Source organism: Bidens hawaiensis, unplaced genomic scaffold, assembly GCF_021521415.1.
Source record: "Bidens hawaiensis isolate Kalapana, Puna unplaced genomic scaffold, B.hawaiensis_p1.1 tig00011271_1, whole genome shotgun sequence".
Classification (NCBI taxonomy): Eukaryota; Viridiplantae; Streptophyta; class Magnoliopsida; order Asterales; family Asteraceae; genus Bidens; species Bidens hawaiensis.
Genome location: NW_027491878.1, coordinates 276,037 through 348,125, shown reverse-complemented (window position 1 = coordinate 348,125; position 72,089 = coordinate 276,037). Strand labels below are relative to the sequence as shown.

At 39.2% G+C, this 72,089-nt stretch overlaps 1 protein-coding gene and 1 pseudogene across 1 annotated transcript; both read right to left on the bottom strand.

Moving 5' to 3' along the window:
- Positions 1 to 40,234: 40,234 nt before the first annotated feature.
- On the bottom strand, positions 40,235 to 40,988 carry LOC143537649 (dirigent protein 6 pseudogene; annotated as a pseudogene).
- A 6,875-nt stretch (positions 40,989 to 47,863) lies between these two features.
- Positions 47,864 to 57,281, bottom strand: LOC143537676 (cation/H(+) antiporter 18-like). The gene is made up of 4 exons (XM_077031393.1): positions 56,859 to 57,281; positions 49,855 to 50,856; positions 48,674 to 49,251; positions 47,864 to 48,509 (listed from the first exon to the last, which is right to left on the bottom strand). The coding sequence occupies exons 1-4, from the start codon at positions 57,054 to 57,056 to the stop codon at positions 47,864 to 47,866; spliced, it is 2,424 nt and encodes an 807-aa protein (XP_076887508.1). The 5' UTR covers positions 57,057 to 57,281.
- Between the last annotated feature and the right edge of the window lie 14,808 nt (positions 57,282 to 72,089).

Sequence of the window (72,089 nt, the reverse complement as noted above, 5' to 3'; positions counted from 1 at the left end):
TGGATACTCTTCACTGATGGAGCTTCCAATGTAAGAGGAACATGATTATGGATCCTACTGAAATCGCCACAGGGGGACATATTACCCCAGTCCATAGCCTGTGATTTTCAAGCAACGAACAATGAAGCAGAGTATGAAGCTCTGATCGCAGGTTTGCAATTGGCTAAGTGCATGAGGATCAGGTATCTTCAAGTATATATAGATTCATTATTGATTGCTAACCACTTTAATGGCTCATATGCTGTTAAAGGTGAAAAACTAATCAAATATCTAGATATTGTGAAGGAATTAGCAAAATCCATCGAATTGTTTAGTATTATACAGGTACCAAGGGAAGAAAATATTGGGGCAGATGCCTTGGCAAATTTAGCCTCATCTTTGAAGATTCCAGAAGACATGAAGATCCCAATCATTCATAATCTCTCGCCAGCAATAGGAGAACAAGAAGTTGGGGAGATAACAAATGACAAAGAGATTATACTTTGGGATCCATTATCCTCGAATAATCAAGAATCATGGATCCACCCAATTAAGAAATACATTCAAACTGGAGATATTCCAGCCACGGAGAATCTCTAATCTTTCAAACTCAAGGTATCACGATATATTTTATTAGATGATATGCTATACAGGAAATCTCATGCAGTTCCATACTTAAGGTGCATCGAGGATCCTGAAATCCAAGAGGTGCTTAAAGACTTTCACGAAGGTGATTGTGGTAATTATACTGGAGGTAAAGCCCTGTTTTCTAGGATTCTAAGAGCAGGATACTTCTGGCCAACAATGAAGAGAGATGCCATGGAATACTCGAAGAAATGTGATGCTTGTGAAAGGCATGCAAACATCCTACATCAACCAGCAGAACCTATGTATCATATATCCTCATCATGGCCTTTCATGAAGTGGGGCATGGATATTATGGGAAAACTACCTAAGGCACCAGAAGGAAAAGCATTCATGCTTGTAATGACTGATTACTTTTCAAAGTGGATAGAAGCAGATGCTTTTGTTCAAGTACGCGAAAAAGAGGTGATATCTTTCATTAAAATGAATATTATTACTCAATTTAGTATCCCTTCGGAAATTATTTGTGACAATGGTTCCCAGTTTATCGGGAAAAGAACCACTAACTTTTGTGACAGTTGGGACATCAAGATGATTACCTCTACTCCAGTGCATCCTCAAGCTAATGGTCAAGCGGAGTCTAGTAATAAGATAATCATCAACAACTTAAAGAAGAAGCTAGGATCCAAGAAGGGAAAGTGGGCTGAAGAGCTACCTTATGTTCTTTGGGCCGATAGAACAACACTCAAGAATGCAACGGGCCAAACACCCTTTTCATTGGTATTTGGATCAGAAGCAATAATCCATACAGAGATGGTGGTTCCTACATCAAGAACAAGCATCCGTGATCCTGAGGCCAATGAAGAAATCCTTCTTGAAGACTTGGATACTGTTGAAGAACTCAGAGACCTGGCCAAGATCAGAATGACAACATATCAACAAATGGTAGCTGGGGCATACAACAAAAATATAAGGATCAGGAGATTCAAGAAGGAGATTTAGTTTTGAGAAAAGCCTTCCAAAACACGACCAACCCGGCTGATGGGAAGTTATCACCCAAATGGGAAGGTCCATATCTGATCGAGTCGGAGGCAGGAAAGGGGGCATATCATTTGCTCACTATGGAAGGCAACAGGTTACCAAGAGCATGGAATGCTATCCACCTCAAGAAATATTTTTTCTGATCAGGATCAAGTATCCTGTGAGGATCTATTATCCTTAGAGGATCAAGGATCCCAGAAATTGGTAATATTTGTTCGATTACTTATTTTTTTCAATTTCTTATTATTAATTCAGGGATAATATATTCTTAACATTTTATTTTTTCCAAGCTTTAAGTAACAATACAGGGTTCTAATAATATGTTTGATGATCAAGAGGTTGGCCACCTCTCCTTCACCTTTAAGGTACTTTACTATTTCCCTTGGCCTAGCCCACGATTGGGTATGACCCCCGATGGTCATATCCCCTAAAGTTTAAAGGTTTTCACCTTTCTTATAAATTAGAGTTTCTACACTCTCGCCTGGAGTGCACGCTATCCAACGTATAGTTCGGGGCAGCGGTACCAGTACACGTTTACTGGCTGACAATTTCGTTGGTTTCGGCTATATGGAGGATCCTATGATTTATGGTAGACGTACCATACCATCGGTTTACAACATTTTCATGTTGTCTCCAGTTTGGGCTTGTCCCCAGTTTCACGGGCTTGTCCCCAGTTGCACGGGCTTGTCCCTAGTTTATTATTTGGGCTTGTCCCCTGTTTAATGGGTTTAATCCCAGTTAACATTATAAGTTATTTGCAACAGATTTTCTAAGTTCAACATGAAGACAAAGTCTTATGGATTCAAAATCCTTAAATTACTTCTCTAAGGATCATCGAAGGTTCTGTACTTATGGTAACTTAGGACTACTTAGACCTTGTGGTATGATTTCTACTTATAAATTTATGTCATTTTAGTTAGAATGATCTTGTGTACTTTTGTTTAAAGATTTAACATTTTTGAATTATCCTTCTAAGGATACTCTATCCTAAAATTTTTTTGTTTCAAGTATTTTTAAGGATAATCTGTCTTCAAATTTTTGAGAATATTCTATCCTAAACATTTCTTTCAATCAAGTATAATTTTTGAAGTTTACAATGAAGCTAAATCTATATGAAACAAACTTTCACAATAACAAACAGATAGTTAAAATATTTATATTATTAAACATAAGTCACTTGGACTTATCCAAAATTCTTAACCCGGATTTCACCCTGCAAAAGATGGACCATCCATCCGGGTTAAGTAAGTAGTACTAATTATTCATAAGTGCAAGAAAATAAAGAAAAAGGGCACCAAAGGCTTCATCCCCACAAACAGAGGATCCACCCACCTTCGATACCCCTGAGAATTGTCTTGAGTATCAGTGATCCTTAAATCTTACTTACTACTGTCTGTTACAAACCATAATCATTGTTCATAAAAACATCAACATAAAAAAATGGGCTCGGGCCTTGTCTTCAATATCCTTCATTGCCCATTTAAGCTGCATATTCACCATCCGCAGCACCTGCTCCTTCACCGGCTTCAGCCAAGTCCTAGACTCCTCTTGTCCCAGCCTCGTTCTCCTCAGCCATATCCACGTCCTCATCGCCACCAAGAGCCGCCAGAGCAGTCTTTCACTTCTGCACATTCCAGGTCGCCTTGTCAAAAGAAGGATCACCGGCCTCCGTCTCCATCTTGATCCTTGCTTGCAGCACCGACCTGGCAGCCCACATCTTGGCCTCTTCCGTTGCCTGCTTGACTTCCTCTTGGCGCTGGGCATCTGTTGTGGATATATGATCCTCAAGCTGCCTCTTGAGCTGGGCTAAAGCTTTGTCCTTGTTGACCACCGCATTCCCTAACCAAGACAGCTTGTCACTCATTTGGCTCACAATCTTTTCGTAATGTTCTTTGAAAGCATTCATAGCCTATGACAAATAATCAAGGATTAGAAGGATATTGGATCCCTAAATTCAACATAGCAGGATACAAAATACTTACAATGAGGACTGTGTCATAGTGGGTCTCGGGATCAGAAGACCTCTTTCTCTTGGAAGCGGCTGACTTGGCTCCGGTAGTTGTGGTCTTAGGCTCGGAACTGGTTTCTGCCTTCAGAAATTCTTTCTTGATGTATTGAGGAGTGATCATACAATCGATGTCTTCCAAAGAGAACTTGCTGGCAAACTTCTGAGACTTCTTGGCGCCTACAAGATTAAGTTAACAGATAAGTACTCTATTTAATTTTATTTATTTTAAAACTATTATACTAAACTTACTTGACATATTGGAGTCTGAGGAGATCTCACAAAAGCTTCGATAAGCCGGGCTTGAAAAGTTCTAACCTCAGGATCCAGTGCAAGGAACCGCTTTGTTTTCTCTTCTGTTCCAGGTAGCTTAGCCAATGAAGCGAAGTTCTCAACTGCAAGTAAAAATAAGAATCAAGGTTAAGTTAATCATCAAGGATCCTATCATTTTTAAGGATCCAGGATCCTACCCTTTCTGACCTATTTTGAAGGAAGGTCAGCCCCTCCAGGTATATAGTCACGTTTCACAAAGAAAAATTAATTCCTCCAGAAGGAATCATTCAAGGTGACTTTCAAAATCGGATGGGGTTGTCGAGGTTTGGAGTTCAATATGAATCGGGCTGGACCATGGGTAGTAAGAGAATACAGATGGGATAACTCTTGAAGGCCGAAGTAAACTTTCTCCTCTTCAATGATTCTTTCTATAGTGCCGAGGACTCTCCACACCATAGGCATAGCCTGGATGTAGGATATGCCAGTGGCATCCAGGCTATGCCAGTGGAATCGAAAAAGCTTTGTGTGAAAGGGGGGAGCGGATAACGATAGCCAATAAGGAAAGGACAAGCCGGAAAACACACCCAAGTCTGTGAATATACGTCGCAACGGATGCTGGAGTCGTACGATCGGAATACGATTTTTGACGGAAACAAGGAACGAAACTCATCGACTTCGGGATCCGTGAGTTTGCAGATTTCAATAGAAGGGTTGGCTATGAGGTTTTGTGGTTCCATCTCCGACAACCCAGAGTCATCGGAAGATTGGTCGGGCGGTTTAGAAGGAGGTAAAGAAGACGAAGTGACAGACATTATTATCAAAGCGAAGAAAATAAGAGAGAAAAGAAAGGATACCTGTTGTGTCGCCTGGATACGTGGTTATAAAAGATATAGGGACGGCATATATAAGCGGCTATGATTAATATCAAGGGCTGGATGGTAAATATTTCTGGCAACCGTCTAATCACCCTATTTTCGCAGAAGATTCAAATTTCAAAATGCCAGCTGTAAAGCATAAACACCTGCCATTTTGTGGGCAATTGTTAGGACTGATATTTTCAATACTGAGGATATGTTATCCTTGAAGATATGACTGGATCAGTTATCCTCCTGAAGAGTTCCAGAACCATGTCGAAGATTAAGGATCCTCAGAGGTTGGTATTATTAACAATTGTTTCACGTGTGTAGGTTATTATTCAACGAATGCAACGACTCTAAGACTGAGTCCACCTTAAAATTCGCTACTAGAAGCTCCCAGCACGTGGTCAATGAACGTTGGAGGAGTTATGGAAGAGTGACGGATAGTTAGGACTTATTGTTAAATGTATTTTTCCTTATAAACATCGAGATAATGATCAATTAGGTCTCACTGGTATTCACACACACTTAGAGCAGAACTCATAATTCTCTCTATACACTAGCATATTGTAACATCGATCACAATCTCCAAACACTTGTAACCTTTTTTGTGATTAATAAATTGGTGATCGACGAGTTGTCATCGCCCGGGGTTTTTTTCTTTTGATCTGAACAAGATCAAAGGGGTTTTCCTCGCAACAAATCACGTTGTTCATTCCATTTTCATTTACATAATCACTGTTATCGTTTTAGCACTAGACCTCACATTACAAATTTGGATACATTATCCTTAGCAGATTTTTATTCAAAACAAATACCATATAAACGAGTAGTCAACCAACTTGATTTACATTCAATAATTGATTTAGTTATAAACCGAGAGTGCTATGCTATATTACATAGAATATTACAATGAAATAGGAAAACTTTAACTGCTTGATTCTTTCCTAATGTAAAACAAATAATATTCAAATTGTATTATTGTTTCGGGCGGGAACCGAAGTAGTCACTAATAAGTAGTACACTACAAGTAAAAATAGTATCACCAACATAAATGTATCGCCCGATGTAAACCTTCAGTAATTAACGGCGAAACTCCTATATGGACATTTATACAAAAAAAAAATATTTAAAAATGTAAATTAATGAAAGAAATCGGGAATTCTTCAATGGTCACCAACAAGTTAATTAAAATTGAAACTTCATCTCGTGTGACACCAACAATTACCAACGGACTGCCAACATTTATGTTTGGAGGAACACATGCACAGTAATTAAAAACACTTTTTTTTTGAAAGGCAAGCTTGAAATAAAAACTACATCAGGAAAGAAAAACTAACCAGACACAAGACAAAAAATACATACTAAGTAATGAGTTTTGTAAGACAATGTGATAAAATGGTCATGGGAATGTGATAACAAATTAATTACATGATGAGTACGTGTGATATTCATGATAAACACCGGGAGCGTCTATGAACCCGACATGTGTTCATATTATATTATATTAATTTGTCTTACGAGACATGTGAAATGGTAATGATGTCAATAATCGTCCAGCGAGGCTGCATGGTCCTTCGTGACAAATGGAATTATGAGTAGTCATCGCCTGACAGGGCTCCACGGTCCTACGCAACAAAATGAATTATGATGACGCATAATGGGGTTGTATGGTCTTACGCTATAAATGGAATGTATAACTAAAGTATGATATGAATGATATATGATGTATGTTTATGTTATATGATCTGGGCCGTCCCCATGAAAGATAAAAAAAAAATTTAAGCCTTGTGCGAGTTAAAATTTGGGTCTCCTTATAATATAAAATCATCGGTTATATATATATATATATAACAAAACCACAATACGAATGCTTAGAGGTAGTTTTGACAAAAAAAAAACTATTGTGTATACGCGGCTCTTTTTCGGCCTTTGCTTTTTTCCCCCTCTAGATACATTTTACATTTTTTTTGTCACTGAAAATGTATTTGTATTTGAGAATGTGAGGCTTGATTTCTAGACAAAAACAAAAATATTTAAAGTTTCACTTATTGATTTATGTAACCAAATACATTTTGATTTGGCTTTATAAACCCATTGTCAAGTTTATTCAATTTTTTTAAAGAAAAAACACGTACAAGGTTGTCGGGTTTTCGGAAATTCCATCATTAGAGTTATTTCCAATAATAACTCTTGACAAAAGTTAAATGATAAAAAAGCTGGTCTATTTATATTAATTGGACAGAAGGTGTGTTATGATCTATTAATAATCCACTAAGTTTCAAATTGAGTTATTACTTATGACTTAACTGACTGCGATGTCCATGTCTTCCTCTTTATTAATCAAAATTGAATTTGGGCCTTATATATTTTATAAGTTAGAAAAGCATCTTTGGGCTCTTTAAGCATTTGGGCCTCGTGCCACTGCACGGGCTACACTGCCCTAGAGCCGGGCCTGTATATGATGATATGAACGTTAGAATCTTATAGCAAGATATGGTGTACTATTACACGATATGAAGTTACATTATGCTATGATTTGTTATGAATTTTAAACTAGAATTCACTAAATGTGTTGATGCTAGTGAAGTATGTAGCTTGAAGTGTACCGGAAAGCTATCTAAATTTGACTGGCATCCGTTTATGAAATTATGTTAAGATGATATATGTTATTAACTAGGGTTTTACCGGCGCGTTGCGCCGGGCGGGTTGGTAAACCCAGTTGTTGTCGGTCTCAGGCGTTGAGCCGATAAGTCTACGCGAATTCGATCAGTTTTGATGTCGTGCGTTATCATATCGTAACTAAAAACCAAATATAAAACAAAAGAAAATATAAAAATTGAGTGGACTAGTGGGTGACGTCGGTCGATAAAACACGACGTTGGGAAGACCCGAGCGTTGTTGATCATGGGCGTTGAGACGATGAATGTACGCAAATTAATTAGACCGGTTTCCATCACGTTCGTTGCGATACCAGAGCTAAAACAAAAAAAACATTGGCATTCGGTTGGTTTTCATTACGTACGTTACGGTACCGGATTTAAAACAAAAATGCGGTGAGTCTATGTGAATTCGTTCGGTTTTCATCATGTTCGTTAGGATACCAGAACTAAAAAAAACAAAATTGGCATTCGGTCAGTTTTCGTTGCGGTGCCAGAACGAAAAAATGGATAATATAAAAATTGATATGCACAAATAGGGTGGTGTCCGTCGGTAACCACGGGCGTTGGTAAAACTCTAATATTGTCGGCCCTGGATATTGAGGCGATGAGTTTATGTGGAATCAATCGGCTTCCATCACGTTTGTTACGGTACCGGAAGTCAATTAAATAAAAAACCACAAAATGAAAGTTTGATTGGCTTCCGTTATTTCGTTACGATACTAGAAATAAAACAAAAAATAATAATAAATAAACAAAAAGCAATTGACAAGTATGGTGATGCAAAGTGGCCCAATCAAGACTTAGCGGCACCAAACTTTCCAATTGTTATATATAATAATAACGTCAGTGACAATATTAATGTTAGATTGACGTTTAAGTACTTTCTCTGCCTTGTTTAAATGAAATTTTCTATCTAAGAATTGTGTCTTATCAATAAATCCAACCACTATGAGCTACTTGGGAGTATCATATTGCCATCCATTTTGGTGGGGTGGTTAGATGGTTTGGGTATGAAATTGGTAGTTAAGAGTTCAATCCTTATTACGTTTAATAAAAATGGGGAAAATTCATAAAATGGCCAATTTATAGAATTTGATTCCAAATTTGTCCTTCCTAATTCAAGTTTCTAACTTTATTCCTTTGGTATCTCGTCTCCGGCGGCATGATAGCGAACACCGACGATGTGTTAGTAAACACAAGGTTGATGATGCATTTCTGGTGCTAACGTAGGGTTGACGATGCGTTTCTTGTGCAAACAAAGGGTAGACGATGTGTTAGGTATTAAAATTGGGTTCAAACCATGCGTTTAGTATTATCAAGATTTGAAAGGTCGGTTAGAGGATAATGTTGTTAAGCAGACTAAATATTACACCGGTAATCTTTGAATGTTTTATGTTGTCGACTATGGCTTCATGTTGGTTTCTTGTTTAATGTTAGTGAAGATGCATTCTCGTTCTTGTATATTTTATGTATTCTCAGTGTTATTCAATAAGAAATAGTGAACGTAAGACAATACAATTAAACAAAGTTGGAGACGAGATACTAAAGGGACAAAGTTGAAAACAATAAGAAATAGTGAACGCTATTATGCCGGTGGAGACGAGATACTAAAAGGACAAAGTTGAAAACTTAAATTAGAAAGGACAAATTTAGAATCAAATTCTATAAATGAACCATTTTAAAAATTTTCCCACAAAAATGAGCTACTTGGATTTGGGGGCTTACATCTAACCCACATTACTATACATTACCATTTGGCTTGTCTTGACTCCTTTTCCATACAAGTTAGGTCTTCAAAAAAGAAAGTACATGGAGCCCTTACCATATTGTGATAATATTCTTCCTTGACTATTTAAATCTTTTTTTTTTTCCTTTTGGTTTATTCTTTTAGCAAATAAATACTTAGCTAGTATGCTTTATAGTCATAATCCTTGTTGTACTATGCGAACTTTGATCTTTTGCAATTGATGATTCAACCAGAAACTTGTTCTCCATATATATTATGCTTTGATGATTCAAACCAAAACTTGGTCTCTACAGACAATTAATGACTCAACCCGAATCTTGTTCTACATATTATACTTTGATTTTCATAAACTGAATGTTGATCTCTAACAGACAATTGTGACATGTCTTGATTCTTTGTAGATTTGGATCATGGATGATCACTTTGCTTGTTAGGCTATGTGTAGTGGGCGCCATGTTTGGGCGATTTTGGGCTATGGTGGGCGAGAACACCGCCCCCGAGCGATTTTAGGGCAATAAGGGGGGGGGGGGTTATTGTTGCCGTTGGTTGTGTGTATATATATTATTATTATTATATTATTATAGGTGTGTGATATATATATATATATATGTGTGTGTGTGTGTGTGTGTGTGTGTGTGTGTGTGTTAGGCTACAACACCATTACACCCAAAAAAACAAAAACCTACAATTTCCTGACTTGGTATCACATGACGCAAAACACCTCATTTTATAACTTCTCCACTACACATAGCCTTATACTGTTGATTTTTATGATATAAGATAACTAATCAAGTGTTTAGAGACTTGATGTGACATATAATCATTTATAAACTAATAATCTTTCAAGTCGTGTTTAGTTGGTCATTATCAAAGCCATGTGATTTAATTAACTTCAATCTAATGTTTTACAACAGTACATTTTAATAATCACTCAATTGCTAGCCGCCTAAAAAAACTTCTAGCCGTCTGCTTTTATTTTTTATTTTTAATTATTAGAAATAACAAAAAATCATGGCGGATCGTCGAGGACATAGTCTGAAACATGACATACCGCAGTGTAAGTCCCGAATCTGGATCACTACAATATGATACCAACCAGACGAGTATTGGTGCGGAATACCAACACTCGGTGATTCAAGAACACGAATAAGAACAATAAAAGTAACACGAAATTGCTTCAAAACACACGTATATATATTGAATACGTCGGGTGCTTAAGCACTTACAATATTTGATAATAATGAGAATGAACAGCCATAACCCTATACATCACACCTCTATATATAGGGAAACCAACCAAAGGCCGGCCCAAATAACACCAAGCCCACCGAGAACACAAATGTGTTCTCGGTTTACATATGCACCCAAAATCCCAAGCCCAACTAAGTATAAACAAACTCAAACCAAAAAACTAGGCCCAACAATCTCCCCTTGGTTTGTAGCTTTGTCTTTACTCCTCCTCCATGTAATCAATATCCGCATCCTTCAACTCTCCTTGCCAAAACTTGTTATTTATGATAGATGCCACCATGCTTGTGTATTCTTTGGCGGCTGTTTCAAAAAGGCCATCAGCACTGATCTGATGCGTACTGAGTGTTTTGATATCCCTCTCATGAAATTTCAACAGATCCTTAGGGTCAACAAAACGATATTGACATTTCCCCTTTTGTAGCTTGACAACAGCTGTGGCAGTAAAGGGATCAAAGAACCAGAATCTCATGTTGTCCAGTGTACCCTCAGGAATGGCACCAGGTACGGGAATGTAAATAGCTTTCTTTGTGGGAGACCACATCACATTCACCATAGTTTTCCCAGTTCGTGGATCCAGGACTCCTTTGACTTTCTTCAGAAAAGATTCAGCAGTCGGCATATTTGGAAAGCCTCTATCAACTTGACGCCTGAGAAAGTTCCAGAAATCTGTGCCCCGTTTGTCGTGTGATGGATTTGAAAATGGAGCATTTATTAAGTCACTTAAATCAACTTTAGTCCAAGAGCCAAAGTCCTTCATCTTTTTGTAGTACTCCATTGTCCCTTACTTTCTCTTGACCCACCACATGCTCTTATCTGCATCAAAACCCCATAATAGAACTCCTGATCGATCACCGTATTTTTCAGAGAACCCCTTCTGAAGTGTAACAACATATCTCTCTTGGTGATCTGAAGATACAACATTTTGATCCGAGTTCTTCATTACTAGCAGCTTCATCTTTCCCTTCTCAAGCAACTTCTTCTTAATTCTGTCAGACTTCTCTTTTGTAACAGATGGTGCATCCAAGTAACAATTCAGAGAATCTGATTCTTCTTGTCGGATGACACCAATGTTATCGTCTGGATGAGCATTAGAATCTTTGTCTTGATCAGTAGTTGGAGTTTGATATACCATGTCTCCATTACTTTTGAACTCATCTCCAAACTTCTGAAATAGCTTTTGTTGGAGATCGAGATACATGGCAGTTAGACCTCCCATTCCGGACTACAATTCTTTAATTTTGAAGTCTTTATCTGAATTGCTGTCCTCAAGCTCCTGAATGCGAACATCCTTGATTACCGAATCCTGTTCGAGTTCGAAAACTCGTCTTTGTAGAGCTTGGACATCCACAGGAGTATTCTCGAGAACCACTCATTTTCCTTTGTTCTGAAGATAACTTTCCTGCATAGCCAGGATTCGAGCAACCTTTTCAGAAACATCTGAACTAGACTGACCTTGATCAAATTGACCGGAGGACCCAGAAGGAATATCTGCAGTGTCGGAGTGTGGAATATCTGTTTCAAAATCAAAATCATCACCAAAATCACTGGACAGCAGCTCCATAAATGTTGGCTCAGAAGAAGTTGCAACTGGTTCAGTCTGTGATTCTGGAACATGTGATTCTGGTTGTAACATCCCCAAAATTTTGATCTAAATTTGACAACTTAGGAAAGTTGAGGGATCAAAAATAATCTTAAGATAAGTAATGAGAAAATATTAAATAAGGAATTATAAGAAAAATAAGGAAATAAAAATATTTCCTAAGTTAAAGTTTACTTACATGAAAGAAATTACATCCCACATTGGAAGATGTAAGAAAGTGGAAGCATTCCACTAAGGTATAAATAAGGAAATGAAATCCATCCCACATGGAAAGTGGTAAAGAAATGGAAGCTCTTTATAAGGAAGAGATTTTCCATGGTAATATTCTTTTAGGAATATCATGCACCAAGTAGTCCTAACGGAGGGTGCGTAGCACCCGACGCGCACGCGCTCGGGCGAGGGCGAGGGCGAAGGACGTTTGGCGAAATGTGGAGCTTTGATGGCGCACTACGGCCATCGCGTACCGCGATGGGCCATGATGAGTCATCAACACGTGTCACACTCTGGTGACACGTGGCAGACGTGTCAGGCCACGTGGCGACACGTGGTATAATCTGATGAAAGGGGGCATCGCGCTACGCGATGGCCACAGGGAAGAATCCATCGCGTACCGCATGGAGTGCGAGATCAGCTATAAAAGGGGAGGCCACGGGTTCATTCTCACACACCCACATCCACTCTCTCTAGAATTTACTCTCTCTCTACCTCGGTTTGCGTGCCGAACACCGTTTTGCGTACCACCGAACCGACAAATATCACATCGTAATCCGTGCCATAAACCCGGTGTTTTACTCGAAGTGCGTTCCACTCAAGAAACCCGACATCCCGTCTCGAAGTACGTGCACGACCCGGCGACGCCCGAAAGTTGTCTCGTTTTGCGTGCCAAGAGGAGTTGATCAAGAACTGTAACATCCCGAAATTTCCAAAATGATATTAATTATATTACTTAATAATAGAGGGAAAGTTTACTCGGGTTATCAGGAAATAAATAAATAGAGTAGGAGTTGGTATGGGTCGGGCGAGTGTTGGGTAATGGATATGGGTTATGGACTTGGGTTATGAAAGAAGGAAGGAGAGTCCATGGGCTTAAGCCCATGATCCCTAAATATAAATACCATTAACCACCATTTAATCCTCATTTCCATACACACACACCCAAAACACACACAACCCGAACCAAGATCCGAAGGCGAAAACCCGAGCTTGTTGGTGCTGGAACGTCGTGACGGACCAAAACAACATCAAGGCTTAACCGGGTTCGTAGTTCGACTCGTTCAAGGTACGTTTATAGTTAGAAATCGTTCGTATAGGTTCGGTTTGATTTGAGAAATGATAGATCTGAGTTTGTATGGTAAAAACGAATCCAACAAAGCTAATCTTACTGAAAATGGTTATGATTTGATGGGTTAATCGATTGATAAAAAGAACCCGTAACCTATATGCCTAGATCGCACCCTTTAAACATCGATGTTAGGTCGATTTGATGGTTGGGGTTTGTAGGCGCTGGTCAGACGATCCCGTGGGTACCTAAATCGAGTTATTTGGTTAAGAAACGAAGGTGATTAAGGGATTTAAGAACGAACAGTAGCTGCAGACGACAACTTCGCCTGCAAGCTAAGTTTGCCTGATGAACTTCGCCTGCAAGCTAAGTTCGCCTGATGACAACTTCGCCTAAAGCCAAGTTCGCCTGATGACAACTTCGCCTAAAGCCAAGTTCGCCTGATGACAACTTCGCCTAAAGCTAAGTTCGCCTAAGGTTTAACTTCGCCTAAAGCTAAGTTCGCCTAAGGTTTAACTTCGCCTAAAGCTAAGTTCGCCTAAGGTTTAACTTCGCCTAAAGTCAAGTTCGATTAGAGAATAGATTAAAAACGATAAGTAAAAGTAAGCTAATACTATGCCACCAGATTAGATCAGGCGAGTATTGATACGTGTAACTTATACAGTCAGCCGAGCACAGTTAAAGAAGGGATTTACAACTATCAGAGGAAGAAGCAGAGTTCAGGTGAGTTTCTAGCCCCATTCCTTGTTATGTTTTCGGGGCTGTGTGCATACTCGATGTGTTGTTAATACATTTATCCTAAGTGATAAGTGTATGCCATATGTGATATATGTGATGGATATGAATGATTGCTTGTCGGTACGCGAACGATCTTCGGATATTGTGCGTACTGTCAGGTTAAAAATAAAGGTACGAATATTATATATCGAAGATGTATGAATATTACAAATGAATACTTGTCGGGGCGTGAACGATCTTCGGATATTGCACGTAACGACAAGGGGTATGGTTGTTAAATGAAGGATGTAAAGAACGCCTAGAATGTTTTTATGCTATAATGTAATTATTGTATATGTGAAGTATGTGTATACAGGTACACGAATGGTATGTGAGTTCTACGTTCGACATAGTAAGTTAGGATGGCAAATCCCTCTAGCTTCTGTCGGACATAGACTCGGCTGGTGATGGCGTAGTTAAGGACTACGAGCCTTATACGTGATGTAGATGATAGATATAAACGTAGATAGAGATGGTAGGCCTTATACGTGTTATAGGAGATAGACGCCAACGTAGATAAGGACGGCGGACCTTATACGTAACGTAGATAAGGACCGCGGACCTTATACGTAATATAGGTAGGCGTCAGCACAGGAAAGGACTGTGGACCTTATACGTGCTTTAGCATGGGGGAGGACTGCGGACCTCGTACGTGCTATGAATTAGGTTGCAACATAGGGAAGGATCGTGGACCTTGTACGTGTTGTGGATGTATGATGGTATAGGGAAGGATCGCGGACCTTGTACGTACCATGAATGGTGAACATAGGTAAGGACGGCGGACCTTTTACATGTTCACGACCTTGAGTACAGGTATAGACGGCAGACAATGAACGTACTCTCGGTAGACTGAGGTTAGTGATTGTAGATATGTATGTACGTATGGTAGTAAGTATGTATGTAGAACAGAAGGGTAATTGGTTAAGTATGGATATGTATCTTCAGATATGTATGTATGTGTATGTATTGTGTGGCGTCCGATTAACTAGAACTCACTCAGCGTAGCTGACTTTTAGTATGCACGCAGGTGAGTAGGATGAGGCAGCTCGCTTGAGGAGACACGTGGCACTGAATAAGAGGCTGGCATCGGAAGACTCAAGACGTTTAAGTTAATGTTCGTTAATTTTGAAAGACAAAATGATGTTTTAAGACAAGACGTGTTTTGTTATGAAAGTTTTTATATTCCGCGAATGTTTTAATTAACTCTGATATTTAGAACTGCGTTTATGAGTAAATCCAACGCTAAAGTAGGGCTACCGGGTTCGGGGCCTTACAAGAACGCCTCGATAGACGTGCATAGAGTAGAAGTGTTGTCTGTATAAAGTTAGGAATATCTAACTCCGAATACCCGTGCGAGGTAAGGGGTTCTGCCTAAGTTATTATTTTATTATTATAAATGGCTTAGACCATAGTCGAAGTTATAGCCAAACCTTGATTACGATTAAGAATCATATAACTTTTCTTAAGTGAGGATTATAGTTAAAACAATATTTCTTTATTATTAAGAAATATGATATTTTATAGAAGTTTCTTATTGAAGAAGAAACGTAGCATATGATTGATAAATAAAGAAAGGGAATAAAGGTCCAAGTGTTTTATAAACAAATGCTTTTTATCAAGGTTAAAGCTATACGAAACGGACTAAAGGTCTGAAGCTAGATCGTTGATCTTGTTATTTATACAAATGTTATTCTCATACTATAGGTCCGAGGTAAAAAAACAAGAAGAAGGAATCAGAAAACAGGAATCAGTAACAGAAACTGATTATAAACAGACAAGGTGAATACGCCCCAAACCTTTTATAATGAGTCTGAATGTTTGCATAGGATTTACGAATCCTTAAAACTTTGTGTACAATAATAAAAAAGGGACACTCTGATTAAGAGTATACATGTGTCTGGATCCAAACATACATGGTGACTCGGAGTTCCCCGAGGCCATGCATATCATCAACATGCCTCTGAAGGTCTACTAGACTGTTCAGAGAAATGATATTGTGTATATAATTAATTGTATATGGTACTTAGGGTAATTTGATCCCAATTGAGTTGGGTGCCTAATGAGTAGTCACAAAGGTATTATTTTTGGTTTCACAAAGGTATTAAAAAGAAGATTTTAGAGTCAGCGTCATTCACCAGCTTTGTGCTGACGTATTTTTCCCCCATGTTACAGGGAAACAAGAAAGGTTAGAACAGACAAGCAAGAAGGAATAGAAGATTGGAGTTATAGTCATTAGATGCAATCTGATGGCTCAGATATTTTATTTGAAAATATTATAAAAGAGTTATATTTTATAAAGAAACATATTTAAAATATCAAACGGGTATTTAAACCCGAGTTTTTAATAATAAGTTTTCAATATGATTTTATTAAAGACTTCCACTGAAATAAAACCAGCAACTCTGATTTATTTACAAAACAGGTACCAACTTGTGGTCACACGCCTAGGCCCTAAAGTGTGGTGTGACACTGGTTGATCGGTGACTTGTTGAGGACTGGAGGTTGATTCTGGTGCTAGTGTGATTGTTGGTGTTGGTGTAGCTTTGGTTGTTTCAACTTCACTGGCCAACACGCTAGATCTCGAATCATCCCTTTTTCGTTTACGATGGATGAGATCAGCAGTTGGTTCTTCAACATAATCTTCTTCAATGTTTTCAGTAACTGTCAGAGGAGGCTTCCGAGTAGTTGACTGAAGTAGAGCTTTAGCAGCTTCGAGGGCTTTCAATTTGTCATTGTCTGTAAGTGTACTTGGCTGACGAGGCTCTTCTTCCTCATCTTCATCATTGGAGATTTCAAACGTAGCAGCACGTGGTTGAGTTGGTACCATGTGTTCATCAGCAACCTGTGCTACGACAGGCTCAGCTTCGGTCTCAGCAAAAAGACCGAATTTTTCAAGGGGTCTCAATTCCCTGTAAACTATTTTGGCCCCTTTTCTTGACTGCTTCATTAACCCAAAGGAGTTGGGTCCCATTGTCTTCATATCCAAGGTCTCAACGGTTTTAACCAAATCAGTGTAATGAGAGTCAAAGATCATCTGCAAAAACCTTGGGTACATTAAAAACATCTCCTTCTTCTTTGCCCTGAGATTGCTCATCATTTCATTGAATACGAATTTGGAATAGTTGTAATTCCAACCCATGATCAGAGCAGCAACGGCAGACATTTGAGTGTGACTGATCTCATCTGAACCCCCTTTCCTTCCCGAGATGCATGTAAAGAAAGTGTGCAGTAGATATCTCCAGTAGGGGTGAAACAGCTTCTTGATTGCCGGTGGATAAGTGCCTTCATACCCCATTATAGTAATTACTTCAGTGACCTCCGCGGTAGAATACTCCGTTGGGTAGTCAGGTTGATCCCCAAACAGAAGTACCTCTCTGATAATGGCTTCAGTAACAGTAACAGTAACAGGCTTCATCTGTATTTTGGATTCGATTGAAGTAACTCCATCTGCCCCTTGAGAGTTGATCTTAGCATTCTTCCAGAAATCAGTAACCATCTTCTTGCAAATGACAGGATTCTCACGAAGAGCATGAGAAATCCTGCAAGTATTGAGTCCAACAATCATCGACTTGAACTCCTTGTGAGCCAGTGGCGGATCATACAGGTGACCATCTATATTATGAGTGTCTACAAACTTTAACGGATTTTGATCAGCCATATCTGCACCAAACTTAACAAGTTAGATAGAATTAATGGACGTTTGAGCCATAAATTAAGATACACTTGGATTTTTTAAGCATGGTGGACTCAAAGGAATTTCTGTGGCAGTCCAGTTCACTTAGAGTGGCCCAATCGTGTACCATAATGATGATCTGGGCCCAAACAGTGAGAATTGGGCCTGGCAGGGGGGATCTCGGTCAAATAAGATAGTTCTCGGTTAACGGAAATCAACGAAATTAACCGAGAACAAGGGTTCTCGGTCAGAATAATCAACCGAGAACGGAGGTTTTCGGTCAGCAAGTTTAGCCGAGAATAAGGGAGTTCTCTGTCAAAGAATGACCGAGAACAAAATTTATAACAATATATGGGAGTTCTCGGTCAACGAAAGTCAAACCGAGAACTCCATGCTAGCTGGGACAGAGAACCCCTTGGGTTCCACCTCGGAATTTGTGAAGTCATCTCCATCCCACCGAGATCCCCAAAGACTGCCATTAGACCCGCAACATACTGATCAAGATCAACCGAAAACCCCAAATCAAGGTTGATATATCCATTAACAGCCCAATTACTCATGACACTAATGATCAATTCAATAGATCATCCGTAAGAGCAGTTTGTAAGACCACAACAATAGGTTTTAGTGATATGTAAACCTCATATAACCATATCCAGTACCTGCGAATCACAAAAAACAATCTTGAAACTTTTATTAGTAAAAAGAGTTTTGATCTCGGCAAAGAGTATTAGGAAGAAAGATCTCGGCTGAAAAGGGTTTGTGATGTGTAAAGTAATAAAAATGAAAAAGAAAAACCCTTTGGATATTTATATCACACTCAGAAGGCCGATAACTCTTTGTGGGCCGAAAATTCATTTTGGGCTCAAAGTAAGCCGAATACCAAACAGCCCAATACTTTCAAAACAGCCCAATATAAGAATCATGACCCATTTGGAAGGTCCAAAATTTTCAAAGCCCAAGTTTAAAGAAATGGTATATACAAACGTTTCGAGGAGAGTAATTTCGAGGAAAAACAATATAAGCCATGACAAACAAAATAATAAAATAAAAATTATCTTCACCAAAAAACAACTCCCTTTATTTTAACGTCGGGATCAAATTTCAGTTCTTCGTAAAATTGCCCCCCTTTTATGAAAAGATCCGAACATGGAATCATATCATTTAAGAGGCTGTCACAAGGATTCATGTTCAGCATTATTATGACATCTAAGAGACGGATTGATAGCGTGTATCCCATACTTAGCATGATCTTTCATCGCATCAGTGATATGATTAAGGTTCAGTTAGGCATAAAGCTTAGATAGACATCACTCATGGACCTGTGATGCCTCCTATCTCTTCTCAAAGCGTATTTGGCTTTCCCAGATCACCCCAATTTGACTCCAACCCCTAGTGCTTGATCAAAATAATTTTTATACAAGGCATAGCTTAGAAATAAGGTTGAACGTTGGACTTAGTGCCAACAAACTAACAAGCCTTTCATTCGAGACATGACAGGACTTACTTGTGTGCCCTTATCTCTGTAGTTCTAGTTTGAACCCTTGAAGCCATGATAAAGAAATAAATTCAATAGACATAAATTACTTCAATCACAAATTTTTTATTTTTATTTTAATAATAGTAGTAGCAAAAGCTTGACTGTACTAGATTTTTGGTGATCAAGACACTAACGGGCTCGTGTATGACTGGTAATTGCTTTTCTGCCTATCATTCGGAGAGATGTATCTGGAGACATGCACCTGTCTTCAAAATGACTCTCCACATTAAGTTTAGCAAATTTAGTTTATATCACTTCAACTTTTACGCATCGTGGAAAGTACCATACACATCAATGACTGTTCTAGAGTCTTTTAAGCCTAATAACTTCACCCGTTAGGCACAGAAAAACAATTTATCTATCAATTTCCAAAGGTTGGATCAATTTCCATTTGAAAATATTTTAAAGCTTCCAAAAAGCTATTAACTGAATAGTAATATCACTTCCCAGAGAGTTAAGTAAAACACACATGTTAAGCATTCAGTCACCCCGGTTACTTTAAGCTTTCAGGTTAATGGCTATCTATTGTGACCACAAGTGGTTAACCGGACCAAACATGTATGAAAACACATGTCCTTCCAACTCAGAGTTACCGACATAATTTTAAGTGAAAGAACACAAAACACAAAAACATATCATAATCGCCCCGGGTGCTTTCAGCCGTTAGGTAAATGGCTATTCTGTGAAACGACAAGTAGAACACCGGACCAACCATATACAAGTATATGTCCTTCAAACTTGAGCAATCGACATAATTTTAAGCAAAAATGAATCTTGAAAACTCACACACACTGTTTTTGACAATTTTTTTAATTTTTTTCTCCCCCTAAAGTTGTGCAAACACTAAACAAAAATGTACAAATTTATCCCCAAAAAGACTCAATCCTCGAAACGTAGCATTTTAAGAAAACTCACAAGCACATTAAATTTTGTTGTTCCGACCGGTTTTGTAAATAAGTCCGCCACGTTATTATCGGTGTGACATGTTCAAGATGAATCAATTTTCGGTCGAAACAGTCACGAATAAAATGAATTTTAATATCGACGTGCTTGGTTTTAGAATGTTGGACTGGGTTTTTCACAATAGCAATGGCTGCATCATTATCACAGAAAATAGGAGTGTCAAGAAATTCCAAACCGTAATCCAGCAGCTGATTTTGCATCCAGATAACCTGAGAGCAGCAAGCGGACGCATCAACATATTCTGCTTCGGCTGTCGAAGTAGACACTGTTTGTTGTTTCTTACACTGCCATGAAATGAGCCGATCTCCAAGAAACTGACAGCCGGCTGATGTGGATTTCCTATCAATGTCATCTCCACCATAATTGCTATCCGGAAAAGCATAAAGATCAAATTCTGATTGTTTGGGATATCAAAGACCTAACTTCGGTTGTCCCTTCAGATATCTAAAAATACGTTTAACAACAATTAAATGAGAGAGTTTAGGATTAGCCTGGAAGCGAGCACACTGGCAGACAGCGAACATTATGTCGGGACGACTGGCTGTGAGATACATCAGAGACCCGATCATCGATCGATAGTATGTCTGATCTACGGGACTCCCTTCAGGATCAGAAGATAAGAGTGGTCTTTTAGCCATTGGAGTATTAGCACTCTTGCAATCTTGAAGCTCAAACTTAGCCAACATATCTTCAACGTACTTTCCTTGATGTAACAGAATACCCGTTGGACTTTGCCGAACCTGTAACCCCAGAAATGTTGTCATTTCACCCAACGAACTCATCTCAAATCTTTTCTTCATAACGCCTTCAAATTCTTTGCACAAGTCAGCACTAGTGGAATCGAAGATGATGTCATCAACATAAATCTGGACCTGAATCAAATCCTTTCCGACTGTTTTTCGGAACAAAGTTTGATCAATCGTTCCCCGCTTATAGCCGTGGTCAAGTAGGTGCGCGGTCAGTGTAGCACACCACGCCCGTGGAGCCTGATGTAACCCGTACAGAGCCTTGTCTAACTTGTAAACATGATTTGGCTTCTTAGAATCAACGAAACCCGGTGGCTGATCGACATAAATTTCCTCTTTGACCTCACCATACAAAAATGTTGTTTTAACATCCATCTGATAAACTGTGAAACCCATGTACGATGCATATGCCAGAAAAATTCTAATTGCCTCAAGTCTAGCTACTGGAGCATAGACTTCTGTGTAGTCTAACCCTTCAACCTGGCGAAACCCGCGAACTACCAGTCGTGCCTTATTACGAACAATAACCCCGGTATCATCTTGATTGTTTCTAAATACCCATCTTGTATCAAGAGCTTTCTTCCCTTCCGGCAATTTAACCAGTCTCCATACCTTTAACTTCTCAAACTGATTCAGTTCTTCATGCATAGCATCAACCCAACTAGGTTCTTGAAGAGCCATCTCAACATTCTTTGGTTCGATTTGAGTTATGAAACAAGAGAACATGCAGCTGTTTATGTGTCCGGTTTGACTTCTGGTGGACACACCCGCTTCAATGGGTCCTATGACGTTCTCAATCGGGTGATTCTTTTGAATTCTTGAAGGAATTGAATGATCAGAAACAACACAGTTAGGTTGAAGATTTGTTACATTCTCCCCAGAGTCTGTGAGGGGGTTTTTCCATCCAGACGTTGTTGTAATGTAAGAGTATGAGGTTCCGGCAACGTATTCATATGGAATGGCATCGGGAAATAATGTGCTTCCGAAAATCTGACGAACGGAACTCTCCCCCTCAATGTTTGCAGTATTTTCAGATGAAATTGGTTGAGATTGATTGATCTATAAAGATTGAATAGGCTGATTATCGGTTGTGGTTGTAGCACTAGTCAACTCAATAACCTCATCATCCAGTGACGGAGAGATATGAGATAGTGATCGAGAACTGTCTTGTGTTACTCCCACGGTGGAATCACCTGGAATGTCTGTGCTGATGACTGGAAATACATTGAAAGGTTTGAAGAGTTCATTGTAGTCAAATAACCAATCAGGACCAACACGGGCGTCAGTCTCATTTTCTTCTAACCAACGAACTTCATAAGACTCTATAATCTGTTTGGTGGACTTGTTGTAAACCCTGTAGGCTGTGTTACCAGCATATCCAACGAAATAACATTCATCTGCTGCGGCCCCAAACTTTGGAGTGGTTTCTAGATTTAGCAATGTGCACAGACACCCGAAAGCTCTGAAATGTGCGACAGTGGGTTGATGACCATAAACAGTCTCATACGGAGTCTTCGTCTTTGACTTATTGATTATTACCCAGTTCTGAACATAACAGGCCGTATTAATAGCTTCAGCCCAGAAAAACAGTGGCAATTTAGAGTCACATAACATCGTTCTTGCTGCTTCGATTAGAGTTCTGTTTCTTCTTTCAGCAACACCATTTTGTTGAGGCGTCCGCGGAGCACTGTACTGAAGAAGCACCCCCCTTTTCTGAGCAGAAATGATTTAGAACTGCGTTCTTGAATTCTGTTCCATAATCACAACGGATTCCTTTCAGCTTAAGGTTCAGTTGATTTTCCATTAACACCACAAACTTCTTTATCAGATCTGCAGTTTCACTGTTATTTGACAAGAAAAATACCCATGTAAAACGTGAGTAGTCATCAGTAATAACGAGACAATAAGAGCTACGAGATAGACTTAAAACATGAACCGCCCCAAAGAGGTCCATATGAAGTAACTAAAAAACTAACGAGATGGTATTAATTAACTTAGGATTATGAGATTTTCGATGATGTTTTCCCAAAGTGCAAGCTACACATTTTTCAACAGTCACAAAATCTTTGATAGGTAAACCACGTACTAAATTGTTTTTAGCAAGACAATTTAGATTTTTAATATTAGCATGACCAAGCCGACGATGCCAAAGCATCGCATTATGTTCCGACACTTTTGAGAATAAGCATGTAATTTCGTCGGGAACATTTTGGTTCATGTCGATCACATAAGCATTATCTTTTCGTTGTGATCGAACAAGAATCCATTCTTCTGGTATGATTATACCTGGTTTCAGAATTAAGCACTTCTTTTTAGTAAAATGAGTTGAAAAATCTTTGTCACAAATTTGCGACACGCTTAAAAGACTGTGCTTCAATTCTGGAACAAAATTAACATTTTCAAACTTCAACACACCGTTACTTACAGTACCCTTTTGAGTGATTTTTCCTTTCTCTCCTCCCGCAAAGGACACATACCCACCATTAAATGTTTGAATGTCGTGTAGCTGGGTGATGTCTCCTGTCATGTGCCTGGAATAGCCACTATCAACATACCAAGGTCTGATGATATTCCTCCATAGTTGTCCCTGCACAAAACAAGGGATTAGTTAGTTTTTGGTACCCAGTCCATACTTACACTGGGTGACCCTGACTCGTCAACTTTTATCACAGACTGCCATGTCATATCCTTTTGATCATCAAAAATAGAATGATTAGATGCTTTTGCCGGAGATTTAGGCAACCATTTATGTCTGGAAGACTTGGAATTATAAGTACGAATGGTTGTCATTATCTCCGGTGCCTTAGACGTAGAATTATTAGATGAAACCGTTTTCTTCTCCTGTTTAGGTCTAGTGTTGGTGTTTATATGTGATTTTGAATTTGAAACACCTTTACTAACCCTTCTTTTGATCATGTTGGGTTTGGTCTGATGAGGACTAAACCTGCCAGATTTGTTTCGATTCCAATCACCGTCAAAGGACCTAGCCGAATAATGTCTAAACCCTTGCCTATATGCATCATGAGGCACATACGGCATGTTCCTTTGATAACGTCCGTAGTATGGAATGTACGGACGATGTGGACAATTTCTGGCAATATGACCAGGAGTGCCACAGTTAAAACATGTTTGGCGTTTTATGAAAAATTCACTCTGGGCAGCTCCTTGTCTGGACTGATTGTGTGGACCAGTCTGTTTAGATTTGCGAGAATTCAAATTTTGCCTTCCGAACTTATCACCTTGGTTGTCATTGGAGCATCACTCCTTAACAAACTTAGGTACAACATATTTTTCTGAAGTTTTTGAAATTTTTGGAATTTTGTTTCTATTAGAAATCACATTATTAGAATTTAAAGTTTCAATCGAATCAATCACACAAGTGTCCTTGCTCTTTAAAACAGAGCCCACACAAACAGTCGGAATGACAGAATTCAAAACAGGAAGTTCTAAAGAAACACTAGAAATAAAATTATTATCAAAATCAAAACAGGGGTCATCATCCTCATCAGTCCACTCCTTCACAATTAATTTTTCTGCACATGAGGTAGACACGTTAGAATCATTCACACTTGAAGTAGATGAACCGGCACTAGCAGAGCCAGTCCCCTCACCTTTATCTTGTTTACCGTACTTTAAATCCTTTATCTTTTCTTGTAGGTTCCTGGACGGATCGTACACGGGATGTCGCTAACAACGCAGGTGCGGAATCCCTGCGTAGGTAGATACGAGTGTAGAGTATGTAGAGATCGAACACACAAGCAATAAACCAAACACGTTATATTGATAACGAACACGTGACCCGAGGTCACTATTACAGACAATGACACGTAACACACGAAGTGAACAACTGAAACGTAAACCCTAAACGATCAACTCAAACTGTTTCGGCTGAAACAGTATATAAACACGACAACTTCGCCACAGGCGAAGTTGTCAATAACTTCGCTGATTCAACAAGTTCGCCAGAGCGAACTTGTTGACAACTTCGCGTGTTACAAATATAAACATAATCAAAACATAATTGCATTACAGACTCGATTACAAATGCTAGACTATGAACTACTGACACACATGTACCAACAGACTCCCCCTTGGCAGTAGCTTCATATCTTGATCTTCAAATCTTGAGTCTTGTAATCTTGCATCTCTACGCGTGCGCCCCTTCTCTAACACATACCGACACCACCCGTTGATATTTCCTAGCTTGATCCTTCCAAGCAGGAATGTAGAAGATCTTCTTCTCGTTGAGCACTTTCAGATCAGCCTGCGATAGATTAACAAGATGCATCGGGTCGTAAACCCGAAGTACTTCTTGTTCATCCTCATCTTCCATTACCGCCTCAGCTGTCTCACAATCCACGTACCACCATTTTAGATCTTTGAGCACGTCCTTGGGCATGAACTTCATCGGTACTTCTTTAAGGCACCGGATCGGTTTGTATTTCATGACCATCCAAGGTTTTCCATCAACTCTCAGACCTCTATCCTTGTCTTCGACAAGTTTCCCTTTTTGTGGTTTCAGTAGCTCAAACTTTTTCTCTTTAACGCACTCTTTCCACACGATCTTCGCAATGATTCTAGCCATGTTGTCTTCACTTCTGTTTATCAATCCCAATCTGGCTAAATCTTTTACTTCACATTCTGGCAGTGTGTTTAGAGATCTCAACTTTCTCTGGAAGTACTGAATGCCATCGTATCTCTTGATCACGAAGAGCCGCAGCTGCTCGTCGTATAACCAGCAGATAATACCTTTCTTGGCTTCCGCGTATCCCTTAATATTGTAACTTTTTCTGAACATCTTAGGGACCGCCGGCTTCTTCGACTTTACGAACCAGTGGGCACAACCCTCCTTCCATTTCGGTTGTTCTTCCCACTCAGCATCTTCCTCCACGTTCTCATCACCCAACTCTGGTCTCTCAACCTCCGGAATCTCGTGTTCCACGGAGTCATCTACAATCTCACCCTCCTCTATCACGTTTTCAACCGTAATCTGCTCTCCAATCCTCTCGATCTCATCAACTGGCAGCACATCATCTTCAATCATAAACTCATCATCCTCCTCATCCAACTCTTTCAAAGCGTCGATAACATCTTCAACATCAGCATCATCATCAACCGCTACCACGTCGTCACCAGCTGCATTTGTAGACTCCCCCTCAGCTGTGGAAGCCCCAAGAGCCTGAGAGGTTCTTGGCAGCTCACCACCTGCACCTTCCGGTGCATTGGGATCATCGTCATGATCTTCTCTCCGTTTCGTCCTCAACTCATCTCCCCTACACGTCTTCTCCCCCTGAGATGCCAAGAATGCCTTGAAGGCATCTATAACTTTACCGTGTTCAACCAGGAGGGCTGCTTGTAGTCGATTGGATTCCACTAGGCTTTGAATGGTCTTTGTCTGTTCAGCAACAATCCGCTCTAGTGATGTAATCCTCTCGGAATCTGAAGTAGGCGTTGGAGTTGGCGGGACATCAGCAGCAGAAGTGACCGCAGGTGGTACACTTGGTAGCCCTGCAGTAGTAGTGATGGTTTACTCAACAAAGCGTGCAACTACCACCGGCGGATTAAGCGGTTGGGGTGGTAGAGACACAATTGCTGGGGCCGACGTCTCAACAGCAGTAACCTGTGCTGTGGAAGGAATAAGAGACATACCAGACAAGGCAGGTGGAGCAAAACGTACCAGCCTCGAAGATTCTCCAGCTCCGGAACCCATACCTGTCCGTTCTCTTCGTGAACGTCTGAGCACAATCTGCACTGCCTCCTCTTCATCAACTTCGTCCTCATCCTCGTCTACAGTTCTCGGCCTCTTTCCCGTAGTTCTCTCCCGAGACACCATAAGTCGTCTCGCTTCAGCAAACGTTTCGTCTAGATCGGAGTCAGCTACCGAAGTAACTGCTCTAGTAACATCCATAGACTGAGGACCCGAGACATCCATATCAAACAAACCATGTCCGCCAAAGGCAGCATCAAGATCAACGTCTTCAGCAGTAGACACAGCAGGAGATACCGCAGCTGGCACAGCAGCAGAGGCAACAGTAGATACAACAGGCGCAGCTGATACAGCATGTGGTGCTGCTGCCTGATGTGGTTGCGGGTCTCTGAACTCGTCCCCTCCTGCAGGAACATACTCCGGATTGATGAGATACCCGAATAATGGAGTATGCCTAGGACGCAGCTCAGGCTTGCTACGAGTGCTCGAAGTGCGGCACTGAGCAAAGATACGTTTCGTCACGCATTCGACGTATCTAATCGGGCGTCTCTGCGGTAGCGACGGAGCGACATGATTCAAAATCATCTGTAGGAAACGAGGATACATAGTGAATCGCTCGCGCGCCACAGCCCTTCTCTGACGATCGATCTCGTAGAATATCAGCTGACTAAAAGAATATCGGCGGTTGTAAGTCAGCGCTATCATGGCTGACTGCATCGTCGCGCCCATCCCATCTGTTCCTGCCTTCCTGCCGGACATGCATACAATCAATACATGCATCAGGAAGCGCCATTGATCCAGCAAAAACCCTTTCCTCCTCTGCGAGTCCCCTAGCGGACCCGAATAACCCATCCTCAAATAAGCTCCATCACGGAAAGGAGCTACGAACTCCGTTGGGTCATCTCTTGTTTCTTCACCGAACTGCAGAGCCAACCGTATATCTTCCGAGGAAAACTGTATGTTATGACCATTTACGGTTGCTCGCATCACCGGAGGCTCAGGCCTGCAATCATAGTACACTGTCTGCCAAAAGTCTTCAATGTTAGGCAGAGAAATGGGCAGTGTATTTGTGATCGCATGAAAGACTCTTGATCGCTGGAGAAATGTGATTATCTCCCTGTAGTCTTCTACGCCTCTTACGTCTGGATCTAAAATGATGTACTGGTTATGGGCCGGAAAGAATTGTCGTTGATCATCACCGTCATCACCACCAGCACCTCCAACAGCAGCCATATCTGCACAAAACAAAACAAGTTAGAGAACAGTTAAGCAACTCACAAGTTCGCTTTGTACCACGTGCGAAGTTGTGATTAAACCTGTACAGGCGAACTTAAAGGTGAGGCGAAGTTGGGAACAACTTCGCTTCATCTGTAAGTCCGTCTGAAAACTGTTAAGTAAATTGGTGTAGGCGAAGTTGATGATAACTTCGCCTTATCACAACATCGCCTCAGGCGAACTTGAGTTCAAGGCGAAGTTACGGATAACTTCGCCACAGGGGAAATTAATCTCCTGGCGAAGTTGTGGATAACTTCGCCTAAACCTTAACTTCGCCTGAATCTGAAACGGCGACTGTACAGATTCAAAGGTTTAGATCGGATGTTTTCGCAACGATTTGACGATTTAGGAGTGGAGAACAGCATATATTAATGATGTTAAGACGTAAAGCTCGTTCATGAACACGTAAAACTCAGTTGAAAAACTAGGTTTTGAAGGTTCGACGACCCGAGGTCTCGAACCGGTTAAAACTATAACGAACGAGTAAGTTTGGGAACGATATTGACCACACATACCGTCAATAAACACTAGAAACTGGAAACAACGATCGAAATCGGAAAGTAAACAAGATCGCCGGATAATTCGGTTTATGATTTTATGTTCGCCGGAGTTTTGAAATAAATGGTACTGTCCCAGAAAGAAAATCCTTATATAGGGCAGAGTCTGTTCAGGCGAAGTTACGCTTAACTTCGCCTAGGCGAAGTTAATAACAACTTCGCCGAATTCAACAACTTCGCCCGTAATTTCAAAATCAGCCCTTTAAGTTTGAATAATCTTGCACTTAACATTAGAAGTTTCCAAAAAGAGTTAAACAAATATGATCAAGACCAAGTAACCAGTTCTACAATAACACAACTACGAAAATAGAAAAACTTATAAAAATTTAACGAAATAAGGGATCAAATTTCAGTCTAGTCAGGGACCACTACGTTTTTAGAAAAGATCCTAACAGGAATCATACTAACTACGTGATTGTCACTTGGATCCGTGTTTAGCTGTATTATGACATAGAGAAACAGGTTGTAGGCATGTAAATAACTTAAATGGTTTTCATCGTTTCTGTGATACGGATTAAGGTTCAGTTAAGCTCAAAATTTTAAGTGGGCAACAACTCAGAGATAATGATGTCTTCTATCTATTCTCAAAGCGTATTTGGCTATACCCAAGTCACCCCGAATTGACTTCGACCCATAGTGTCTGATTAACATGTATATACTCGTTGTCTGTTTCCCGTTCTCTTCCTTACTCCAGAATTGAGAAGTCTTGATTGTGACTATGACTCATAAGTACTGAAAATATACACACATTTTTTTTTTTTTTTTTAATACATACTTATAGACTTCGGAGTACTAAACCACTGCAAGTCCCGAATCTGGATCACTGCAGTGTCTTGAAATGCTTTCTTTACGGGAATCAGAACACTCACGGGCTCGTGTATGACTGGGTAGTCGCTTTTCTGCCTATCATTCGGAAAGATATGTATGAAGACATTCAACACTCTTAAGGAGTTTCCACGTAAATTCGAGTAGTTTAAGTTAGTATCACATACACTTTTACGCACCATAAAAATTACCATGACATACAATGACTGTTCTAAAGCCTTTTAAGCCTAATAACTTCACTAGTTAAGCACACACAATCAGTATATATATCATTTTCCAAGGTTGGATCAATTTTCTGTTAAACACAGCAAAGAACTTCTTACGAAGTATTAGACTTGAAAAGTAATTTCATTTCCCAATAAAATTTTGATTTCAATCGCCCCGATCACGTCAAAGTTTTCAGGTAAACGGCAATCCTGAAGATCCAATGGATCAACTGGACCGACCACATACAAGTATGTGTCCTTCTTACTAAGAATGACCGACTAATTTTCAGCAACTGAAAGAACACACGTCATAACTGCCCCGGTCACTTTCAGTCTTCCGGTTAATGGCTATCCTCATTCTCTAAGTCGAAACGAGGACCAAAACATATCCGAGGATATGTCCATCAAACTGAGGTAACCGACTAATTTTAAGCAATAATGACACAGAATTTTTTTTTTTTTTTTTTTTTTTAAATAAACACAAAGGCATGGTTACTCGGGATTGATCATCCCGTTCAGCTCAATTAGGTTTTGAAATCTGGATTTATCAAACGCTTTTGTAAACAAGTCAGCAAAATTGTCAAGTGTATCAACTTTTTCGATCTTGATCAGTTTCTTCTCAGCACAATCCCGTATGAAGTGATGACGAATGTCAATATGCTTAGTTTTACTGTGCTTCACGGGATTGTTAATTACTGAGATGGCGGCAGTGTTATCAATTAAAATAGGAGTGAGTAAGAAATTCAGACCATAGTCGCGTAATTGTTGCTGAATCCACAAAACCTGAGAGCAGCAGTTGGATGCTGCCATGTATTCAGCTTCGCATGTTGAAATTGCAACTGATGTCTGTTTCTTGCACTGCCAGGAAACTAATCTTCCTCCAAGAAACTGACAGCCTCCTGTTGTTGACTTCCGACTCTGATTGCATCCCCCATAATCAGAATCTGTATATGCCACCAGTTCAACGTCTCCTCCCTTTGGGTACCACAACCCTAGTTTCGGCTTGCCTCTGAGATACCGCAAAATCCTCTTCACACCTTTCATGTGAGATTCCTTTGGGTTTGCCTGAAAACGAGCACAAAGACAAACAGCAAACATTATATCAGGCCTAGAAGCAGTTAAATACATTAAAGAACCTATTATCGCCCGATACAGAGTTGGGTCCACATCTGCGTCACCATCTGATTCAGCACCCAATTTGTGATTGACGCAGATTGGAGTATCATATGGAGAACTGTCCTCCATCTTGAATCTCTTCAGCACATCATGAACGTACTTCGTTTGATGAATGAACATCCCGTCCTTCTTCTGGTCAACCTGCAATCCTAGAAAGAAAGTTAGTTCACCCATAGCACTCATCTCGAATCGTTTCTTCATGACAGCCTCAAAATCCTGACACATGGATACTCTTGATGCAGCAAAAATGATATCATCCACGTAGACTTGAACCAGTAGGAAGTCACATCCTTCTCTCTTCACAAACAACGTACTGTCAATCAATCCCCTTTCAAAACCATTTTCCAGCAAGTAGTCCGATAACGTTGAATACCAGGCACGAGGTGCCTGATGTAACCCATATAACGCCTTGCTCAACCTGTATACGTGATCAGGAAAGTCTGGGTCAGGAAAACCCGGAGGTTGCTCAACATACACAACCTCATCAACTTTCCCGTTTAGAAACGCGCTCTTCACATCCAACTGAAATACCTTCATCTTTTTAAATGCAGCAAACGCCAAAAACAATCGAATCGCTTCTAACCGGGCGACAGGAGCAAACACCTCATTGTAATCAATACCCTCTTGCTGATTAAAACCTTTAACAACCAGCCTCGCCTTATTTCTTACGATAATTCCCTTATCATCTCTCTTACACTTGAACACCCATTTTGTGCCTATAGCATGCACATTCTTTGGTTTTTCAACCAAAGTCCAAACTTCCATTTTCTTGAACTGAGCCAACTCTTCTTGCATGGCTTCGACCCACGAGCTGTCCTTTAAAGCCATTTGATAGTTCTTTGGTTCAATTTGGCTTATAAAGCAGGTGTACAAACATTCATTCATTATACCCGTTTCTTTTATGCTTGTATAAACACAGGTGTGCTCATTCAAGCTACTTCTGGTTTGTACACTGGAGGACACATCACCTATAATATTCTCCAATGGGTGATCTTTGTGAATTCTCGTGGTCGGAACAGCACCGACATGCAAATTATCTTCCAAATTTGAAGAGATCTCATCTATGGTTGTTTCTGGCTGAGAGTGAAAAGGATTAATAAACTCTTCTTCAGTTGAGGCCGCAGGGGTATCGATAGGGTTTGATGTGGAAGGTTGAGATTTCTCAAACATCTGATGTTGCAATAGATTCTCTTCCTCATCAAGTATCATCTTCGTCACAGCTCTTTCGTCTTCTTCAGAAATTTCCAAATCAGGTACGTTAAAAGACTTAAAAAGTTTGACATAGTCGAAAAGCTCAGCAGGTCCATTGCTTGGTTTTGGCGGTTGGTAACTAGTAATGTCGGTGTTACAAACCACCTCCACCTTGCAAGTCGACGTATTGAAGACCCGTCTGTTGGGAGTCCCAACAACATAACCAACTAGGATTCCCTCATCGGCTACTTCTCCAAATTTCGAATTAGTCTTCAAAATCGAACAAGGAGACCCAAATGGTTCAAGACCGCACAAGTTGGGCTTCCTTCCGTGCATAAGCTCGTAACAAGTTTTTCCAAGTCTCTTAACGGTTAACACCCTATTCAGAACATAGCAGGCTGTAGCAACTGCTTCAGCCCAGAACATCACAGGAAGCTTCGAGTCTGCCAGCATAGTTCTGGCTCCTTCAATTAACGTTCGGTTCTTCCTTTCAGCCACTCCATTCTGTTGTGGAGTATACGGAGCGCTGTACTGATGTTCAATTCCCTTCTGAAGACAGAAGATTTCCATTTCAAAGTTCTTGAACTCTGTCCCATTGTCGCTTCTGATGTATTTAACTGATTTACTCATGACGTTCTCAACTTTTGTAATTAGATTCTTCACCATCTGAGTTGTCTCGTCTTTTGTTTTCAGAAAATATACCCACGAGTATCGCGAGTAGTCATCAGTTATCACCAAGCAGTAAGAAGTACCACCTAGACTTTTTACATTCACTGGACCGAAGAGATCCATATGAAGTAGTTCTAGAGTACCGGCAATAGAATTAATCTTCTTGGTGAGATGGGATTTCTTGTGTTGCTTTCCCTTCTTGCATGCTATACATTTGTCTTCAAAGTTAAAACTTTTTAGGGAACGCCCATCACAAGCCCATTCTTGACAATGAAGTTCATCTTCCGAAGATGAATATGTCCCATTCTCCTGTGCCATAATTCTGATTCTGATTCGCTTGCTTTTGTCATTAAACAAGATTCTCCGGTGGCCATTTCAGTAGACCTCATGTCCATCACATATGTATCTGAAAACCAGGCTTCAATACTATCGCTTCATTCTTCGTGAAATGGACAGTGTAATCTTTATCACAAATCTGCGACACACTCAGCAGATTGTGTTTTAACTCCTCCACAAAGTTTACATTCTCAAGTGTCATTCTCCCATTCGACACAGTTCCTCTACCGGTAATCCTTCCACCGCTCTCACCAGCAAAACTAACTCTTGCTCCCTGAACAGGTTTTAAGTCTTGCAACAAGTGTTTGTTGCCTGTCATGTGCCGGGAACAGCCGCTATCTACAATCCAAAGATTGTTGGCAGCCCTGTTCAACTGTTCCTGCACAATAAAACAAAGAGTTAGAATCTTGGGACCCAAGACCAATTGGTCTTGGATCGATACGTCCCGTACCCTGGCTTTCTCAAGTTAGCATCAGGATAATTTCTGTAAGTCCTGTTAGGGAATCTCCTTGCAGATTGAGTGTAATGCCTTCCAAACCTATGAGTGTTGAAAGTATTATATCTTGTGGTTTGGTTAAAAAACTGAGGTTTGTTTTTATAAAAACTTGAATTAGTTACATTTTTGCACTTTGAAAAGTTTTCATTTTTAGCAGTAACAAAATGACGCTTATCCTCAGTTGTATTTGGCCTCACACCTCTAAATCTCGGCTTCAAAGGGCAATCTGCAACTAGATGTCCTAACTTGTTACATCTAAAGCAACATCGACTCTCCATTTTCTTGTCAAATGTTGGTTTGGATGTAGAGGCAGTGTTACCAGCCGTTCGTCTCACATAAGGTGGGACGTACGGATTGAGTGGAGAACTCTTTTTAGAAATTTTACTTTTATCTCCATCGGTGGGTAACCCTACCTTCTCTTTTGTCTGACCAGATTCGGACAACTTATCCGAATCCGATGAGACTGGACTCGAAACAGAAATGTTCACACTAGAAACAGGCGAACTCGTTTCGCCACAGCTAACATTTGGTTCTATATTTGTCACCTTGATGGGAGTTGTCTGAGTAACCTCGAAATCAACAGATTTCTGAACACTCGGATTATAGGTATAGTTGTGGTTAAAGGGTGGTGGAACTTCGTGATATCCGATTCCTCCCCTCTTTGCAGAGGTACCTTGATCACTCACGAGGTGATCAAGGATTGCCGAGGAATTCCTGAACTGCTCAAGTTTGCGGTTCAGTTCCACCACCTTCACCTGGTGGTCAGCAATCTGTTTATCCCGATCAGCAATCACTTTAGTTTTTTCTTCTAAAACTTCATAACTAAGATCAATTATTTCAATTTTCTCAGCAAGTTTAGTTTTTAGGCTTTGAATGTCTTTTTCACATGCTTTTATTTTAATTTTATAACTTGTTTCTCTTGCTTTCGTAAAATGGTGATCTTCTTTAATAGTTTTAAAATCAGCATCTAAACGGACGTACTGATCAGTTATCGTAGTGAGTTGCTCAGACAAATTCTCACAACTAGTACAAATATTCTTAGTACTTACCTCGGAGCGATTATCCTTGTCATCTGCCATGAAAGCGGTTTCTTCTTCATTAGCTTTCTCATTTCCATCAACCTTCTCACATTCTTCAACTTCAGACTCAGCCATGTTCGCTTGCTCACCAGAACCACTTGAATGCGGGTTCCAGTTGTATTCACCTGCCTCTCTGGTCAACATGGCATTAATCTCTCTATTAACTCCAGAGTGTTGTGTAGGCCGACCTTGTCCTCGTTCAACCCTCTCATTTCTGCATTCCTTGGCAAAGTGCCCGTACTGTTGACAATTATAGCACCTTACCTTGGATTTGTCGAACCCGGGCCTACCACCAGCGAACTTTCTCCCAGTTTTGTTCATAAACCGTTTTACACGCCTCACAATCATTGCCATTTGCCATTGCAAATCCATCTCCTCCAGATCATCAGCATCGATCTGGTCGTAGTCCTCATCCAGAACAGCAGGGTCCACAATCTTCCCCTGGATGTAGTTTTCGTAGGAAGCAATAAATGATGCATAGACTGCAAACTGCTCTTCAGCAGATTTTACACTCATAGGCATCTTGGAATAATTATTGCTTGAGGCATTTGCAGAAAAACCACTTGAGGATGCTTGAGGCTTTGAAGTACTTGATCCTCCAGCAACGAAACAGACATCACCGTTCATGTTCACAGAAACGTTTCCTTCATGAGAAGAGTCAGGACCTGACTCCCCTTTCGAGTAAAAAGCAGCAGATTCAGGCCTCGAACTTGAGCCTGAGTTAATCTTTGCACCATACATACCAGGGTCTTGTATCTGATCTGTTGGTGTTTCTTTTCGAACCATATTAAGCTCATAAGTTCTGAGCTTGTTTACTGCTGTTTCCAGATCATAATTTGGAAAGTCTCTGTCTTCCCTCATAAGAACGGTGTACATTTCCCACTTCGGTGGGAGAGCATCGAGAAGCTTTTCAACAATCTCTTCTTCTCGATAGGCAATCGAATAATTGCTAAGCTCTGTCATTAGATGATAGTATCTGGTGATAATATCATCCAGTGATTCGTTCTTCAAAAATTTGAAGACGGAGAACTGGGTCTTTAAGAGTTTGATCTTTGATGCACGGATACCCACATTCCCCTCGAATCTATTTTCAAGAGCATCCCAAAGCTCTCTCGCAGAAGTGTACTTTCTGAAAGTGTGGAGAACCTCTTGAGGAAGTGCCATTGTTATAGCTGCATGGGCCTTGCTCTCAGCCTCATACATTTTCTTTTCTTCGTCCTCCATTTTGCTGTACTTCTTAACCACGTCACGGCCTTCGTATTGCATAGTTGGAGGGATATATCCATCCTGGATGCACACCCACATTTTGGCATCCTGGCATTTAATGTATTGGATGAATCTGTCCTTCCATGCCACGAAGTCAGTTCCTTTCATCAACCTCGGGGCCTTAGTGGCTGACCCCGCTTCTACTTCCATCTTGACCAAATCGGAGATGTTAATTGACGACATCCTTGCGAAAACCTGAAAAACCTGAAAATAAAAAAATATTAAAACAGCTCAGTAGGCGAAGTTAAGAATAACTTCGCTCGAAAGTTAACTTCGCTGAAAAGAGAACTTCGCTGTGTCTTAAATTCGCTTGACTTGGCGAAGTTAAAAATAACTTCGCTTAGAATGAGCGAACTTAGGAGGTAAGCGAACTTGGGTGGAAAGCGAAGTTGCGGATAACTTCGCTAAGGCGAACTTATGAGGTAAGCGAAGTTGTGGTTAACTTCGCTAAACCTTATATCTTCGCCGAAAACCCTAATTCCAGTGACGGCAACTTCGCCTGAAGAATGGTAACTTCGCCCGAAGAACGGTAACTTCGCCCGATGAACAAGGAAACTGTTCAGATCTGATTTCGTCAATCCAGCAGTTTCCGATCAAAGCAATGGCTTGAAAATGACTGTCAATCACGAGCAAAACACAATCCCAACAAAAACACGTCCCGCGAATAGGTCAAACGAGACGTTTTCTACACCCGCGTGAAATCCCGAACCTCACAATCGAGCCGATGGCTCTGATACCAATTGTAGGTTCCTGGACGGATCGTACACGGGATGTCGCTAACAACGCAGGTGCGGAATCCCTGCGTAGGTAGATACGAGTGTAGAGTATGTAGAGATCGAACACACAAGCAATAAACCAAACACGTTATATTGATAACGAACACGTGACCCGAGGTCACTATTACAGACAATGACACGTAACACACGAAGTGAACAACTGAAACGTAAACCCTAAACGATCAACTCAAACTGTTTCGGCTGAAACAGTATATAAACACGACAACTTCGCCACAGGCGAAGTTGTCAATAACTTCGCTGATTCAACAAGTTCGCCAGAGCGAACTTGTTGACAACTTCGCGTGTTACAAATATAAACATAATCAAAACATAATTGCATTACAGACTCGATTACAAATGCTAGACTATGAACTACTGACACACATGTACCAACATTTCTTCCTGTTCTTTGGTAACAGGAGTAGGAACATAGTTGTGGTTGTATGGTGGGGGAACTTGACTGAATCCTATCCCCTCACCTTCATTTTCTTTCCACCATAACTGATTCTCAATCATTGAGTTGACAACTTTACTGGACCCATCGAATTTCTTAAATCAAGTTCAGCCTTTTCAAACTTGTTAGTTAAATTTAAAATTTCAGATTTGGCGGTTTCCAGTTTAGCAGTCAACTCAACGATCTCTTGTTTAGCATCAAGATAGTGACAACTTTTAATACTAAAATCAGACTTGAGTTTCTTAATGTCTTTATTGAGAGATTCAATTTTGTCTACAAACCATTTTTCATTTTTCTTAAGTTTAAAACTCTCTGATTTTATTCTTTCCATATCTCTAATTAGATTGTCATTATGAAGTTGATACATCTCAATTTTCTCACCACAATTCAAAGAACATGGTTGAAAACGTACCTCAGATGAATCCGGAGAAGTGAACGCCATGTATGCAAACTGGAGCTCCTTAACCTTCTCCTCAGCAGTGTTTTCCTCTTCAGATTCCTCAACTGTTGCGAAATTAGCAGTTTGATTTCCAATATTCAGCGCGGCCATCTGCCCTTCCCATGAGAACGTTTGAGCAACCATACCTCTTTCCCCATTACTTGAACTACCTCCAGCTTCACCCCGAGCATTTCCAGCTGGAACCAAGGCCCTTTCCGTATTCCCCTCTTTAGCCGGATTGGTGCATTCACGAGCAAAGTGACCCGGCTCATGACAGTTGTAACACCTGAGAGTCTCCTTGTTAAAGCCCACTTTTTGATTATTTGGCATGTTCCAGTTATTTCTACCCGTCCTTTTGGTAAACTTCTTAGCACGGAAGAACACCATGGCAATTTGCCACGAGATGTCCATTTCTTTAACATCATCAGGATGAATCTGATCAAATTCAGTAGCAGCCATGGGTTGGACCAAATCTCCGGCCAGAAACGCATGGTAACAATTTATAAATCCTGCCATTAATGCAATATTTCTTGAGTTTCTTTAGGTATAGTAGGAATCTGGCTGGAGTTTACACTGGAATTGGTTTTGCCAGAATCACTGACTGACCGGATTTGGTACAAAAAAATACTGGAGCTGGATTAGGTGAATTTGATGACGATGATTGACCGAGGGTGGACGAGAACATCTGAAAGTTTCCAGGTGGTAGTTGAGAGGGCTTAAATAGTGAGAAACTATCTTGAGACATGAGGGCACTGTTAGAGGTAACGTTATATCCAGCAGCGCTATAAGAGCTAGCATGATTTATTGCCCGCTGTTTATCATCCATATCGCAGGCCTTAATAGTAGCAATCATCTCAGCCATGCTCATTCTGTTAAGGTCTTTGGTCTTTTTAATGACGGTAACATGCATGTCCCAATTCTTTGGCAGAGAGTTCACCAACTTGTTGTTAATCTCTGAAGTTTGAAGAAAGATTCCAGCAGTTCTCATTTCAGTTGCAAGGGATATGAACCTTTGAAGCTGAGATTCCAATGTTTCTCCCAGAACGTGATTAAACATACTAAACTTCTGTCGCAACAAATCCTGGCGACTTCTCTTCATATCCTCATTACCCTCATAAACTTCTATCAGTGCATCCCACAAATCCTTTGCTGATTTGAGCTCTCTAAACTGGAGAGCGATCTCGGGTGAAAGTGCCATAGTTAGAGTTGATAAAGCTTTCTCATCTTCTTCAACTTTTGCAAAGTCATCATCGTCGTATTGAGCAACCGGTTTCACAAGAACCTCAGTTGAACCAGCCCTTTGATAAGTAATCCTTTGAGGTCCCCTCACAATACTTCTCCAAATCTTTGAATCTTTCATTTTGGCATAATGTTCGAAACGGAATTTCCACTCACTGAAGCCCTCGTGGGATAACAAACGAGGTACGCGTGTAGCAGTACCCATGATTGAATCAAGTTCTTGGTGAAGAGACGAGTTAGTTGAGTTGCTACCATTGGTTAACTGGGCCATTTCAAAATGGTTATTGATTTATTTTAGGTCCAATTGAAATGTTAGTCCAATAAGAGAAGCCCAAACACAGACTGGGCTGAGAACAGTGACTTTGGGCCGAGAACTAAGATTTACCGAGAACACAAAGCTGACCAAAAATTTGACCGAAATCTCTGGTTGATCAAACTTATGACCGAAAACCCCTAAGACCGAGAACTACCCAACTGTATATGTTCAGTTGGACCGAAATCACTTAATTTGCCGAGAACACAACCTTGCCGAGAACTATGTGGACCGAGAACTGTGTAGGTTGACCAAATCAGTTGACCGAAATCACTAATTGATCCAGAACACAACCTTGCCGAGAACTATGCAGGCCGAGATCACTAAGTAAATCTCAACTGAATAACAACTTTCCAACTAATGTGGGATTCGAATTGATTTTCTAATCAACCAAATTCTTATCCAAAAATAGACTGATCTTTCTTCTCCAAACACTGCCTCGCCGGAAATACTCCTACACTACCAAAGACAGTACGATCTTGAATCCGTTGATATCACAATAACGAGCCTGAATTCGTCAAAGGCTCTGATACCAATTGTAAGTCCCGAATCTGAATCACTACAATATGATACCAACCAGACGAGTATTGGTGCGGAATACCAACACTCGGTGATTCAAGAACACGAATAAGAACAGTAAAAGTAACACGGAATTGCTTCAAAACACACGTATATATATTGAATACGTCGGGTGCTTAAGCACTTACAATATTTGATAATAATGAGAATGAACAGCCATAACCATATACATCACACCTCTATATATAGGAAAACCAACCAAAGGTCGGCCCAAATAACACCAAGCCCACCGAGAACACAAATGTGTTCTCGGTTTACATATGCACCCAAAATCCCAAGCCCAACTAAGTATAAACAAACTCAAACCACAAAACTAGGCCCAACACGCAGGAACATTTCGGTTAGAGATCCGGGCGATCTAAGGGTTTGTTCAAAAATATCAAGGCGACCCGACTAGATATCGACACATTGTCTTTCATCTGTGGTTAGTTTAAAATCCAGTGATTATGATTTTTAAGATAGGCGGGTTGCTGGTTTTTTCTTTCTTTTTAATGGAATTTTGAAGTGCTGATTTCAGTGAACAAGATTATGAGATTGTTTGGGCAATTGGATATTTTGTCATTTTTCCAAATAGAAAACCTTTTTAATTAAACTCTTTTTGTAATTATTAATTAGAAAGGTATAGTGAAAACAAAGACACATATTACAGATTTACATCGATCACTTGACATTTAGCAACATTGATACAGACATTATACTCCATTACTCACTAGACATTTAACAACGTTGATAGTAACATACTACATCTCTTAAGCCTTATGACTCCACACCCGCACAGCCTTATTCAATAACATTCATACAACTTGATGTCCATTTCAAGTCGAAAATAGTAATCACCTTGCACAACATCAGTACGAAAAGTAGCAATCCCTCGTGTCATAAAGAAATCTCCTGTGCCACCAACAACCGAAAGATCCCTAGTCTCCTCACTCATCATGTCCGCACCCATAATGTTAATTGTTCCTTTATGGTCAGTGGAATTGAAAATCAAGGTGTAAGAAAACCAAGCATTATAAGTGGTCTTCATATCATAGAAGTAAAATCCTTGTGCTCGAGCCACCGGGGGAGATAAGAGGTGGTTGTCTTTCGTAATGGGATCATCAAATACCACAAGCATCCCATGGTTGAAGTTCCCAAGCTTCGTAGGCTTCGAGACTGCTGCTGATGTGGCATTGGCAGCGTTGGTGCCATTGAAGAGGATGTCATGGTAGTATAGCACAAATCTCTTGCATGGTTTCTTCGCGTCTAGTTTTTTCGAGTGAGCAATTACGGAAAAAGAATGCATGATCAGGAGGGAAAAGAGAATAAAAACAATGTACTCATAAATTATACGAGCCATCTCTAGTTATGATTTGTGTTCTATAAATTGAGATTCTTTGTCCGGTATATATAGTTGCAAAATGCAACTTGAAATAAAAAGGTACTCTTTGGAAAACACCACACATATATTACAATAAAAAATTCAAACAAAAAGACAATTATAACAGAAAGGGCATCTTACACAACTCTAAGATAGTAAGATGTGTACTTAGCAGCCGAATAAAAACTACGAAATTTATATAATATATAAAAGTTTATTTATACATTCTTTGGTGTTAACAAGAGTTTTTTTTTTGTTTAAATATACTTAATGCTATGATTTTAAACAAATCCAAAAAAATTAAGCAAAAAAACACAACTGATCAACCGATATCCACTTTTCGCCGGGTGATATAAAAGGCATTCGCTAACTATCACGTCATTGTCACATATGCATGTGAAGCATTCAGTAGTCACCATGTAATAGTTAATTGAAAATACAATTTATTATTTGATGTTCTTTTAAATATAAACAAATAAATGAATAAATGTGATTGGTTGGAGAAACATATATACCCGTCTCTCTTTCTCTCGCCTGCAAATGCCCTTATGCCTCCCCCATTTGACACCCTCTTCCTCCTAAACGTAATGATGTGTGGTGCCCTTATGGCTGAGGTGAAGTGAACTTTATTGCCCATAACACTCGGTTTATGAGTTTCTCAATGTAGCCTATAGGCGGTACATATCTAGTCTAGTTCTATCGAGTGATCAATTATGGATAAGGAGTGTAGCATTATGGACGAAACATTGTATTTGCAAACTAACACACGAATGTCTTGGTATAATATAATATACTATGCAGTGTTATATAATGATAATTGAATCTTATGATATAGGAGCCCAAATAAACTAATATCTAAATTCGTGTACTACCACTTGTGGTGAAAAACAAAGCCTACCGTTGGGGTTGTTTGGGCATTGGATATTCCCTTACCAAATCCAAAACTCACCAACCGTTTCCATATGAATCCAAATTTCCATACTATTATTTTATATTATATAATCACCACTTAGTTATTTTGAATTAAAAGTAACTTAATTCCAAACAATAATGAATCCGTATATATATGAAATGAAACAAACAAAATGCAGAAAAATAAGCACATACGTGGTTTCGTGTAACCTGACTTGTATTCATGGGCGACAATCAGAATATATTATTTTACTTTATGCTCTTGTGTATTCATAGAGGAGTTTTGTTAAAAACATTTTGTTTTTCAACAAAAAAATAAACAAGTTTTAAAAACTTACTCAAACGCCCCCAAAGCCTACAATTTTATGTAGATCATTGATGTTACATTGTAATTCTTAAAAATGTAGGATTAAGGTTTAAGGACTTTTAGTATGAATTTAGAGTTCTTGGTTAGAAATGCACATTAGGGCTTTTCCTTACATTATTTTAGGGTCAAATGATATATTATGGTAATACTTAAATTCTAAATTATTATTCTATATTTTCTTATTAATTACCATTATCACTATACTTAATCTACTTATTATTTATGACTATTGTTATTATTATTTTCAATATTACATGGGACCTATTGTATTTATCAAACCTTTTGCCGCTGCCTAAATATCTAGTGTTGAATTGTATTTCATTTTTCGGTTTCATACATGTGGTTTTGAAGTTGGGGGTCTCTTCGGAAGCAATCTCTTTATTTTTTGGGATAGGGGTACGGTTTGCCTACATCTGACCCTACCCAGACCCTGCAAATCGCTTTGTTATTGACATGATTTCTTAATGTGTATGCTTGTTGTTGTTGATATTGCATTGGAAACCAAATCTTCGTAAAAGCATGTTAAGTGATTTCGGATGCAATTGGCTTCTTGGTCTAATGGTATCGCGTAATGAATGGTTAACGTTTGAGATCTTTTTGATCTTAGGTTTGAAACCGGACTCAATGGGGGGTTTTCTCCATAATGGTGGGTTTCCTCCCTAATAATGTTTGATGAATGATGATGTTTCTAGGTGAGTCAGGCCTCGAGAGTCAAAATAAGTATGAATGATTGACATCTAATTTTAGAAAGGTTCACTCGGATATTGGAGCTAGTTCCAAATGTGATTAAAGAAAAAAAGTGATTCGGATTCAAGCTTATGATAGTATATCATTGTAACCTAGTCTAGAAATTATATATTAGATACAAAACAAAGAAACTAATATCATAACTCCGTTACTACCAATGGGGCTGCAAAACAAAGCCTGCTGTTGGGGTTGTGGTGATATGGATATTCCCTACCCGAATCCAAAACTCACCCTTTTAATAAGAATCCAAATTTCCAAACTTTTATTTCGAAATAATATTATTTTAGTCAATACGGAACAAAGCCTTTAAGTAGACTTGAGATACAACCAAACTAAAAAGATAAAACTAACAAACTTCATTTATTCTAGGCTAACAGTTTGGTCAGGATAGGACAACAAATTTAAAGAATGTAATCGTCTAAATATATGAAGTTTAAATACAAGAAAGTTCTAAAAAAATAATAATTTGACTTCCCCAAGAATAAAGAACCGGAAACTGCTTGACCCAACTTCCGCCTCACACAACGGCTACTAAGAAGATTGAATAATAGTTCAATGGACCCATCATCCCGACACCACCACCGCCTCCCTACCATTGTCCTTCGACAATTTGTTAACGAATTAGCCGAAATTATATTGATTCACACCTAAGAACGCAAACTCAACACATATTATAAACTAGATCAATTGCAAATGAAACCCCAAATTGAATTAGGGCCAGAGGAGGACCTACTCCTACCGAACAGAGGGCGGCCAACCCCTGTGAAAAAAATATAAATATTATAGTGTTAAAATTATGATCGACCCATGTGAAATTTTGACACCGCCCATATGGAATTTTAAAGTCTGGTGGATGATGAAAGAAAAGTAGAAGAAAGAATATAGAATGACCGAAAATTGTTTCTCCGACTTGTGCAGTTATGATTTCTGGTGTTATTTAACATATAAAGATGAAAGTGAAAGACAATAGGTGCCCTAATTGATTTTAATTAAAATTGAAGGGGGGGGGGGGGGGTTACAGTTTACTTTGACCACTTTACAAAGCTAGCTTCTTTGGACTTGGAAAAAATGTTTAAAGAAGCCATGGAGGCTTTATTTGAAAATCCATCTTCTGTAAACGTGTAAAAAAACGAAATCCTCAACTATAGTTTATTTAGTTATTATTCTATTCAATTTAGTATTAAACCATATAAATTCTTTTGGTTCTCTACTATTTTATTTAATTTTACTTATCATCTTTTCTAAAATATTTATATGTATTTTTTATAACTTACTTCCATGCAAAAACCTCAAAACAGATATTGATCGGTATAAACATGGGCAGATTTAGTACGGGTTCCCCGGGTTCACGGGAACCCACTGATTTTTTAAAGTTTACGATAAAATGATATCTAAAAAGTATTAATGAACCTATAAGATTTTTAAAAGTGAACCCATATTAAAAAGTTTAAGATGGTGTAGTGATAAACTCCTTTAAAACCATTCCAATATTTTGTTTTGTAATGTCTCAAGTTCAAGTGTTGCAAACACCCATTTTTATTACATTTTTTTTTTCTTTTTGGGAAACCAACACTATGTTATTAGTTTGGGTTTTACTTGAAAGGTCCAAGTCTTTTTAAATCCCATTTTGGTAACTTTTTTTTCTTTTTGGTAAACCATCATTGTGTATATTGCTGGGATTTTTAATAGCTTAAAAAAGAACGTTTTTGCTTCTGATGATTTTCAGACATATTCACACATCACACATTCACAACTCATTATTGTGTTTTTTTTTTCATTTTTAATGACCTTGCATGTTTTTTAAATTAACATATTGGTTTATTATGGTATCGTAGTATATAATATTCTACAACAATGTCTGACCAGCCCGAAAAATTTAACATTTGATTGTGTGAAATCTGAACACCGAAAAAAGGTGTACCCATAAGAAAAAATTTTTGGATCCGCCACTGGGTATAAATGTCTAGCCGAGAGTTCAACAGTCAGTCATTGGTTGTATGTCAACAAGAAATATATATCTATACTATATATAATGCATGAGACATGGACAAATGAAGACACATACATGTTTAGTAATTTACAACTTCTAAAGCACATGGTACACCTTCTATAGCATGTAAGATATGAACAAACTTGTCCATTAGAAAATAAGCATAGAAATAGTTACAATATTACCCCTAAACTTTACTCAAATTTTGTAAATTTTAAAATTGTTACAAATTTTAAAAATAGTTACAATCTCATCTTCATCCACGAATGATTTTCCAACCGTCGTAACCTTTTCATATGTTAATATATATATTTTTTAAAATGCATCATAAAAATGAGCATTTTATTGTCTTCGATTTGGGTATAGTATTGCTATAGTTTTTTCAATTAAAAAACTAACATGTTACCTATGGGCGCTCACAATTCGTTTTTAACGGTTCTAAGTTAAACCGTGAGCCAAACCGTTGGTTTGATTTTTTGTCATTGAAAACCAAAACTGAACCGTCAAAAATTTAAACTGAATTATTACTAATGATTTGGTTTCACGCATTGAGCTTCAATAATAAGTTTACAGCCCGATCCAGATTCATATGGCCTATCTTTGGTATAAACCGTAAACCAAACTGTTTGCTATGGTTTGAACATTCAGAAACTAGTTAATCAAAAGTGGTGATTGGTTTAAATATTCTCAAGGTTTCAAACAAACCATGAACATCCGTAATTGTTACATGATTACTAAGATTTTTATTTCCCGCTACATCGTGCGGGCACCCCATCTAGTATATTCTAGTGTGTGTGTGTGTGTGTATTATCACCCGTATTACGTGAGTTGTTTTACATTATTCGTTTCTAATATTTATATATTTTTTTGAATTTCCATATTATTTATTATAAGGAACTGAATAATATACATACGGTTTGATGATAAAAGGGATTTACAAATAAATGAAATCTTATAACTCGGTTTAAAAGATATTTGATTTTGGTGAAACCATGACCCGCTTATTCTTTTTTTATTTTAAAATTGTTTCTTAATTATAAATAATATCTTTTTTTTAAATCGAATATTAATTTTAGTATCCATATTTATAGGATTTCATATCAAATATTTCGTGTGATTAATTTTTAATTTATAAGATGTTATAGCCCGTTTAAAGGCTATCTAGGTTTGATGAGACCCATACCCATGAATTATAGTCAAATTCACGTGAAACCTTCATTTACATATATAACAATCTGGTAGTTTGAGAAGAAGTAGAGAGCAACCAGAGAGCTTTTAAAGGTTTCGTTTATATATATTTAAGATATACATTTATACGATTAGAAATTATATATATATATATATATATATATATATATATATATATTAATATGACCCGATCGGAACGAATGAACCGGCCCAAAGAAAATTATATTCCGATTTGACCAGACTCGAACGACTGAACCAAAAACGAAGGTATCAATGTAAAAAATTTCCGACCTTATGAGAAAACTTTTTAGGTCCACTATTAGTGCCAACACAATTTTATTGAATACGAAAAGAATAAAAGAAAAGGATACATAATTGAAGCCCATGATATATCTTACTCGCCAGCTGAAGCCAACAAATTACTAACTTTCAACAAGCACGAAGACCCCCCCCCCTGAAATTTTTACTTGTGAACCTTTACTCGTAGTACAACACTTAACAAACACTAACAGTTCACCTGTGGTACACAACTCCATACAATATAATTTTTTCACATACCACTCTAAACTACTCCGAAGAAGGGTATGTTTGGCAAAACTAGCCGGTAGCTGTAACTGGAAGCTGCTAGCTGTAGTTGGATGCTACGAGCTAGTGGTTGAAAGCTGATAGCCGGTAGCTATTAACTGTAGCCTTTTAGAAATATTTACATGTTTGGTAGAGTAGCTAATAAAACTAGTTGGGTGCCTGCGCGGTGCACTAATCTGATCCGAAACCTATTCTGACCTGACCCTTTTTTACTCAAAATCGTACCAACACGAATCGAACTAACTTAGCCCTTTTTGCGTCGACTCGTTCTAACCCTAATTTTGTCTTACACATGACCCGAGCTTGCCTAACTCGACTTATTGCCGATCCTAACCAGTAATAACATAATATGTTAATTTATTAAAGTTAGAGAAATATACAAATACCATACTCAAATTAAAGAGAATAAATGCTCGTTTTTATGATACAATTTTAAAAAAAATATATTAACGTATGAAAAAGTTATAGCCTCTTAAAAAGACTTTGGGGTAGTTGGTTTTAAATAAGGGTTAAATGTATAACTATTATATAAATTAATAAAATGTGAAGAAAGTTCAAGTACTAAAATTGTAAAATTCTAAATACTAAAAGCTTATAGTTTTTTTTCAAAACGCTACTAGTTGAAGCTTTTAGGTGCAAGTTTTTTGTCATAATTTAAAAGCTTCAAGATACTCAAACCAAACAAGACTTTTTATTAACATTTTTTAAAAAACTTGTACCTAAAAGCTATTTGCCAAACATACATGATGTAACTTGTAACTCCCATCTTACGTAGTTACATCAAGATGTTTAACTATGAATTAAAGAAAGCATCACATCCATCCAATATGTTTTAACTTATAACCCACACTATGCCAAACAAGATGTTTAACTACGAATTAAACAAAGCATCACATCTAATAAATTTAAAACGTACGAACTTGAAATCAACATGCCTATAAAACCAAGTATAATAGAGTTCAAAAACCCCGTTAGTTACACTTTTCACTTTTATATATATGTCTTCTACGTACATTTTATAACATTTTGATACGTACATTGATGAATGATGATCATTATCTTTTTCCAATTTACACATAAAGAAATCCTATATATGATTTGAACATCAAACTGATGGTATAAAATTCATTGGAATTAACCCTTAGTTATCAACTATCCAGTATCCACCCAATCAGTTGTTTCATCTTCCTTCAAAGAAGCCAATGAATGCAATGACAATGGTGCATGGTACTTCTGCACCACCAACACAGACGCCGCGGTCGTGAAACTAGGCGAAATCAACAAGTTCCCAACCGGCCCCATCTCCGGGCACTCGCTATTCTTCTTCAGAAACTCCACCACCTCACCTTCTGGCATTCTCCCCACCAGAAACAGGTTGCTCCGCCCGTATTCTCGAATACTATCCGCTGTTTCGGACGCATCCGACACTGCTCTCTCTTCATACTTAACAGTATTCGATTTCGTCTCGAACCTTTTTTTAAATTCGTTGATTATATCGTTGTCGGCTGACTGAGTTTCGGTGGTGGTGGATTCTTTGATGTCGATGGTGACAGATCCTGGGGTGGAAGCTCGGCTCGTGTTGAGAAGGAACCGGGCTACAATAAGGTTGATTCCCGGATGCTCGGCCATTCGGGCTCCATAGGCTAATGCCTCATGGTCATCATGGCCGCCGAAGAATAAGACCGTTACAAGTGAGTTGACGTTGCTCGCCGCGATATGAGAGGTCCCACCAAAACCGCGGTCTACTAAGATCCCGACCGAACATGGAGCATACTCCAAGACCTTTCGGTTCACGTGTCTAAAATCATAGATCATTTATTAGATTAGTTATATAATTATCATACTAAACGTTTAAGTGTAATATTATTCTCTATACATAGAGGCCAGTGTAACACTATTTGACACATAATCATATACACTGGCCTCTATGTATAGAGAACAATAATACTTAATAACCATTACCTGTACTCAGCTCGAGTGGTTTCGAGTTGACCATCGAGTCTAAGGTGCTTATGAAACGGGAGTATGATCATGGCAGCTCGGTTACTCTCCGCGCCACTACAAATATCTTCATGCATACTCGACACAGCCGATATGGCAGTCGTTGGCCAGATGGTGACCCTACTCAACTGCTGAAAAGCCTCAAACGCCACCACGATCTGGTCTGAACCCGAATGTGTATCCTTCTTCCAAAAGGGGAGCCCGTTTTTCCTCGCTTTGTGAACCATGAGTATAGCCGAGGACCTCTCGGACAGCTCCATGAGGTGCATTGCGTGAACGAGTAGCACTTCCCGTTTCCCGGTCCCACGTAACACCTCAATTAGATTGATCATTGTTGGTATGTTTCTTACATTGTGGAAACAAACCAACATACGGAATGCGCTCGTGGAAGAACCTCTCCGGTCAAGAGCTCGGTGTTTGTATTCGGAGTTTGATGGCGTTTTAGCGGGCTTATATACCGCGACTACTAGAGGAGTTGTGATAAATGTTGTCAATAACGCCATTAAAACCAATATAGCAAATGTTTCATCGTTCAGAACCTGAAATTTCACCAAATAATCAACCTAGATAAAGTAAGTAACAAAAAAAGGTGATATTAAAAAAAGTGTCACAAAAATAATTAAAAGTTCCAAGATAAATTTGATAAATATCAACATAGAGGTGTACAAAGTGGACCGATCCTGATACCAGCCCTAAGCCCGGCCCAAACAAAGTCTGAAAAAGCCCATATTCTCAAACCCAAAGTCTATAGAAGCCCGAACCAGACCTAACAACAAACTGGCCGTTGTTATTCATATTTTACAAAAAGCCGCTTGTAGGCTCAAATGGCTATCTTTTCTTGTTTGTAATTTTGTATAAAACTTTAGTTTACTATTCAGAATAAATTTTGGATCATACAAGTTGTTTTAAGGTTTAACCTCCGTATATTTTATGAAGATCTATGTAAATTGTATGGCTTAACATCAATTTTTAAAAATAGTACAAAAATTAAAAACTCAAACCAGTTCCACCGTCGGGATTTAGCCCCAGAACCGGGCCTTTTAGCCCGATCTCAAGCATCTCTATATCGACATTTCGGATGTGTTAGGCATGTTTTTTAAATGAAAACAATGTGCACTACCAATTGTCTAAGAGTGACATACCCCTCGGTCTTTCCCAATGTTTAGCACAATGATTTCCACTAACCCCTTGGTGTTCATCAAAAGCCCGATAGCGAGAGCTTCCATAAACGGAATTTTACACACGAGACAAACCCCAACCGAGCCAGCAATCTTCCCAAAACAAGCTGTAAAAATGACTAAAAATAACAGCCCCCAAGACCGAGCCCCCTTGATCGAGGCCACATTCGTCTTTAAACCACTCGATACAAAATAAAGCGGTAGAAATAAACCAGACACGAGATCCTCAACTTTTTCCACTAATGCCCCAGCAAAAGCACCTTCTTTTGGAATCAAAACCCCAACAACAAATGCCCCAAAAAGTGCATGTATCCCAATGGTATCGGTCACAAAACTCGCAGCCAAAACCCCGCCTAGAGTCATACAAACGTACAACTCGTCGACAGGCTCACCGTTAGGACACCGTTGGGACATCCATTTGAACACACGCGGGACCAAGAACGAGCACATGATAACGAAACCTGAGGCACACAAAAACACCCATAGTGCAACAAGTGGAGAACGGCCCGTGCCTGACAAAGCAACAGCAAGCGCGAGTAGAATCCAAGCCACTACGTCGTTTACCGCGGCTGCTGACATAGCCATTTTCCCGACATCTGTGGTCAAGAGCTTGAGTTCGGCTAAGATACGCGCAAGTACTGGGAAAGCTGTAATGGACATCGCAACGCCCATGAAAACTATAAACGGGCCTTCGTCCACGCCTCCCGAGATTGTCCCAATAAGGATAAAGGAAACGCCAATGCCTAAGATGAATGGGAGGCTAATTCCAGCCATGGCTATGCATAGTGCTTTCTTACCAGTCCGACGAAGAGAGTTCAAGTCAAGCTCCAGCCCAACTAGGAAAAGGAAAAACAGAAGCCCGATGTTTGCTAGCGTGTCTAATACCGTAATGCTCCTTGGAGGAAAAACGGTATGAAGATATGCTTTGTTTCGGCCTAGAGCGGATGGCCCCAGTAAAACTCCACCCTGTCAGACATTAAGTTTTAATAATCCATACTATGACTTATTATTTATACTAAAAAAATAACAATGTGATATTATCAACTTCCATTTAATGATTTAATCAGTGACACTTTGAACTTTAATCTCACTTGCGTAATTATCATAGACTTACACTTGATTTCCACTCGATTTTGAAGTTTCACCATTTTGCTCATAGACATGAATTTCTAGCCTTTTATAACACATAAAACCATGTAAATTGGTTTGTTGGCAAACTAGTTATATATTAAATTAAAAATTTAACAAATTAACTGAGAGACTTGTTGGGTTTAATACGGGTGTAGCCCCGGCCCGTCTTGGGTTGGGCAGTTGAAGACTAGAAGAGTTGAATGGGTGTGCCACCCACTCAACTTTAGTGGCCCGTTTTATATTATTTCTTGTAACTTATGGAGAAAGAAATAAACCCTAGTTAGCCTCCCTATATAAACAATGTTGTATCTTGTAATTTCTCGAGCACCTCAATAAAAGAAGAGACCATGTCCGTTGCCCGTGGACGTAGGTTACACACCGTGACCGAACCACGTAAATCCCGTGTTCATATTTACTGCTTTATATTATTATTATCATTATTGCTTTGTGATTGAAAGAGTGTTGTTCGAGGAAGACCTACTGGCCATAAATCAACATTCTTATATATTGCAATTATTAGTTGTGTTTTGCAATATATATATGTGGCCGTGAGAAGTCAAAGCCAATGCCACATTCAAGAATTGTTATTATTAATCTGAAGAAGCAATAGCCGCTAGTTGTAAAACCCGTGTCTCGTCAATCACTAAACAGGTCCGATTAGTATTATTTGCTGCCACAGGTTTCGTTTATTTTGGGTTATTTATTTCAGTTCAGATTAGTGTTAGTTGTCCTTTATTCCGCTGCGTTTATTACTTCTCATATTATTGTTCGTTTTAGAAATCAATTAGAAATACTGTTAAGTTCTTAAGACCCGAGTCGTTGTATTGTATTGATTTCCTTAGCCCTATCCGACTCCTTCCGGGTCAGCCATGTACACGTAATACCTAACAAGTGGTATCAGAGCCAGTGTTGGCTCTCACTCTTTGATCTCCGGTATTATGGCTGATGAGGGTAAAATGCGAAGTTCGATGGACAAAACTTTGGATGGTGGAAGATGCAAATCACGGATTTGCTAATACAGAAAGATCTAGATGTGGCTTTGGAGGAACCGCCAGAAAAGATTACAGATGAGTGGAAAGCTATTGACAAGAAGGCGAAGTCAACAATTAGGCTTGCCTTGTCTATGAACGTGGCGTACAACATCTTAGACGAAACCACAGCGCGTGGAATCATGGAGGCGTTGTCAAACATGTATGAGAAGCCATCATCTGCAAATAAGGTGTTCCTAATCCGGGAGTTGGTAAACACACGCATGAAAGAGGGAGGTTCTGTTACCGAACACATATACACCTTCAATTCTCACCTGAGACGTTTATCATCGGTGAAGATCAAGATTGATGATGAATTGCAAGCTTGCCTACTTTTGTCTTCATTACCTGACAGCTGGTCAGGAACAATCACTGCAGTCACCAGTTCAGTTGGTTCGGATGCTTTGACTTTCAACAAAGTTCGTGACCTGATTTTGAATGAAGATTCTAGCAGGAGGAATAATGGAGAATCATCAAGCACTTTGCTAAGTGCTGAAGGTAGAGGGAAAAGCAAGAACAGAGGAGGAAACAGGGGTAGATCAAAATCTAGGAAAAGAAGCAAGTCTAGACCAAGAAAAGATATTACTAGCTGGAATTGCCAGGAGAATGGGCATTTCAGAAGTCAATGTACCAACCCTCCAGCACCTCAACAGAAAAAGGAAGTAAAATCTACTTCGGAAGTAAATGCAGCTACAAATGAAGTTTCAGCCTAGTCGGTTGTGTTGAGAACACAGTTGAGTCTTGGATCATGGACTCTGGCGCGTCTTTCCATGCCACGTTTAGCACAAAGAGCCTAATGAATGTTAGAACAGGGAACTTTGGTAAAGTCCATTTGGCGAATAATGAGGCTCTAGATATTACCGGGATGGGGGATATCGACTTGAAGACTCCTTTAGGAACTAAATGGACTCTGAAAGATGTCAGAATAATTCCTGGGTTAAGGAAGATGCTGATTTCTATTGGGCAGCTTGATGTTGAAGGTTATAGTGTTACTTTCAGAGGAGGGCAATGGAAGGTCATAAAAGGTAACTTGGTAATTGCTCGTGGGAAGAAAAAGGGTATGTTGTACATGGCAGAAATCTCAGCAGGAGAGGTGAATTCAGTGGCTAGTGGACCGAGTCCATCATGTTTGTGGCATCAACGACTCGGCCACATGAGTGAGAAAGGTTTGAAGATACTGGAAGAGAAAGGAAAATTCCCTGATTTGAAAAAGGTGGAACTTGATACAGGGTTCTGTGAACCTTGTGTGCTTGGCAAGAAGAAACGGGTCACCTTCATAAAATCAGGAAAAACACTTAAAGCAAAGAAGCTTGAGCTTGTTCATACTGATGTGTATGGACCAACACCAGTATCATCATTAGGAGGCTCCAACTACTACGTTACTTTCATTGATGACGCTACACGGAAGCTATGGGTCTATTTTCTCAAAAACAAGTTCGAGGTATTTGAGATTTTCAAGAAATGGAGGGCAGCCGTGGAGATGGAAACGAATCTGAAAGTGAAGTGTTTAAAGTTTGACAATGGTGGGGAGTACATCAGCAAGGAATTCGTTAATTACTGTGCTGAGAGGGGTATAAAGATGATTAATACCGTTCCCGGTACGCCACAGCAGAATGGAGTAGCCGAAAGAATTAATAGGACACTGAATGAAAGAGCTAGGGCAATGAGGTTAAATGCAGGGCTTCCAAAGACCTTCTGGGCAGATGCAGTCAACACTGCTGCATATCTTATAAATAGAGGACCGTCAGTTCCTCTTGGATTCAGACTTACAAAGGAAGTATGGAGTGGAAAAGAGGTTAAATTCAAACATCTTAAAGTGTTTGGTTGTGATGCTTAAATTGGGATAAAAGATACGGAGAGGGACAAGCTTGACCCTAAGGAGAAGAAGTGTACTTTTATAGGCTATGGAGACGCAAAGATGGGCTATAGGCTTTGGGATTCGGAGGCCAGAAAGGTATGTCGGGCTCGTGATCCGGTTTTTAATGAAGCAAGACTTTACAAAGATAGAAAGTCATTCACACAAGAAGTTGATAAAGAACATGTAGAGTTTGAAGATTCAAGTGAGAAGGTTGATAGTCAGAGCTCAGAAACATCAGAAGAGGTTTTGGAAGAAAATGCAGATGAATTTGAGGATTTCTCTGACAGTGGGAGTTCAGAGCCTAATACTGAACAGTCTCTACTAGAACAAGAAATGGTTACACCTCAGCTAGAGGTTAGGAGGTCTTCTAGAATCATTAGACCTCCTAAGAGATATTCTCCTTCTGTTAATTACCTTCTACTGACAGAGAATGGTGAACCACAGTGTTACTCTGAAGTAATGAGCTTGAAAGGCTCGTCTCAGTGGGAGAAAGCAATGAGAGAAGAGATGGATTCACTTAACAAGAACGAGACTTGGGTTCTTACAAAGCTTCCAGCCGGGAAGAAAGCTCTTCAGAACCGATGGGTATTCAGGATCAAGGATGAAAGTGATGATACAAAGAGATACAAAGCACGATTGGTAGTGAAAGGGTTCCAACAAAAGCATGGGGTTGATTATAATGAGATATTTTCCCCTGTGGTAAAATTGACTACAATCAGACTGGTGCTTAGTATTGTGGCTGCAGAAAACTTACATCTGGAGCAGTTGGATGTGAAGACAGCTTTTCTGCATGGTGACCTTGAGGAGGATATCTACATGGCACAACCAGAGGGGTTTCAAATAGTTGGTAAAGAAAACATGGTGTGCAAGTTAAAGAAGAGTCTTTATGGGTTGAACCAGGCGCCCAGGCAGTGGTATATCAAGTTTGATGATTTTATGGGCAGGAATGGATACAAAAGATGTGAGATGGACCACTGCTGTTATCTCAAGAAATTCGCCAGTTCTTATATCATTCTACTATTATATGTAGATGATATGTTGATTGCCGGTTCAGACATGTCAGAGATTAATAAGTTGAAGCGACAGATGTCTGAAGAATTTGAAATGAAAGATTTAGGTCCAGCCAAGCAAATTCTTGGCATGAGCATCACCAGAAACAAGAAGGACAGTTCTCTAACTTTATCTCAGGAGAAATACATATGGAAGATTTTAGAGAAGTTCAACATGAGCGATGAGAAAACCGCTACTCGAAGTACACCTATGGGTAGTCATATTAAACTTTCTAAGGATCAGTCTCCTAGTACTGATGGAGAAAAGGCAGAGATGGCAAAGATTCCTTATGCATCTGTAGTGGGTAGTCTTATGTATGCAATGGTATGCACGAGACCTGATATCGCTCACGCAGTGGGAGTTATTAGCAGGTTCATGTCAAATCCAGGGAAAGCACATTGGGAAGCAGTGAAGTAGCTGCTTAGGTACCTAAAGGGAACTTCAAATATGGCCTTATGCTTTAAAGGCAATAATGCAATTCTTAAAGGGTTTTCAGATGCTAACTTCGACGGATGTAAGGAGACTTATAAGAGTACTACGGGATATGTGTTCACTATGGGGGATACTGCAATCTGTTGGAAGTCTAGACTGCAAAAGAGTGTGGCACTCTCAACCACAGAAGCTGAGTATATGGCAGCTGCTAAAGCGAGTAAAGAGCTTGTTTGGTTGAGGACTTTCTTAGACGAGTTAGGCAGGGAACAAACAGATTATCCATTGTACTGCGATAATTAAAGTGCTGTGAAATTAGCCAAGAATCTTGTGTATCATGGTAAAACAAAGCACATTCATATGCGTTATCATTTCATTCGGGGTTTAGTCAGTGATGGGACTATTCGGTTGAACAACATTAGGGGAGACAGGAATCCGGCGGATATGTTTTACCAAGGTTGTGACCTTGGACAAACTGAAGCTATGTGTAGCTTCAGTTGGTCTCCAGGAATAGTGTTGAGGAGGTGGCGACGAACAGGTAGAAGACATGGTATATATTGAAGACAAAAGATTACAGGTACTGGTGTGTTTACAGGTGGAGCAAGTGAAGACGTTCCGAGGCTCCAAGTGAGAGATTGTTGGGTTTAATACGGGTGTAGCCCCGGCCCGTCTTGGTTTGGGCAGTTGAAGACTAGAAGGGTTGAATGGGTTGGCCACCCACTCAACTTTAGTGGCCCGTTTTATATTATTTCTTGTAACTTATGGAGAAAGAAATAAAACCTAGTTAGCCTCCCTATATAAACAATGTTGTATCTTATAATTTCTCGAGCACCTCAATAAAAGAAGAGACCTTGTTCGTTGCCCGTGGACGTAGGTTACACACCGTGACCGAACCACGTAAATCCCGTGTTCATATTTACATATTTACTGCTTTATATTATTATTATCATTATTGCTTTGTGATTGAAAGTGTGTTGTTCGAGGAAGACCTACTGGCCATAAATCAACATTCTTATATATTGCAATTATTAGTTGTGTTTTGCAATATATATATATGTGGCCGTGAGAAGTCAAAGCCACTGCCACATTCAAGAATTGTTATTATTAATCTGAAGAAGCAATAGCCGCTAGTTGTAAACCCGTGTCTCGTCAATCACTAAACAGGTCCGATTAGTATTATTTGTTGTCACAGGTTTCGTTTATTTTGGGTTATTTATTTCAGTTCAGATTAGTGTTAGTTGTCCTTTATTCCGCTGCGTTTATTACTTCTCATATTATTGTTCGTTTTAGAAATCAATTAGAAATACCGTTAAGTTCTTAAGGCCCGAGCCGTTGTATTGTATTGATTTCCTTAGCCCTATCCGACTCCTTTCGGGTCAGCCGCGTACACGTAATACCTAACAAGATTTGGGACAACCCAACTAGCAAAATTGTGTAATTACTTGTTTTAGAAGAAGGGAAAAGCAACTTACTACGATTTCTGCAACCACTCGAGGCTGCCTTAATGGCTTCAAAAGGTAAGCGAGGACTCGGGTGAGTACGAGCACAAGGCACATTTGTAAAATAACAAGAGGAAGTGCATAATGAAGAGGACTGTCTCCTTGGAATACCCCATGGGATGTAGCCTTCATAAGAGGTGCACAATCAGGTGTTGCATGACTTGAGGCCATTTTGCACCAAAACAACCCCAGTACATGTAATATTAATTGCAAATATTGATCACTCTTCCCTGTATCAATAAATGTTTATCGGTTAATTATTCGGAATTCAAGTCAAATTTAAAGCAAACAAAAGGAATATTAACACTCAACCATTTGATCATTCCGCAAAACTCAAAGGACGATGCACGAAATCACGAAGAAATGGATGCATGAATGATTGCATGAAGCATTGAAATCACATGCATACGAATAGATGATGAAATGGATACCTAAAATTGGGATATGATGAACAAGAAATTATTGTGTGGGGATTTGACCCCATTAATCAATTGTAGGATGTAATCATTTGATGATGTTTTGATCGTAAAATGATCAAGAAGAAGGATGGAGATGGGTTTAAGAGATGGCAATGGCAATGGTGGTGGGATTGAATTCCAGGGAAAATGGCATGGACAACGCTGAAGTATTCTGTTGGAGAGAACAAAGTATGTTTGGCTTTCTTTTTTAAGAAACTAAGTTTTGTGAAGAGGTAATATAATTTACATGCTATTGTTTTTTTATTCCTACACCTTATATGGCTTTGAATTTTGATAATGTACCATAAAAATTAGTTTGTTATATTTAATCACCATAATCAACTTTTAGAATGCTTCAATAAAATTACAAAACTTTATCATATACTCTAAAATCATTCAAACTTTCATTAGCTTTCGTTGTCTGACAAATTATTATCAATGTTAAATATTTCGGTAATGAAAATTATTAATAGATTATATTTTAGCTTTTACTTAAATAGAACAATCATTAGTTTAGGTGATATTGAATGAATTATTTTCTTAACTAGCTTGGGCTTAATTATTTGATCAAGTTCTATTCATAGGTGCGGGTCATTGATGATTAGTTAATTTGTATATATTTAAGTTCGATTATTTGCTAGTTTTAATCGTTTATTGTGTGAACTGCGATACTTTGTACGTGTATATTGCATTTCAGGTCAGAGGTGTTAAAGCAGTTAAATTTGGACATGTTGAGGCACGGGATGAAGACCTGGTACGTCCGGCACGCAAAACAATGCAAAATATCAGTTGCTGCTGGTGAAGATAACAATCGCGGTACGCGATGGGAGAGCCTGAAGACCCATCGCGTATTACGATGGGATTAAATTATTTATGCTTTGACTTTGGTCAATCGCGATACGCGATGGACCTCAAAAGACCCCATCGCGTACCGCGATGGGTGGCGAAGACGGGAAACTTAGGGTTTTTGATATAATACGTATTTGACGACCCTATTCGTATCGAACTCATTCCAGGCAGTTTCTAGAGCAAACAGAGGTCAATTCCATCATATCAATTCATCCAGAGATCACATGCATGCTCCATATCATAAGAAGTGAAGATCATGTGATGTCGAGGCTCGACTAAATCTTTCGAATCATCCCCGAGATGTAAATTTTGTATTACTTTCAGTTTTCTCATGTACTAAGAACATACAATTTGTAATTATTTGTTGATAAATCTATGAGTATTGATGTTTAGTATTTCTATGCATTCGGTCGATTTAGGTTTACGTTAATCAGAGCGATTAGTTTGTCGGTTGTTACAATAATTGCTCATGGGATTTTTTTTGTAACATCGCAAAAGTTTCAAGTTGAAAATACCAAGTTCCAAAAGATGAAGGACCAAAAATGTCAAATTCTAACCCTTAGGGTTAAAAATAAAAATTCTGGTTTCCTGACCCATCGCGATACGCGACGAATCAGAAGGGAAACCCATCGCGTATCGCGATGGGTTGTCTTACAAGCAGGGCACGTGAACTTCCACATGTCCACACGTGGCACAACGCACGCCACTGTCTCCATTGATTGAATTATTGATGTCATAAATTATATTTAAAGAGTGCACTAACAATTAAATATCAAACTATTGTGATAGTTGAACAATAGCGTGTTTATAAGGACGTCATAAAAGTTGTTTAAATAGGAAAATTTGTTGTCTTTTTTATCTATGGTGGGGTATGGAGTGTAAAACATTTTTGTGAAAGACTTTAGTTGCATCTTTCAAATCGAAATGTCTCATTGTTTTAAATGTTGCTTCCAGAGGCATTCGTTATTGTATACTGATGGTAAAACAACTCAATCTCGATTTAAAATTCAAATACATTTAATGATATAAAGCGACTATATATGTATACACATTTTTTACATAATATAAAAAGACTAAATTATTCATTATAATTTATACCTCAATTTATCCCGTGTAATACACGAGTTTCTAAAACTAGTATGATAATATTCCTCAAGTTGATCTAAATCGAAGTTTCATTTTGAAATCACAACACACGGGAATATATTAGAGTATTCACATGTTAGTCTATATATCCATATAGAGTGGAGTTATAATAAGAAGTGGAGTGTGTTTAAAAAGTGTAAGAAGTAATCTGATGCATTAGATATGTTGATCGGATGGTGGATATAGAAAGTATGTTTATTGTGTAGTGTGTTTTATTTTAGTTGTGGTGTATTTATTGCGCGGTGTGTTTTATTAGATTTAATGATGAAAACACATTTTCTATACTTTTTAGGAAAAATCTACTTCTTATTATAACGTTGCTCTATCCATATATACTTCTATATAATATAATAGTTTTAAAGTCCGTGTAACACACATGATGATCTAAATAATTAAGTTACAAATAAACCAATACATAATGTATATAGAAATATGTATTAAATCTATGCTTGTATAATTATACATAAATTGATTTTATTTCTATCACAAAATGATTTTTTTCAAAAAAAAATGAACTTAATAAAAAAATAATGCGTGTGCAAAAATATACTTAAAACACTTCATCTATTGAAAATGTATTCTCAGTATCATATATGTATAATTAAAATAAATTTTATTATGAATCAATTTCGAAGAATACTTCTCATATAATCTTTACTGTACCAATTATATATTTACATAAGTTTATGTATTTATCATTTTTTTTACAAGGAAAAATATAATACACGTTAAAAGGAAAAGAAAACCAAAAAACAAAAACTAAAGCCAATCGATTAGATCATCTAATGGTGGTATCATTTTAAAATGGAGATGATGGGTTAAAAATGGAGATGATGGGTTAAAATCTTTGCAAATGAAAGGTTAAATGGAAATAAAGTTGCCATTAGAAAACTAAAAACCGCTTTAAGTTGATTTCCAATGTGATATAATGATAGGAAGAATGAGTTTCTTCGGAGATTATTTGGAGGCAACTAAGAGCTCTGTAAACTGGTTTATGCCTGCCGACATAACCTAAGCAATTATCTGTTTGTAGCCTTTAAGAAAGAAAAAAAAAACTGATTTGAACATTTAATTACAATTCTCCACGCTTGCTAAAACCAATTGACTGGAAGTGTTGGAAATTGTATCTAACTGAAAAATGCACACTTCTGGGAACTTGTTGCAAAATAGCTAGGGCAACATCCAAGACCAGCTAGCATTGACATGTCTCATCTGCTGCATGTTGTAGACTCTGACTAGAACAAAACCAATGATAGCAATTACTGTACAACGTACGACAAGTTGTAAATTTGTCATCAGAGACCTCAAGTTATGTTACATGGCCAAAAGGCCAGTGTAGTGGGCATGAGTTTGGACGACATTTGGGTGCGAATATAAATGGGCGAAAAGGGGCGGGGGCGACTTGTTTTTGTCGCCGTGATGTTTAAAAAATAATATTATTATATTCAAATGACCGTTTGTAACGGTAAAATTAAAAAAAATAATTAATTAAAACAATATATATATATCTATATAAACATACACTTTATTCTCCATTTTATATCCATTTCATACACAATTCATACCCAAATTCTTCAAAAAATCTAGCAAAATGAATCCTACAAACAACCCGAACCAACCGAATTCCGTGGAACTCACCGCTACCCTAAGAGAAATCATCAAAAAACACAAAAAGTGTGTCGATGTAACATCCTACTTTCGGTTATATTAATAAAATAAAGTTCGTTTATTTTATAGCGGGTCGTTATCGGTTTAGTTGAATAGAATACGAGATGGACTTGTGTTGGGTAAATGGATATGGGTTATGGACTTGGGTATGGAGGAATGAAGGAAAGACCATGGGCTTAAGCCCATGATCAAAAATATATATACCCTTAAACCCTCCATTTAATTCACTTACACATATCCCTTACACCATCCAAAACACACACTTAAGATTCTCTCTCTAGTTCTCTCTCTCTAAACCGATATCAAGAAGGAAACCGAGAACCGACCCGAGGTAATGATAGTATTATATTGTATGAGCTTAACCCGTTAGATATAGTTGCGAAACGACGAGCCGACACCGTTTAACCATTTAAATCACGAGATCCGGGTGGAATCGGGTATAAACCGAACCTATGATTAGCTTAGGGATCACCCTAGCTCAGATCTGGATCGAACGGGGCGAAAAACGGCGAAAAACGAGTTAAAACTCGTTTTTCCGGTGAGTTCGCGTTTTTCCGGCGGCTTTCCGGCAATGGCGGCGCCGGAAAAGTTAATACGAGGTTATGGGTGTCAGGGAATGTTCTGACATCCCCTGACCTAACCCTAGTTCACTAGGGAGTAATTGACGAATTAGAAGCGATTCGCTAGCTGATTCGTCTAAGGGAATATAACGAACTAGCTTTGATTCGTGTACTAATTCGTTAAGGAAAGATTAGCGAACTAGCATGTCATTCGTTATGGAAATAAGGGCGAACTAGGCCATTCGCTAAGGCCATTCGCTAAGAGAGAGACGAATGAACCCCCTTCGTTATAGGGTTCATTCGTTGACCAGATCAGTTCGTTAAGGTCCAATTCGCTATAAGGACCAGTTCGTTAAGATGCCTGATTCGTTACAAAGGCAGATTCGCTATAATGGCTAATTCGTTATGAATTCTCATTCGTTAAGAACTGAGTGACGAATTAGAACTTTGAAAGAATGACAGAACAGTCCCTGGACTTAGAAAAGAATGATTTAATTACAAATAAACCCTTGAACTTTTAAGTAGCATATTATTCAATGATTCAAAATGCTAATGGAAAATGTGATAAGACAGTTAATGAAAATAAAATTTTTCCAAGCTGACCTGGCAGCTTAACCCCAGCCAGGGGCTCTGCCCCTTGGACCCCGCTAGGGGCTGCCTCCCCTAGAACCTCGCTGTCAGGGGCGCTGCCCCCGGACCCCCGTTCGTTGAGGGTAATGATTAAACTAGAAAGGAGATATGTGTAGTGATAGTTTACTGAAACGTATAATTATTATACAGTTAGTCGTGCATAGCTCAAGAAGGGAATAACCGTAAACGGTGAACGCAACCGCATTGAGGTGAGTTTCTAGCCCCACTTCCTTGTTATGTTTTCGGGGCTGTGTGCATACTCGATGTGATAGTTAATACACTTATCTTAAGTGGTAAGTGTATGCCTTGTATGATTTATGTATGATGATTGTTTGACGGTGCGTGAACGATCTTCGGATATTGCATGTACCGTCAGATGGTAGTTAAGATATGATTGATAAGTATGATGAAAGATAGGATGTATGTATGAATATATGAGGTATGCATAATGTATGTATGTCATGACGATGGTACGTGAACGCTCTTCGGAGATTGCACGTATTGTCAAGGAAAGTATGTATGAACAGGTACGGTACAGTTACACGAAACAAAGGGACCAGACCCTAATAATATCTGTGATGTTAGGGACCAGACCCTAATAATATCTGTGATGTTAGGGACCAGACCCTTATAATATCTGTGATGTTAGGGACCAGACCCTTATAATATCTGTGAGGTTATAGGGCGAAAGGCTCTTTAAAACGTATGATTATGTATGTAAAGGAAGTATGAAGGTAAGAATGAAAGTATATGCACTTACGTGTGTATGTAAGTAAGTTAAGAGGTTAAGTATGAAATGTAAGAAGGTATTGTATGATTATGTGATTAACTAGAACTCACTCAGCGTAGCTGACTTTTAGTATGCACGCAGGTGAGTAGGATGAGGCAGCTCGCTTGAGGAGACACGTGGCACTGAATAAGGGGCTAGCATCGGAAGACTCAAGACGTTTAAGTTTAATGTTTTGTTTATTTTGAAAGACAAGATATTGTTTTAAGACAAGAGGTGTTTTGTTATGAAATGTTTTATGAAAGCTTTTATATTCCGCGAATGTTTAAATTAACTCTGATATTTAGAACTGCGTTTATGAGTAAATCCAACACGAAAGTAGGGCTACCGGTAACGGGGCCTTACAAGTTGGTATCAAAGCAAAGTTCGAGAGATTTAAGCATCTTATATGCTTAGACTCGAACAGAGAATGGGATTAAAGTAAGAAAAGAAAGAAGATGCCAGTTCAAGAATGCCATGTGTCACTCAAGCAAGCTCAGTAATGGTAAAGTGTATGATTAAATATGTATGTTAATGTTAGCTTGATTGCTAAAGAAAGGATATGTGAATGTTAGGGATAGAATTACTTTATTGATTAACTGTTTAGGATAGAACCAGCACAAATGGACTCATAAGGGAAGTGTATAGGACACGGAAAGTAACGTGATCAGCTAATCACAGCTGGCCACTGTTATTACCTGTTAGCCTTACTATCCTTGTACTAAATAGTTCCTTGAGTGATGATGTTTGTGTTTTCCCTTTTAGAATACGATGGCTGGAGCTGGAGACATTGCTGGAGCTGGAGGTCGCACTGGACGACGCGACAGGCCTCGTCGTGTCCAGCAACCTTCGGTTGAGATAGCTTCTAACACCGGAGATGAGGGCAGTGCAGCTGGAGGAGGTCCGACCAACAACGAAGGGGTTCAACTGGATCCCGCAGTTCAAGCAGCTATTGTTCAAGCTGTAGCCACTGCTGTGAAGAATATAACTCCTGGAGGGTCTGCTGGAAGCCGTGAAGGAACTGCTGAAGGGGCAGGTGGTGATGGTAGGAAAGAAGATGAGAGGGAAAAGGGTGATTCAAGTGAGGTAAGGTCTGTGAAAGTTGATGATAGGAAGAGGGGCCGAGGCGGTTGCAACTATAAGTCCTTTAAAGGTTGTGACCCGCCTAAGCTGACTGGTTTAGGAGACGCAATCGCTACTCTTAAATGGATAACCGCCATGGATAAAATTATCCGCATTAGCGAGTGCCGTCCCGACCAAGCGGTAGGTTATGCTACTCAATCATTAGAGGATGAGGCTATGTATTGGTGGGAGAGTGTGGAGCAGAGGAAAACCCGTGAAGAGATCAAAAAGATGAAGTGGGAGGATCTAAAGGAGTTAGTGATGAGGAAGTTCTGTGCTGACGCCGAGGTTGAGAGGGCGGAGATGAAGTTCCTGAACTTGAAAGCTGGGGCAATGACACATCGTGAGTACACCACCGAGTTTAATCGAATGTCTAGGTTGGTACCCGATATGGTTAACACTGAGGCCAAGAGAATCAAGTGTTATGTGAGGGGATTGCCACAGAAAGTCCGCATGCTAGTCAGGACGAGTAAACCAGCTACCTTTGACTCTGCTGTCGAACTCGCAGAGGTGGTTTATGCTGACTTGGCTACGGATGACGCAGTGGTGGAAGAGGAAAAGAAAGATAAGAAGTGGGTTGCTCCTGTTAAGCGACCCGATACTCAGTTATGGAACTCCAAAGATAAGAAGCAGAAAGTGTGGGAGAAGAGATCGTGTAATACCTGCGGAAAGATGCATGGTGGTGAGTGCAAGTGGGGTAGAAGTTCTGATGTTTGTCCCAAATGTGGAAAGGCTCATGGTGGAGAATGCAGAATGGGGTCGAATGCCTGTTATAAGTGCGGGAAGGTAGGGCATTATGCCAATGAGTGCGGTGCGAAGCCAGCATGTTACAAATGTGGCAAGACAGACCATATGGCAAGAGAGTGCACTGGAGGTGAGGCTGGAGGTAGTGGGAAGAAGGATTCTGATCAAGCAATGCCGAGGACTAGAGCCTATATGCTGACCCAGGAACAAGCTAGACAGATTCCTGATGTTGTGACCCGTACGTTCTTAGTAAACGACATTTCTGCTTCCGTATTATTTGATTCTGGTGCGAATAGAAGTTTTGTAGCTACAACATTTAGTAAACTAGCAAAAATGAAAGGCTGCCGAGTGTCTAAAACTTTTATAGTAGAAACCGCCAGTGACAATTCGGTTAAAATAACAAAAATGGTTAAGGATTGTAAGATAGAGTTAGAGGGACATGAGTTCCTTGTCACTTTGTATGTTATGACCTTAGGAGGGTTCGATGTAGTATTGGGAATGGATTGGTTGTCTGAGTTTGAAGCTCAGATAGTATGTAAGAATAGAATAATAAAGCTAAGGTCTTTAGATGGTAGTGCGGTGACGGTTTACGGTGATAAAGAAAGTTCAGGGTTTAACGTCATTTCGATGATAAAAGCCGAAGGGTTATTACGACGAGGATGTGGTGCCTACCTGGCGTATGTTGTCAACGCTACGGCCGAGACGAAAGAAATGAAAGATGTTCCTATCGTGTGTGACTACCCAGAAGTATTCCCTGAGGATCTTCCGGGGTTACCACCGGAGCGAGAGATAGAAATCCAGATAGATTTAATACCAGGAGCCCAGCCCGTCGCAAAAGCACCTTACCGTCTAGCTCCGTCCGAGATGAAAGAATTGATGTCCCAACTGCAAGAACTCCTCGACAAAGGTTTCATAAGACCAAGTGTTTCCCCGTGGGGCGCACCAGTGTTGTTTGTGAAAAAGAATGATGGAAGTATGAGAATGTGCATAGACTATCGTGAGTTGAATAAGCTTACGTTAAAGAATAGATATCCTTTGCCAAGGATTGATGATCTGTTTGACCAACTGCAAGGTTCAAGTTGGTTCTCACGAATAGATCTCAGATCAGGCTATCATCAGCTGAAGGTGAAGGAGGCAGACATCCCTAAGACAGCGTTCCGAACGCGGTATGGACACTACGAGTTCCTCGTAATGTCATTCGGTCTAACAAATGCTCCTGCAGCATTTATGGACCTGATGAATAGGGTGTGTCGGCCGATGTTGGATAAGTCGGTTATCGTCTTCATTGATGATATATTGATTTATTCAAAGAGCAAGCCTGACCATGCTGAGCATCTGAGAGAGGTATTGGAGGCTCTGAAGAAAGAGAAGTTGTATGCTAAGTTTTCAAAGTGCGCGTTCTGGTTAAGAGAAGTGCAATTTTTAGGTCACGTGATTAATCCGGAAGGGATTACCGTGGACCCAGCTAAGATTGAAGCGATAACGAATTGGAAGACTCCGCAGAATCCGACTGATATACGAAGCTTCCTAGGGTTAGCTGGCTACTATAGGAGACTCATCGAAGGTTTCTCCAAGATAGCCGCACCATTGACCGGTATGACCCGAAAGTCGGTAGTATTCAGTTGGGGTAGGTTTCAGGAAGAAGCTTTTGAGGAGTTGAAAAAAAGACTCACACAAGCTCCAATCCTTACTTTACCCGATGGTGATGAGGATTTGGTTGTTTGTGCAGATGCCTCGCATCAAGGGTTAGGTTGCCTGTTGATGCAACGAGGAAAGGTGATAGCTTACGCGTCTAGACAGTTGAAAGTCCATGAGAATACTTATCCGACGCATGATTTGGAGCTAGCAGCAGTAGTGCATGCTCTCAAGATATGGAGACACTATCTGTATGGTACTAAGTGTACCATTTACACAGATCATAAGAGTTTAAAGTACTTCTTCGAGCAGAAGGAATTGAATATGAGGCAAAGAAGATGGTTAGAATTGATAAAGGATTAAGGCTGCGATATTAAGTACTACCATAGTAAAGCTAACTTGGTCGCTGATGCACTAAGCCGTAAGAATGAGGAAGTCATTGCAACAGTAAAGTCATATCAGCTAGTTATGAACTCAAGCTTATTTGAAGAAATCATCAAGGTGCAGTCTGAAGTGCTGGTAGATGAAGGGCTAGTAAAGAAAGAAAGGATTTTTGGTCAGCAAGACGAGTTAATGGAAAACACGCATGGTGTTAAGACTAGATTTGACCGCATGTGAATTCCACGCCATGGAGATCTCAGAGGTCGAATCTTATATCACAAATGTCCTAAACACTTCAATTGCACACTAAGAATTTTCCATTTTGTTTCACTGCTACCATCAATTATGTAGACATTGTTTTATGCATGGGCTCATTTTCAAGTATTTAATATTAAGGTTTTATTTTAAGAAACGTGATTAAAGTCTGGTTGGATGGCTTTTGGAGTTCTCCTTAAGCTTCATCCTGGGTTAGACTCCCATTATGAACAAAAATTTTGATTTAATAAAAACATACGATTTATCAGTTCAACCGGCGGTTCACAGGTTTCGATCGGACCGTAAACCACCAAACCTAGATGGGTTGTTAGAAAACGGGCTATACTATGCTAGCAGGACTGGAATACCTAGCGGGTCCGGTCGAAACGGCCGAGCCAGCCGTTCCAGTTTGAGTTTCAAAACTTTGCTTACATAAAACATTTTGTAACTTCATCGATAGCTAGAAAAAAAATGCACTTCAAATATAGTTTTAAGGATAATGTATGTTGAGGCGAATCAAAGTATTAGTTTTTTTTGTTTAAGATGTTGTGTATAAAAATAATTATATATATAGATTTTTATGTATGTAATTTGTGTAAGATATATAAAGATATACTTTGTGATTAAAAAAAGTTTGCAGATTAAAAATAACCTTATATTTTAAAAAACCCAATGAAGCGTGTGAAGTGAAGGAAGAAAGTGCGAGAAGCGAACCGTGCGAAGCGTAGGAACTAGAAAAGACATAATGACATTTTGGTAATTATGATTAATAGCGTAATTACAACACATCACAAAATATATGTAACTATATTAATAAAATTATACTTTAGAATTTACAAGTAGCTTAACATAGTTACGCTATAGAATTTAGAAGTAGAATAATTTTATTACTGTACCGTAAATTCTATAACGTAATTAAATTACTTTAGTTAATTTTAGTGATATATATAGTGTAATTATGCATTTCAGCATAATTAACAAAATTTCACCGTGTGGTTTTACTTTTAGTAGAAGGCTCATGTGATGAACTCTGGTTATACCCATCTTTGTCTTCTTTTTTACTTAGTTAAATTGCATTGATTGTTGCAACCTAGTTCTTCATGTACCAATATATACAAAATTAGACCCAACAGAACTTAGGTGAAATTCATGCTTTAACTGATTGAACTGAAGTTGATCGATAGTGATAACCAAAAGTTATGTATTTTTTCAAGTTTCCAAGTTTGTGTTCAAGAAATTAGTCGTATTTCTCTTGATTTGGTTATGTTTTTTGGTAACCTACACGGAACAAGAGGGGTGTGAATATGTTTCAGCTTTCAACAAACACAAAGTAAAGTAAGGCATTGATGTTCTTGAATATATGGTTTCTTTATTTAGATTCTATGTACAGTTGATTTGGTTACGATTTTGTTTCTCACTTGTCATCATTTTGATTTACGTTTAGCTTAACAATGATTTAGGTTTCATCAACAAAGAAATTTTGGTTTCCATTTAGGTTCTTCTCACTCACTTAGGTATAAAGGTAATTTCATATAAATAAAAAAATAGTGTAAGTTGAATGCAAAAGACCAAAGGTGTTAAAGGACTTTTAGAAACTCTTAAGTCTTAACAACCAAACATTTTTTTAAATTTTTTTATATATTAACATTATTTGAGAATAGTTTTATCATATTTGTAAAATAAATTTTTGTTTGGATATATAAATCACAAGTTTACACATGTGACATTTATTTAAAACAAATTTACATTTGTAAAAAACATAAATACGTGTAAAAACTAATTTTCATAAATATAATCGTAAATATAGATATAAAAATGATAAAACCATACTCAAATAATATTATCATACAATTTTTTTTATAAAATAGTTAGTTGTTAAGAGTTCTTTTAAGTTATTAAATAATTTAAGAGTTTTGTAACGAAATCATCATCATATATATTACACACACAAAACACATATAAGAGAAACAATATTGACTTTGGGTTTACGATCGAGAACCCGGGGATATTGTATAGTTTCAAGTTGATGTCATAGTCTTTACTAATCAAGATAATGCTATGGTTTTTACTAAAATAAAAAAATATTAAAGTATAAAACAAATTTTATGATCGAATTTGCTACAAGGGGAGTTGTACTCGAAAAGCAATGGATAATTTGAAAGAATTTATTCATATTCTTTCTTCTTTCTGAAGAGGTAGGTCCCAGCAGAGCCCAGTTGGACCCGCAAGACCCACTTTGAAGAGGAACGTCTGCGCAGAAACCAACTGGATCCGCAGGACCAACCATGCTCAGAGACGTGACGTCCTTACGCGCAGTACGCAAGCTGGTCCCGCAGGAAATGCCTCCCAATGGTGAAGGACTCCGCCTGTCCCCGCAGCCTCGGATACAAGCCATTAGGGAAGGCCACCCGCGTAGCAAGGCTACACGCACAAGGCACTTAGCTCTCAATCACTCTGTCACCTGAAGGAATGAGCGAAGCCGGGAACAATCCCGCACAAGGGCGGGAGGGGGAATACTCCCGCCCAAGTAAGCCAGTCCGTACGATACGGGAAGATCTTCTGTACTGTACCTGACGAGGTATGGGAAAAAGATCTGACTAAAGATACGACAGCTTATTGACCACAGTATGGCGAGCAGCATGCTCCTGTACTGTGTCACTATTAGCCGCTGCCTACTCACCAACTACTGCCATACCACGTGCGTAGCCGGCAGTTGGTGGAAAAGGAATAGTACACAGCAGGCCTGGTCACTATCAGCTGCTGCCTACCCACCAACTACCAGCAGGGCACGTGCGTAGGCCACTGTTGGTGGAACAGGAACACTGTTGCAGCCGGCCACACCTCCTTGGAAACCTACCTTCGGCTATAAATACCACAAATGGTATGATCATCTCATCTTATCTCATATCATCATATTATACCTGATATCTGCTCTAGCAATCTCTTAATATACATTTATATTTAAAGAGCAATCTAGTCTGATTCTCACGCCGGAGGGTGGTCACAAGGAGGAACCCCCCCCCTTCTCAGTGACAAGCTCACGGTGTCTGTTTTGCAGGTTATCAGAAGAACCATCTTCTCAGGGTCTAACCCCTCGTGGGAAACATCTAACCCCCAGGTTACTTGTAATCTGCCCGGGGTCCGGTTAGTGTTTCTTCATTGGCGCCATCCGTGCATAAAGCTAGAACTACATTTTTCTCCAGTTTTTTCAAACTTCCAAGATGGTTAAAGAAACTCCGGTAACCACAACCCCAGCTACTGGGGGGAATACCGGCAGCACAGTTTTTACAAACACTACGCCGGTTGCCCAAGCCGGGGCAAGTGAAGTAAATTTTACGAACACTACCCCAGTTACCCAAGCTGGGGCAAGTGCAGTAAATAATCGCTCACTGGGATTCACCGATACCCAGTTTGAGAAACGAAGACTCCCCCGCCAAACTCTCGATGAAGTTAAGGCATGGGCGGAGGCACGACAAAAGGAATTCCAGGCTGAGTTGGACGAACGCTTGCGTTCCGTACAACAGACCGACGAATTCGAATACTTGGAGGATGACTCGGAGGAATCCGACTCCGACGCGAACCCTCGCCACAGGGCAAAAGGGAAGCGTAAGGAAACGGACTCCCAACCGAGAAGGCACTTTGGACAAGCCTTCAAACCAAAAAGCACTGGAGGAAGTCCACGTGACTTCTCCAAAGCATTCAGACCAAACGTTGCAAATGTAACACCCCGACCAAAGGCGGATTATACATCGGGGCGCCACATATTGTTTCATTACTCGTGACACTATTGGGTGTCAATATTTAATAAATACATTCATTCGCGCACGCGCAAAGTAGACATAAGATAACATAAATCATCATAAATCAATATATTAAAAATCATAATATTCGAACAGCAAAAACTTGTCTTGATACATTTTAATCTAGGTCCAAAATAAAGAAAACTTCCTATGTGTCCACAAGCTCCAAAAACAGCTACTGCAAACCTGAACATGTGTTAAAATAAACGTCAAACACTTGCGTGTTGGTGAGAAATCAAGTTTAATACAATACATAGATAACCATAAATCTGCGCGCAACATGTGTATGTCTGGTTTTCAACAAGGGTGTAATCTGATCGGGACCAACTCTAAGATTCATAAGACTGCCAGTGCTCACAATTGAGCTCACAAACAAGACAAACTGTGCATGTGTAATCAAAAGAGAAAATCATAAACGATAGTTCTCCCGTGTTCATCTAATGGTACCATGAGAACTGCGGAATAGACCGACAAGACGGTTAATGATCCACACATACAAATAAACAGCCAAGTCTACGTCCTCAACACATGGGATACTGCGCGACTAAAGTTCATAAACAAGTTTAAGACTCTAAGTTTGTATGAACACATGAACATCCCAAAACATTAAAAGCAAAAAGGGATTAGGTACGAGATTACTCACTTGATAAACGATGCGGTGTAAGATAAAGCAAGAACCAACTTTAAACAAGCACAAGTTAACCTATAAATAAGATTATTGTTTTAATGATTTGTTTTAAGTCTTGATTATAAGTTAGCATAATTAATAAGTAAATTATTATATATAATATATATATATATATTACCGGAAAAGCAGGGCAGAACAGGGAGGAAGACGGAAGCAGAGAGGAAGACGGCAGAGAGAGCAAGGAGCAAGAGAACAGGAGAGATTAAGTGTTTTGTGTGTGTAGTGTTAAAACATTATTATTATTTATAGGAAAACCCTAGGAGACATAATCCCTAGAAAAGGGGAAAAGATCTTTAACAGGATCAAGCAAAAGATATCAAAAAGCATAAGAATCCAAAAGCAAAAGATATGGAAAGATATGGCAGCTGCAGAGGCAAGATAAAGCTGACAGGGAACAGTAAAAAGCATGGGCGGGTCAGATAAAGGTACTGTTCAAGCATGGAAAAAGCAGATCTCCAAAGATAATGTCAGTCACTTTTTCTGCCAACCAATGGGGTTGGTG

Excerpts from the sequence above, each read along its gene's own strand:
- LOC143537676 (XM_077031393.1), bottom strand. The coding sequence starts at position 57,056 with ATGGCCTCAAGTCATGCAACACCTGATTGTGCACCTCTTATGAAGGCT. Across the intron at positions 50,857-56,858 it reads GAGTGGTTGCAGAAATCGTA|GGTGGAGTTTTACTGGGGCC; the intron begins GTAAGTTGCTTT and ends AATGTCTGACAG. Across the intron at positions 49,252-49,854 it reads ACATTGGGAAAGACCGAGGG|GTTCTGAACGATGAAACATT; the intron begins GTATGTCACTCT and ends GTGAAATTTCAG.